Source organism: Gastrolobium bilobum, unplaced genomic scaffold (assembly GCF_033153095.1).
Source record: "Gastrolobium bilobum isolate Gb01-03AN ecotype WA unplaced genomic scaffold, APGP_CSIRO_Gbil_v1 utg1078, whole genome shotgun sequence".
Taxonomy (NCBI): Eukaryota; Viridiplantae; Streptophyta; class Magnoliopsida; order Fabales; family Fabaceae; genus Gastrolobium; species Gastrolobium bilobum.
Window position 1 is genome coordinate 283991 of NW_026898172.1, and position 72089 is coordinate 356079.

The 72089-nt window shown below is 34.5% G+C and overlaps 2 protein-coding genes across 2 annotated transcripts; both read left to right on the forward strand.

The window, feature by feature from the left end:
* Positions 1 to 13246: 13246 nt before the first annotated feature.
* Positions 13247 to 22003, forward strand: LOC133313547 (putative disease resistance protein At4g19050). The gene is made up of 4 exons (XM_061514937.1): positions 13247 to 16201; positions 16404 to 16658; positions 20169 to 20879; positions 21068 to 22003. Exons 1-4 carry the CDS (start codon positions 13247 to 13249, stop codon positions 22001 to 22003), a joined length of 4857 nt encoding a protein of 1618 aa, XP_061370921.1.
* An 896-nt stretch (positions 22004 to 22899) lies between these two features.
* On the forward strand, positions 22900 to 27612 carry LOC133313548 (uncharacterized). Its single transcript, XM_061514938.1, has 4 exons — positions 22900 to 23619; positions 23709 to 24623; positions 25134 to 26256; positions 27433 to 27612. Exons 1-3 carry the CDS (start codon positions 22900 to 22902, stop codon positions 26238 to 26240), a joined length of 2742 nt encoding a protein of 913 aa, XP_061370922.1. The 3' UTR covers positions 26241 to 26256; positions 27433 to 27612.
* Positions 27613 to 72089: the final 44477 nt, after the last annotated feature.

A 72089-nucleotide genomic window follows, 5' to 3' on the forward strand; every position in this document is an offset into this window, starting at 1 on the left:
ATCAGTTAACGGTTAGTCTCCGTGTGCGAGTTTTTGATAGAGAGCTGCAGTTGTTTGAAGTGGAGGATGCCTACAATCAATCTACGCGTGATGCCTGCGACATAATGAGGGTGGACTTGCTCAATCGCAAATGTCAATGTGGAGGGTTCACATCTAGAAGCTTTCCTTGCAGTTACGTGTTAGCAGTGTGCAAGGTATAAAAATTGAGCCACTATGACTATGTCGATCCTGTGTTTACAATGTCACATATTGACAAGGTCTATGCTGCACATTGGTATCCAATGGGTAATGAGTTGTTGATTCCACAAATAGATGGCCCAACTATTATCCCAAATTCATCTTTGGTGCATGCACAAGGAATACCCAAGTCTTCAAGGATACAGAATGAGATGGATTGGGTTGAGTCGCTACCCACAAGCAGTCAGAGTAGATGCAGTACTTGCAAACAAATTGGTCACAACAAACGTACATGTCACATGAGGATGCCACAGAGTTGATCCAATGTTGTGCATTCAGTTATGAACTTGATGTTAGGAGGCACCATGGTTTAGTTGATGTATTTCTCTTATGTGACTCTGTATTGTAATCATTATGTGTCTTTATGTTGCTTTTTGTAATGTATTGTTATGTATTCCACAGAGTTGACTCTTAGTTGATGTATTGTAATGTATTGTAATGAAATAAACAAATTTCTGGTACCCAAAACCAACATTTCGAAACATTGACAAGGGATTACACGATTCACATTTGTTTTTTGTATCATAAGTTTTGTTCCCCAAGTCACACTGAGTCTGTAAATGAGTGTCCAATCAAGATTGACCCTAAAAAATTCGTGGAAAACTGAAAGTGCTGTCAAAACCAATGTTTTAATCGATCAACCCATACTGGTTTAATCGACTACATTTACAGACACTTTCAGTTTTCCACGAATTTTTTGGGGTCAATCTTGATTGGACACTCATTTACAGACTCAGTGTGATTTGGGGAACAAAATTTTGGAAACAAAAAACAAACGTGGACGTTAAAATCCCCTAATCCCTTGCCAATGTTTGGAAACATTGGTTTTGGGTACCCGAAATTTGTTTATTTCATTTTAGGATAGCATTAGTCATTCAATCATGTTTGTATGGACAATTATGACATGTTGTGCAACATAAGGAACCAAAATTATCATTGTCACATGGAAAAGTATTATTCACGCAATGTAGTCAACATTGAAAAGGGGATAGAAAATACAACTAAATAATTCAAATAACAAAACAACAACTTCATTACATGAAATAGTTCAGCAACTAAACCCTAATACAAACCCTAATCCCGACCTTCCAAGAAATCAGATATAAAGCAAAATACATAACAATAAATCCACCCTAAACATGAACTAAAAACATAAACCATAAATCTAATCCTCTTCCTCTTCGGACGTTGTCTCCTCGTCATCCTCATCTGACACATGAGCCCCCTCCCCTGCATCCTCCTCAACCTCCTGTCCTCGTGCAAGCTCTAAACGAGCAAGCCGATCTTCCACACTCTTGAACCGTCCCTGTATGTGTCTAAACCTTTCATTCCCTTTCTGGATGTGACTCTTCCTCCATTTTTTATGTTTCAGCGCCATTTTTCCTATCTTCTTTAGTGTGGCATTTATGCCTTTCATGACGTCACGCAAAGAAAATCCACCTTTAGGTTCAGCTATCTCCTCAACCTCAGGCTCATCATCATCCTCCTCCTCATCCTCCGCCTCTGGCTCAACTATGTGTGCATCTGGGGCAACATAAGGTACCTCAACCTTAACCTCAACCGTACCAGTGGACTGCCACACACCGACATTATTCTTTGCAATCTTGCACTGCTCCAGTAGGCGCTTTCCGAACTTGCAATTATGCCTGTGGTCTTCTTCAAGTGCTCAGTGTCCATGGGAACACCAAAGTGAACAAGTATCCTCTGTACCAGACAGGCGTATGGAAGATGACCCTTATGTTTGTGCTTAAACATAAACCAACAGATGTAGTGCCTCCAGTTGACCAGGGTGGCATGTCAGATAGCCCACATGATAGGAATGTCATGTTCCAGCACCCTGGAATGATTGAAAGTTCGCCGGAACAGGATGTGGGTGATGGCATAATGTAATATGCGGGCCTCTACACTGAGAAACCCCACCATATAGTGAATGTGACGGCCACGTGCAATATCATGCCTCTTGGCCTCTTCCACAGCATCTCCTCGGGAATATCCAGGAATTGGAACAGTGCTATCAACATCATATTCCACAGTCTGCGAAGCATCAAAGTCACACCCCAGTATCTCCAACCTTACCGGAGCCGTCATGATGATGTCCACTCCGCAGACCCTGGACCTCAACTCACCCTGAGCATAGCTGAGGTTATGGTAGAAGGCCCGCACCATCAGCTCTGAGTAGGGACACAACATCTCAGCCAAAACCCTCAGATGTGATACCTCCAACAATCCCACAATCTGAAATCCCTCCCCCGTAAAAAATGTTGTATCCAATGACTTCGGAGGGCGTAAGGGACGGTTCGCATGGTCACGTACAAATGCAGCGTGAACCGACGGGTCATCATCAAACAAGTATCCATATGGGAGGTCGACAAGAGCAGGCTCTTCGTCTTGTTGCCTTGACGAAGAGGGCCGGTCTTGACGTTGCTTTGTGCGTCTCTCAACTTCGGCATTTTCTGGTCTTCTACGGGGAGCCATTTCAACAAGCATACCTACAATGGAAGTGGAAGCAATGGTCAAAATCAATAACTCAAAATCAGCCAATAAGAATATCCAAAATTTTCAAAAATCAATACTCATGCATACTAAAAAAAAATTAATCATAGAGCACAAGTAATCCAAGCTATACAAATAAGCTATTAATAACTAAACCAAACACAAGTAACCGGTGGCTGTGGAAAATTTTAAAAATCAAAACCCAACCCCAAATGTCCTTCATTACATGAAACACAAGCAATAATTAAAGACAACAAAAATCAACCAACGTTCTGCCATATAACAAAAAAAAAAAAAAAACAGAAACGAATTCATGTAAAGGAGAAAGAAATAAAAAAAACTACACATAAAACACAATGCAAGGGTTTAATCGTTACCTACCAACTCAAATTCACAAGGTAGATGGTTGACTTGGTGTAATCGGATGACCAATGAAAGAGGCTTCGATCGGTTCTTCAAGAGGTGGTGCTTTGGTGTCTCTTAATCGACTAGGGTTTCTAAATAAACCTCCTTCGCGAAATGGGGGTTTTTTAAAAAACCCAATCCGCGAAAAGTAGTCAACTAAATAATGGGTGTAGTCGATTAAACCTTCAAAACATTTAATCGATCAAGCTAAATAAGTAGTCGATTAAAATGCGGGATTCATAATTCCTGAGTTTGTGCAATGTAGTCAACTAAAACATCACCTTAATCAACTAAAGGGGACAAGATGGTGGATAGTTCTGGGGGAGGGACAAATTGATTATTAATTAATTAATGAGGAGCAAAATGATCAAAAAGCTGCCTTCAAAAGTACAACTACTTATCTAGTAAAAGAAGAAGAAGAAATATAACTATTTTAAATATGAAATATTTGTGCAGCGCGTCGGAAGGATTCTACAGAGCTTCACCGGATTTGAAGTTGAGGTTTGTTTCTGTCTTACTTATCTTGCATATTCGGCAAAAGATAATTATTACACAATGCATGTTTGTCTAGCATCAGAAATGTTTGCTGCTTTGAATGTTAAGCTCCATTGCTTCACTGAATATAATATTTGGTATTAATCTTTTCTGGAAAAACGATGAATATGACGACAAAAAAATGATTAAATTTGTTAAGCTAATTACCGTTTATATATTTGGCATGATTTGAAAGATAATACATTGATTATTTAAGGTCAATAAAATAAAAATACCTTTTTTTTAAGAGAATTAAAATAGTAATTTTTTTGTACAAAAATAGTCATTTTTTTCCATTAAGGAAGTATCTAGAGATGCTTAAAGAGGTATGAGAAAATTACAGTCACAAATTAATGTATTCTGTTAAAAGTTATCTTATTTTGGTGAGTCAAATTATATATATATATATATATATATATATATATATATATATATATATATATATATATATATATATATATATATATATATATATATAGGCAAAATGATTTCTGCAGCTGCTGTACCTACAGCAAGCAAGGATCCGCGTCCGGATCCTAGGATACGGCAACGGATCCTAAATTTTTTTTTTTTTTAAAAAAGCCGTGTGGCCCACTTTTCTGTGTCAGCTGTAGATAACACTATCTACGGCTGCTGCAAAAATGTTAAGCCCATATATATATTTTGACAAACTGTTTTTTTACAAACTTACAAACTATAGTATATTACTGGCAGACACAATGTAGTTTGTAATAATTTATAAACAAAAAATTTGTAAATATAACCTTCTCCATATATATATATATGTAGGATCCTTTGATACCAGTGTCAAATTTTAAATTTGACACCTCATCTGAGAGCCGTTAGATCAAAAAAGGTCAACGCCGCTGATTTGTAAGCATGTGACACCAGTGGTCTTTTTTTATCTAACGGCTCTCAGGCGACCTCGCCTGAGAGCCGTTAGATAAAAAAAGATCAATGACTCTGATTTGTAAACATGTGACACCATTTATCTTTTTTGATCTAATGGCTCTCAGATGAGGTGTCAAATTTAAAATTTGACACTGGTGTCAAATGATCCTACCTCATATATATACATACATATATATATATATATATATATATATATATATATATATATATATATTGATTAAGTAATATTGATTAACCCTTATTTTATAATACATTTATATGTCACAGAAACCAAGTAAACCCTCAGTAATTCAACTAAATTTATGGATATAACGGATTGTTGATCTGGCTTAATTTAAATAGTATGTATTTTTTCTTCTTCTATATCCACCAATTCATTACTTATATTGGTTAATTGTAAAACAAATAGCATAACAATGCTATATATTCTATTAAATATTCTGAACAAAGTTTAAATTTAATTTATAGTAAATAATAAATTATATTTATATATAAAATGACGTTATATATTTTAAAAAACTTTAAGCAAGTTCTCTTACGTAATTTTAAAATACTAGGTATCATATGTTTATTAATATTGTAACTTTTTATCTATTTGATAAATCGAATTTAATTCTATTTCCTTCCCCAAATTCACATTTAATTTTAAGCAGTGCCACTTTAATTCTTATTTGATATAAAGAAACTGATGATAATCAGAAATTACATAAATAAGTAAATAATATAATTTAGCTTGCAACATTAAAAAAGAAAATACGTTTATCAGAAAATACGAGCTCATCTTATAAAGTTTTCCTAGACGACTTCGGAAATGATTTGAGATAGTGAAGAAGAATTAAATAACAAACACAGGATACGAGAAAGATCAAGCTTAAGTTCAATAATTGCAACTTGTATCACTATACGCCAAACAGTCCTTCTGACTTCTAAAGCAAGTTGAACTTATTTTAAAGACTAAAATTTATTTTGGATCCTAACAAAAATATTGTCCATACTTTTGTTTTTTATAAAAAAAATTATATTAATTCTTTTTTAACGATTAAATTAAATTTTCATTAAATTTCTAAGAAATTATATTTTCAAAAAATTAAAATTATAAAGAAATCAAAAATTAAATATTTTTGTTATAAAGAATAAAAGTGAGAATTATATTTTTTATTAAATAGAAAAATAGATTATATTTTCTCATGCAACATAAGAGAAGCTTTTTTCCTACACATACAATCAAGTGGACCTATTAGTTTAAAAAAAAGAAAAAAAAGAAAAAATATTAATACAAAAATTAAGCTCTCAGAGCATGAGAGAAGCTTTATTTCTATCACATGAGATTTATTTATTCCGTAAAAAAAAAAAAAAAAAGTCTTGGCTCTATTCTAAAATTTCGAGGTTGTAATTAATGCATTTGGCCGCTATTGCCAGGCTGTAACATGTGAGGGTGAACAGAGGAACTAATTAATGAAATAGATAAATGCTTATATATTTGGGAATAAATATTTTTTTTAGTCCCTAACAAAAAATATGTTCTCACTTTAGTTCTTTACAAAAATAAATTAGTCAGTTAGTTCCTAACAAATTCAAAGTGGACCCATTTAGTTGAAATCGTAGTCCCTCACAAATTTAAAAAAAAGCTATATTAATCTTTCAAAAGGACTATGACGAGTACACCTTAAATTTATCAAGTACTAAGTAACAAATTTATTTTTGTAACCCACTAAAAGTGGTACCGTGCTTTTTTGTCAGGGATAAAAAAGTGTCTTTACTCTGTATTTGGATATTACTTCAAAGCAAATGCTTATAAAATCCGGATTCCTCTAATCACTGGATTTGTGCTACAAATCTCTATGTACCAACCCTGATTTCTGCAACTTCATTTTCAAAGCCATCTCAATGCTTTGAAGTGAACATTTTATAGCCCTTCCTTTCCTTGTCACTTCTGGATTAAAGCTTTCTTATTTTACTCAGAGCTTCTAGTTGTTTCTGTCGCCTTCTGAGTGGTGAAATAAAGACCAATCGCAACTTGATCCACCGTATTTGAAGTTGAGGTTTGTTTCTGTCTTACTCATCTAACACCAGAAATGTTGTTTGTTTCTTGAATAATGAGTTCCATTCATTTACTAGAATGTAATATTTGATCTTTATCTTCTCTGTAAAAATGATAAATATGACGATAAGAAAATAACCTTTTTTTTTTTTTAAGCTTTACCTTGGTTGGTTATTTTGACATAATTAATTTTTGTATAAAAGAATGAAAACGGTCATTTTTTCAAGACGGAAAGTAAATGAAAATAATTTTGAATATGAAATATTTGTGTAGCGTGTAGGAAGGATTCTTCAGAGCTTCTGGTTGTTGTTGATCCACAGGATTTGAAGTTGAAGGTTTGTTTCTGTCTTACTTATCTTGCATATTGTGCTTCTTTAACAAAAGATAATTATTACACAATGCATGTTTGTCTATCATAAGAAATGTTTGCTGCTTAGAATGTTAAGCTCCATTGCTTCTCTAGAAAGAATCTAATAGCTCTGATGTCAGTTTGTTGGAAGAATGACATTTGAGAATTGGAAAGACATTGATGGAAGAGGCTACTTTTGTTTTTATTCAATCCTTTTCTTATTCTTGATATAAATTGATGGAAAACACACCTGTTTGTACTAATGACACCTTCTTAACTAATGACAAGGATTATGCTAACACATTTCTTATATGAAGGGTACAAATAATGATTCTTTAGAGTTTTGCACAATCTCCTAGTCTAAATATTAATGAAGGCAGATGATGGTAGGTGCAACTACCTTTTAGAATTTCCAGACAATAGTCTAGAATAGATTATTCTAGAAAATATGATAAACAACTCTTAAAGATAATCATAGAGGTGGGCCATATAACTAATAAGTTTAATGAACCAAAATAAAGTTTATCATTAAACACTCCAAATTTTCTTCGTTATGGCCCATCCAATCTTCCTCATAGCTATTTGAGCCACCTTCCTCTCAATTGAGCCCCAGTCCTAGAGCTAGTGTTATGCATTGATTCATCCTCGATGATATCTCCTTTAGACTTTTTCATACTCCTTTGCAGAAGATCCTCCACCTTTGTGTTTGGTTATCGTATGTCCTTACCAATCTCTTTCTGAGTCCTTATTTGTCGAAATATTCTTCAAATGCATAATTCATATATTCTTCTATATTGAACTTATTTGTAATTAAGTATTTCTTTTATATGATAGTAAGCTATTGGTATTATTGTGAAACTAAAATAAGTATGTTGATGATGTAAAGCATATTTATACGAAACTTTTGTGATATGTTACTTAATTGATTTTGTTTAGTCGCTAAACACAAAAAAAATAAATTAGAAGAGTTAATTAAAAAAGAAATTTTTGCACAAAAATAATTTATATTACAATCATTAAGCACTAGATTATTCTTATTGAAGCTGACATGTTTTTTAATTAGAAAGGCATTTCTATATAAAAAAAAAGGTGTAAGAAAGAGATTTGATTTGCACCATTTTAAATAATTTTTAAAGAGGGTATTCTTTTCAATAATGAAATTTTATATGACTGAAAACTCAACAAAAATTATGTTATTGTTTGCAATATTATAACTAATTTGTTGAAACATCATATACCATAATGTAAAAGTTTAGAGAGTGATTAAATGGTCTTGACTGACTCTTACTTTATGTTACAGTTTTTTCATAGAAGTCAAAGTAAGCTTTCGCAATTGGAGTTAATTTCAAACATGTGGCGATTTCCAGAACTGCTCTAATCTAAATGGTAATATCCTTTTCCCATTCTATATCCTTCATTTTATTATTTATATTGGTTACTTGTAACCCAAATTACTAAAGCGATAGTATAAATAATATTCACTATCTATTCTGAATACAGTTTGAATTTAATAAATTTGTTACTTTTCTTTATAGATTTTATAAATAAAATTAAATCTGTATAAATAATTAATTAGAAATTTATATAAATATTTAAATATTATACTTTACCTGTGTCTGTGACATTAAAAAAAGAAATTAAAGAGAATATTTATCGTTTATTTCTTTCTAAATCTGTTTAAAGCCCATTAACGGTACATGCTGACAAGGTATCTTGAAGTTTGAGACTAAATTGTGGTCATCTTAAGTTTTGTTTAAAAAACTCATTAAGTTCGGTAGAAATTGATGAACTTTGAAAAAAATTAGGATTAAAATAAAATAAAATAATTGTGAGACAAAAATAAATACCTTAAATAAGTTTAAGAGACAAAAGCTAAAATTTACTTGCTAGACCACCACAGGAGCTATTAAGGTCAATGGAAGCTGATTGTTCTCAAGCCACTGATAGCTTGACTTAGTTGTTTCTTGTGTTTTCCCCGGCTTTCAGCTCTCCACTTGTACTACAAAAAAAAAAGCTAAAATTTTACCGTCGATAGATTGCATATATTATTTTGCTTTTGAACTTGAACATGTTTACATTAAGAGGAAACTTGCCATATAGTTTGTTTAAAAATAAGGGAAATTGAAAAGTTATGTTAGAAGAACGGCTTTTTGACCACTGTAACCCTTATTTAATAATTAATTACCAAATTGACCTTGATTATAAACTATTTCAAAAATTTAACCTTATTTACAAACATAACACCAATCTGCCTCTATTTGACCGTTGACCATCAAGCCTACCCGGGTATTCCCCTCTCTACTCGGGTATTTTTTGAAAATTTTACTCTACCCGAATAGGGAAGGGGATACCCGGGTATATTTCATAAATATGGAAAAATGCTTGAATTATTCACACGGGTAGGGAAGGGGCTACCCGGGTAAATTTCATTCTTTATTACAGCCATTGCGTTCCCAGAATGATCTGTATAGGAGGATTAACATAAGTTTGAATAAAATAATATATCCCCTTTGGGAGAGCTAGCCCCACCATAATGTGGATGGCTCAAGGATGGTACTATCCTTGACACGGTTAACCCGTAAAGGGAACCCATTTGCGTGGGCCCAATAATATGAAGTGAGTTTTCAGGAATTAAAATGGAAGTTGACTACCGCTCCGGTATTGATATTGCCTGATCCTGCTGAGAAATTTGAAGTATATTGCGATACTTCTAAGTTTAGATTAGGCTATGTATTGATGCAACAACGTCAGGTGGTTGCTTATGCTTCTCGGCAATTAAAAGCCGCATGAGGAGAACTATCCAACACATGATCTTGAGTTGGCAGCCGTAGTGTTTGCATTGAAAATCTGGCGACACTTTCTATACAGCGCCAATTTCGTTGTCTATAGTGACCACAAAAGTTTAAAGTATCTGTTTGATCAGAAAGAGTTGAATATGAGGCAACACCGATGGGTGGAATTTATGAAGGATTATGATTTTGAATTGCAATATCACCCAGGTAAAGCCAATGTGGTGGCCGATGCTTTAAGCAGAAAGGCGCTTTGTATAGTTAATCTGATGATTTCTGAGTATGATTTAATTGAAAAGTTTAGGGATTTCAACATTCCTGTGAATTCAGTGGATAGCTCGTATTTGTTGACTACTACGGTAGTCCAGAACTCGTTAGTAGAGCGGATTAAAGAGGCTCAATTACTTGATGAAAGGGTTCAGTCTATGAAAGAACAGGACTTTGTATTCACTGATAAGCTCGGCCTTAAGTTTTATAAAGATCGGATTATTGTTCCGAAGGGTCAGATGGTGGATGAGGTGTTGGCTGAGGCCCATATGGATAAGTATACTATCCATCCTATTGCAACCAAGATGTATCAGGCCATGAAACCAAATTTAAGGTGGTCTGGTATGAAGAAAGATATTGCCCAGTTTATGAATAAGTGTTTGATATGTTGTATATGTGCATTCATTCACATTCATATAGATATTATATGATTTTTGATGTTATGATGATGCACTGATGATGTATGTTATGAGAATCCTGACCAGTGATCTTGGTATGTAGACTGCCTATGGCTTGATCCTGGGAGTTATTTTCATACTACAATTTGTGTTGATTGCCTATGGCTTGACCCTGGGAGTCACACTAGGCATGTAAGACATGTCAGTTAGCTATTCTTGGGGAGAGCCCTTGAATAGTTAACTAGAGTATGAGTTATGATGCTATGTTTTGTATTTAGTATGTATCAAGGAGATTCCTTGTGTAATTCATAGAGTGCAGTTTCTTTGGCCAGTAGAATTTGTAAATTGTATTATCAGTGTAAGGACTGATATACAATGAAATTGTAAATACAAGGACTGAGGTACAATAAATTGTGAATTATATTATCAGTAAAAGGGCTGATACACTGATGTTTCAGTGGAATTATATTTTCAATGAGAAGACTGATATACAATTAGAAAAGAAAGGGTATTATCAGTAAGAAGATGGATGTAATAAGTATATGGAAGTCCATTATGTGCTAAACAAGTCATGTTTAGACCAAAAATGATAAGTTTAGAAATTTTTCGATTTTGCGTGCAAACAGTGCACAGTTAGTAATTCACAGTGGATTTCGTTAAAAACGGTGCAGAAACCCAACTATGAATTGTTAATACTGTTCCTTAGGGAATAAAAGTGAACTTAAATGAGCTCAGAGAAATAAAATGACGAATATAAGTTTGAGAATGAGAAGCCCTCTGGATTACTGCAGCCCTTGAATATTCCGGAATGGAAGTGGGTCAGTATTTCTATGGATCTTGTAGTAACATTGCCAAGAACTCAGGCTGGTTTTGATTCTATATGAGTTGTGGTAGAAAGATTGATTAAGTCTGCACATTTTATTCCAGTCAAGATAAGTTTCTCTACTGAGCAGTTGGCTCGATTGTATGTAATAGAGATGGTGAAACTTCATGGTGTTCCAAAAAGCATCATTAGTGATCGGGACTCTAAGTTCACTTCTCGATTTTTGGGAGCATTACAGCAGGCACTCAGTACGCAGCTTAGACTGAGTACGGTTTATCATCCCCAGACTGATGGTTCGACAGAGAGGACCATTCAGACCCTGGAGGACATGTTGAGGGCTTGTGCCTTAGAGCAGGGGACTGCTTGGGATAAGTATCTGCTTTTGGTGGAATTTTCCTAAAATAATAGTTATCATGCCAGTTTGGGCATGGCTTCCTATGAGGCTTTGTATGACCGTAGGTGCAGAGCGCCTACTTGTTGGTCAGAAATTGGTGAGAAACAGTTATTTGGGCCTGATATGGTCCAGGAGACTACTGATCAGATTATTATGATTAAGGATCGATTAAAGAAAGCACAGAGCCACCAAAAGAGTTATTATGATGGAAAACATCGACCCGTTGAATTCTCTGAAGGGGATCATGTGTTTATCCGTTTGTCTCCGACTACAGGTGTTGGGCGTGCTCTTGGAGTGAGGAAGTTGAGTTCTAGGTTCATAGGGCCCTACCAGATTATAAAAAGGGTATTAACAATTCACAGTTGCTATATATATATATATATATATATATATATATATATATATATATATATAGCAAAATGGTTTGTAATGTGACTGCATATAAACATTGGTGCAGTCACTTAAAAACTACGTCATTTTTGGTGGGTAAAGGAAGCTCGCATTCAAAATTAATTGTAGAAAATAAAAATATTATATTTATTTTCACCTTTGTATGGTTACGATTTCCCATATTTAATGCTTTCACACTATAAAATGACGTAGTTTTATTTGACTGCACCAGGCCTTAGGTGCATTCTCTGTACATCCGCTAATATATATATATATATATAAGTAAGTTGGTCTTATGAAATATAGTTCTCAAACATAAAAAAAATGGTTCGTTTTTCTTGTCCAAAGAATTTTTTTTATAGCATAATATAAGCAAAAAGAAAAAAAGCGTATGCAACAAGATATATTTCCAGTATTTTATTTTATGTTGCTAGAACATCAACTTCTAAATCTTAATATATGCTGTGACTATTGATTTATACTTCATTATGATTACGATTTGTAATATAATTATTATTTTCTACTAAAGGTTTATTCATCTATTTGTCTAATACAAAGTCTTATGATCTTATCATGTCATTAAAATATTAAAAGTATGTTCATTTAGTCTCGTTTCTTTTTACCATACACTTCCATTCTATCGCAATTTATATATTTTTTTTGGTAAAATCCACAATTTATATTAACTATATATAATTATATTTTAAATTATAGATTAGTTTAATGTAATTTCCAACAATTAATTTTAATGAAAAAGCATAACTACTTTTGTTCACAAATATATAATTTCAAGAAAAAAAGGGCAATAAAACATGTTAGAGATTTATTTATAATGTAGGTCTACTTTTGTCGATCCCAAATACTGTAGACACTCATCAAGTAGTGTAATGTAATGTTAGCAATTCTTTTAATATTTTTAATGGATATAAGGCTACTTGTGCTCAAATTGGATGTAATGTTAGCAAATTGTATTAATAATATTGGTGGAGATAAGATTCGTAAACTTATCTCAAAATAAGTAATAAAGAAGTGATTATTATTGATTTGCATCCCAGAGAAAGCACTATGGAATCACAAATTAACCTATCCCATTTATTAATTTAAATTTATTCTCTTATTTATCATAATTAATATTATCTTTTTGTTTATGTGCATGCAGAAGATGTAGTTCATCTATATCTATATATAGAGCTCAGTAAAGCCAATTATGAAAGATGGATCGTTTAACTGCTTGGTGTTGCAAGTTGCTGACGTCACCTCAACTGAAGGCGTGGCTAAAGCAACAACTGTTGATTCCCCTACTTGAGTACGAGACAAGACTTAAGAAACTAGAAGTTGCTATTCAGAATCTCAAGAAAGATAAAGAAGTACTTCAACACAAAGTTGATGAGGAAGAAAACCGATATGGGAGAGGAATTCCTGATGAAGTTAAAAATTGGATAGATGGAGTGAATAAAATAATTTCTGAATATGATCGTTTCCTTGGGGAGGAAGAACTCCATGAACTTGCAGTGTTTGACTTGCTTGCAAGTGGTGGTTACCTTCCTAAGCCGGGGATAAGGTATCGTCAAAGCAGAAAAGCACATGATATTACAAAGAAGGTTAATGCACTTCAACAAAAAGCGAAGAAAGATACGCTCTCTTATTGGCTTCGCCCACCCTCCTTGGCTGCCTTTTTTTCTAATGTTGGTTATGAGAGCTTTCAATCGAGAGATGAAATTGTGAAGAAGATTAAGGCAGCATTCGAAGATTCAAATGTTAAAATGATAGGACTTCATGGGTTTAGTGGTGTGGGCAAAACCACTTTAGTCAAAGAAGTTGCTAAGGAAGCCTTGGATGAGAAGAAGTTTGATGTTGTGACCATGGCAAATGTAACCAGAAATCCTGACATACGAAAAATTCAAGGACAAATTGCTGAAATGTTGGGGATGACATTGGATGAGAAAAGTGAGATTGCAAGAGCTACTCGAATACAAATGAGACTAAAAAACGAGAAGGAGAGCGTACTTATAATCTTTGATGATCTTTGGGCGAAATTGGACTTCAATATGCTCGGGATTCCATCTGGTGATGATGATGGCCTGACAAATATCGAAGAAAAAAAGTCCCTCGAGGAGATGAAAACTGAAGGTGCTTCCAAAAAGAAGGAAACAGAAGATGCTTTAAGTATGATGAAAACCAAAGAGCCCCTTAGTGCTTCCAATGTGACGAAAACAAAAGAAACACTTAGCCGTTATAAAGGGTGCAAAGTTTTGCTGATTTCTGAAATAAAACAAGTGTTGTCGAGTCACATGGAAGGGAAGGAAGACTCTATTTTCTGTTTAGAAGTCTTAAAGGATAAGGAAGCAGAGACATTGTTCAAGAATAAGTCTGGAATAGGTGATACAAAATCTGAATTTGAAAAGTTAGCTGCTCAAATTGCCAAAAAGTGTGAAGGGTTGCCAATGCATATAGTTACAACTGCAAGGGCATTAAAAAATCAGAGCCGCTCGACATGGGAGGATGTTAACCGAAAGCTTGAAAGTCAAAAGTTAATTGGAAAGCCAGAGTTTTCTACAAAGTTGAGCTACAATCTTTTAGAAAATGAAGAGATAAAGTATACTTTCTTACTTTGTGCTTTGATGGGTCATGATGCATTAATTATGGACTTGGTTAAATACTGCATTGGTTTGGGTTTTCTTCAAGGAATCTCAAGATTAAGGGAAGCTAAAGATAGAGTATATGCATTGGTTGGAAAGCTAAAACAGTCTGGTTTGTTGTCTGACAGTTATTCAAATGATCATTTCACCATGCAAGCTATTGTTCGTAGTGCAGCTTTATCAATAGCATCCGAGGAGGACAAACATGTATTTACAATGACAAAGGGAGAAATAGATGAATGGCCAGATGAGGATAAACTTGAAAGGTACACTGCTATTTGCTTACAACAATGTGATATCATTGAAGGGTTTCCTAATATTCTAAAATGCCCAAGACTTAGAGTCTTCCATGTTAACAATATTGATCCAAGTCTGAAAATACCAGATAACTTTTTTGAAGGAATGAATGAACTCAAAGTGTTGATATTGACTGGCTTTCACCTATCACCCTTACCTTCATCGATCAAATGCCTAACAAAACTCAGAATGCTTTGTTTGGAGCGTTGCATGCTAGGTGAGGGATTGTCCATCATGGGGCAATTGAAAAAGTTAAGAATTCTTAGTCTTTCAGGATCTGATTTTGAAAAATTGCCTCTTGAATTGAATGAATTAAAAAAGCTACAAATTTTTGACATTAGTAATTGCTTCAAACGTCAAGAAATTCCTTCCAATGTAATAAAAAGTTTTATTAGTTTGGAAGAGTTATATATGAGAAACACCTTCGTTGAATGGAACATTGAAGGAGGGACAAATCAAAGGGAAAATGCTAGTCTTTCTGAGTTGAGGCATTTGAATTGGTTGACAACTCTAGACATACAAATCCCAAATGTTGATCATTTGCCGAAAGACTTATTCTTTGACAAATTATATAGTTACAAGATTGTTATTGGAGATTTGAAGGCATACTTAGAGACAGATTTCAAGATGCCAGAGAAGTATGAAGCATCGAGATTTTTGGCAATACAGTTAAAATCTTGTTTTGACATCCATTCTCAAAAAGGTATCAAAATGTTGTTCAATAGAGTTGAAATTTTGTTGTTGGAAGATCTCAACGGTGTTGAAGATATTTTTTATAGATTGAATATGCAAGGATTTCCAGACCTGAAACATTTATCTATTATAAGTAATTCTGAAATTCAATCTCTTATCAATCCAAAGTACAGACAACATCCCGAGAAGGTTTTTCCTAAATTGGAGTCATTGCATCTCTATGATCTCAATAACATGGGTGAAATATGCTCCTGTGATCTTTCAACACCCTCCTTTGAAAAATTAAAAGTTATCAAGATCAATATGTGTGACCATCTGAAGAATGTTTTCTTACTTTCAGTGGTTAGACTTCTAACAATTCTTGAAACAATTGAAGTTTCTCAATGCAAATCTTTGAAGGAGATTGTCCATGCTAGCAGTCCCAGTGAAATTGAATTTCCTAAGTTTCCAGAATTACGCTCTTTGACATTGAAATCTTTATCTGAACTTATTGGATTCTTTTCCAGAGGAGAGACCAAAAAAATATTGTTCCATGAAAAGGTGTGTTTAAACTTTTCATATGTATTTATCTTTTACCTTTGAAATTGCGTTTCATATTTTAGTTTTTCAAACTAAAAAGGAAGGAGTTTGTAAGTCGGTAAACCTAAGAAAAAACAACTTTTCTTTAGCAAGAACTCACTTGAGAAAGTCAAAATCAGTTCTTGATTTTCAGGAGACACTAACTTTGTATGTCGCTTTGCAGGTTGAGGTTTCCAAATTAGAGAGAATGGAGTTGTCCTCCATCCAAATTGATTTAATATGGAGTGTCAAATATTCACTAAGTTCCAATTTTCAAAATTTGTTACACTTGGATGTGAATTGTTGCTGCAATTTAGAATATTTGTTATCATTTCCAATGGCCAAGAATCTAAAGAATCTTCAAAGCCTTTTTGTTAGTGAATGTGAGAAGATGCAACACATCTTTCATAAAGGCCAAGACTTTGATGCTAAAATGGAGGTACGTAGATTGGTGGGAGTAGATTCTATTTATTTTTATCTCTTTGTATGCCATCATTTTCATGTGGAATTGTTATCCCCATTATATTGCATGTCAGAGAATTGAAAATCTTTTTTTTTTAGTAAATATCCTATTTGGTCCCTAACAAAAAACACGGTTCCCACTTTAGTCCCTTACAAAACAAAATTAGTTTGTTGGTCCCTATGAAATTCAAAGTGGACCAATTTTAGTCATTTTGAGGGACTAATGTGGGTCTTTTTTGAATTTGTGAGGGACCGCGATTTCAACTAAATAAGTCCACTTTGAATTTGTTAGGAACCTCGAGACTAATTTTTTTTTGTAAGGGACTAAAGTGGGGACTGTATTTTTGTTAGGGACAAAAAATGGTATTTACTCTATTTTTGTTGTTGTGATATTGGAAACTTATTTTGAAACATACATAGGATATTAAAAATTTTGAAACACCATATATTGTCATGTGTTCAATTACTAATGAGCTTACTAAATGTGGACATCTAAATAGTTAGGTCATACAAGATATTGAAAACACTTTCACATAATGTATAATCAATCTCTCTTATAGTTAAGATTACAAATTGTAATCCGTAGGTGCAATATTGTGATAATGATAAATACTAAGATTTATTTTGTTTGAGTTATAATTAGTAAAGGTTGTACTTATATTTTTTGCAATTAGTGTAATGGCAACAGGAGAATATCTTAACCTACACTCATTCAAAAATCTTCTTGCTCTCTCTTTATTGATATGGTTGGTTTAAATTGTTTTATGTTTGATATAATACCCCGTGTCGACCCGGTTTGTTAACATTAAATATAATATTAAGCCAAGTTACAATCAAAGTAATTGATTAGAATTACGGATAAACTTTTTCTTTACAAACTTTTTCTTTTTCTTTTCCGTTTATTACCATTAACGAATTCCGTATTCAATTCTATCAGTACTTTAATTGTAGACCCTACATAATTCGGAAGCGTTAATCTTTTTTATATTTTTCAATCCCTTATTAGGTAATATCATAACCTAAAAAGGGATAACATACTCTGAGTCACTTGCCATGAAACCCCCCATAGACTAACATGGTGTAAACCACTCTCTGTCATTTTATCATTACTGAACAACCCTTACGTTTTCCAAAACTGGGACTGCCATCCCTCACCATAAATTGCCATCTTTTACTATATTATACTAAACGTCTTGAGTTTTTCAACGGCATATCATAGGCCTCGATTGAATCTGTATAACTCAAGATACAACTGTCGCAAGCCCACTGCTTTAAACCAAGTTCTTGGAAACAGGGCAGCAGCTTCAAAATTAAACTGGGAATGATCCACATAGCCAATGACTCTAATATTTTCCTTAGTTATAGCCCTATATGTTAGTTTCACATAGGCCCAAGCCTCAATCAATTTGGAGTTCTATAGCTTAAGTTATACGCGTTTTACTGTGCCATGTGCAAGCTTGGAACATGTGGCGTTCCCTGTACATGTAACCTTGTTCCCACACTCTGGGAATGTTGTTTTCCTTTCTCTGGGAAAGTCGTTTCCCCCTCTCCGGGAAGTCGTTCCTCAAAATAGAAGTCATTCCTGCTTTTGATAGCCAGTGAAACAGAGTTTCTAGCAGCTTCAGTTCCAACTCAAACTGGGAATGTTTAAATTCTGAAACTTGGAGAAAATAAACTAGACTTCTGGTACTTTAAAATGATATATAATATGCCTCGTTCATTAAGGAACGAAGGAGATATGGACATTTGTTGTGCTATTTTGCAATCAATTATATAAATCAATCATACAAGTACGTAAGTGCACGTGTCACAAGTAATAGAGTGGACGTGTGAGTCCAAGCATTGTACCCACAAAGATCGAGTAAAGCTACGGCTATATGTGAAGCAATAAGAGTAACAATAATAATTGAGGATTAATTAATAACTAAACTATTAAACAAAGGTTAAACTAAGGTAAAGCTATTGATTAATTAAGAAAACACAATAAAAGATAGGTTTCAAGTATTCAAAAGGTAGATTGGGATCAATTTCCCCAATATTGTAACTTCACTATAATGCAGTAACGATGCTATAGCAATTATCTATAAGTAATTAGAACACTTATGCATGGAAGGGCTCTCACCAACAGTACATGTATACTAATCCCCATATCTCTATGCTTCATAGTTATAACGCCAAGGACAGAAAGCTTATCTCTTGAAGCTTCCTACACAATGCTTTCTTCAAGCTCATGTAATCTTTCCAAGTGTTCACAACACAAGGTGCACACTTGTTTCTCACTAGTACCACATTAATTCTTGAATCACTCAAGAATCAAGATCATGCTCTGTTGCTTGATCCACTACTTGATCTTCCTCTTGAAAGACCCTTGGCTCCACACTATACCATCAAACAAGCAATAATCCACCATGAAAATCCTTTTTCCAAAACAGATTTTCGTGGACACTATTCATCAAAAACCCAACTTCCATGAAACATCATATAAACATGAAAGAGGTTTAGTTTACTCACCACCAAGTTCACTAGGTTGAGGAAATGGTTGGTTTTTAAGCTTCCACAAACTAAAACACTCCTCAAAACCAATCTACACAAATCACTATTCATGAGTTACTATTCATCAAGGACCCCAATCTTTCAAATCTTCATGAAACTTGATATGAGTTGTGATTTCTTACTACAAATCCTCCCAGAATACTTGGAGAAGGACTTTCAAAGCTTTAAATGGGTTGAAACCCTCTCCAAACACCAAAACTTAAATATTTTCCCTAAACTTTAGGAAAAGAAGATCTCCCTCTACAAGGTCTCTCAAGGGAAACTAGTTGATAGGTTTTGTTTTTGATATGATTCTAAGCACTTTTGGTGTTGGAACTTTTGGATTTCATCTACTAGAACTCAAACTAGGTTTCAAGCTCTTTCTCTAACAGGGTTTATGGTTTTGAGGTTGTTCTCCAATGAGAAAGATGAAGAGAAATGGTGAAAATATCTAAGTGAATAGGCTTTTAAGTGGCTTTAGTCTTAAGCATCCTTGAAGACTAAATGGTCATCTTTGACTTTTTGACTTTTGACCAAAAATATCTTCTTGGCAAATTACACATTTAGCTTTTCATCATAAATCCTCTTCTAATCCATGATCTAACCATCAAATCATGATTTTAACATTCACTAAAATGATTTAATAGTTTCTCACTAAATTATTTTTGAGTTTCCGATAAGTTTCTTAAAACTGCAATTTTACACAAAAAATCTCACTATTTGCATTCTTGCTTCAAAAGTGAGTTATGTCGTTCTCAACTCTTAAAGGTCATTCCCACGAGGGGAACGTCGTTCCCACTCTGGGAAGAACTTCTTACAATAATTAAATTTTCAATCTAAATAATCTCTCTCAATTATGGAAAATTCCCAATTATTCAATTTAATGGTTTGGGTTATTATATTTGACATAATTATTACTTCAATTAACTTATGACCATATTGTGAACCAAAGCAGGGTAGCATTTTTCCAAATTTGAAGAATATCAAATTGAGTAGCATGAAGAGTTTGAGCAAGATATGGGCTAAAGTCCCATTGTATTCCTTTGGGAAGTTGGATACTCTAATCATCGAGGAGTGTGATAAATTAGACACAGTTTTTCCGCGTTACATGGAGGGAATATTTCGGAGTCTATGCAACTTGAAGGTTACTAATTGCGAGTCAATGGAAGCCATAATTGACCTAGAGAACAAAAAACAAGATGCTGATGGAACCAACTTGCAAGACATTCATTTAGAAGCACTCCCAAAATTGAAGAATATATGGAGATGGAACAGTGACCAGGAAGGGTTTCTCAACTTGAACAATCTACGAAAGATATGGGTTCATAATTGTGTTAGCTTACAAAATATATTTCCAATTTCTGTAGCCAAGTGTCTTTACAATCTTGAATTCCTTTTGGTGTCGAATTGCTATGAATTGAGGGAAATGGTTGCCAGGGGAGAAGGTATAAAAAACAACACAAGCAGTCATACTCCAACATTTGAGTTTATGAAATTAACCACTGTCAAAATTTTGAACCTACCAAAGCTAAGGAGTTTCTATTCAGACGACTGTGAATTAAGATTCCCAGCATTGAATGACCTGACTATTGAACTTTGTGACAAGCTGGAACCATTCCAAAAAACTGCAGATGCACAAAGCAAGTCAGCTCTCTTTCCTGAAGAGGTACTAATAAGCCTTTCAACTCTTAATACTTGCTTCTAATTCATAGGATTATAGGAATGTAGTGCAAAAGCTAGAACAGAAGTAGCAAAAAAAATATATTATTCATTGGCATGGAAGATGCATTTTCTTATATTTATTTTCATGTATATTAACTTGTACTATTTTTTTCACTTATTTGTTAATTATAGGTAATCAGTAAGTTGAAGTCCATGAAAATTGATTTGTGGCATGCAAAGTCGTCAAAAAGCTACATTGGGGAGGCGAACAATCGAAGATACAACTTGGAAGAGCTTCACTTATCTAGGTTTTGGAATATTGAGATTCTATATTCTTTCCTTCATAAGAATCCTAAACTGAAAAGCCTTTCATTGAGTGATTGCTCCTTTAAAGAAGTAGTGCCTCACAAAAATCTTCCTGAAACTGAAAACTTGGGGGTCATTCTAGAGCTAAAAAGCTTGAAGTTAATAGACTTACCTGAGCTTGAGAATATAGGCTTTGAACGAGACGTAGTTCTACAAAGGATAGAGTTCTTGGTATTAAACAAATGTCCTAATTTGTTCACTATTGTGCCTTCATCAGTATCTCTCACTTATTTGACAAACTTGGAAGTGGTTGATTGTAAAGGATTAAAAAATTTAATACTCCCATTGACTGCAAAAAGCTTGGGTCAACTCAAAACCATGAAGGTAGTCAAATGTGAATCTCTGGAGGAAATTGTAGGGAAAGAAGAAGAGAATGCAGGCGAAGTTGTCATTGTTTTCAGACATTTGGAAACTCTAGAACTTGTGTCACTGAAGAGCCTTGGAAGTTTCTGCAGCTCTAATAGTTGTATCTTCGAGTTTCCAGCATTGGAGAAATTAATAGTGTGTGCATGTCCTAAAATGGAAAAATTCTCCGAAAAAGTCAGGAATGTGCCAATTTTACAAAAAATATATATTGTACAAGAAAAAAAGAAAGTCATGGATGTGCCAATTTTACAAAAAGAAAAACAGAAAGTCAGGGATGTGCCAATTTCAAAAAAAAGATATAATGAAGAAGAAAAAGAGAAGAGATGTTACTGGAAAGGTGAATTAAATGCTACGTTGCAACAAATATCCAGGGAAAAGGTACGCAGGTTTGAATGAATTTATTGACTGAATTCTCATTCCTTGTTTTGTTTACTTTTGTTTTCCCTTTTCAAAATTAATTTAAAACAAATAATTTTTTTCCTTTTTTAAGACTTTGTTTGGATTTTAGTAAATAATGAAAAGGAAACAAATGAAATAAAATGATAAAGCCCATTTTTTCAAAAGAAAAAACGTTTGTCCTTTTAAAGGATATAATTTTGTATTATTTTAGATCCTAATCATTGATTTTCGCCAATCAATGATTATAATTTATTGAGTTAAATTTATTAATTAATTAGTAATTTTCAATAAATTATAACTGTTAATTGACGGAAATCAAATAGATAGATATTTGTCCCTTTTTCAAATGTATAAAAATAAAATGGAATGAAGGAAGGAGTATAATGGGGAGAGAGAATAAATGTATGAGAACAGTGCAAGTGTAAGAAATAAAATAAAAAATAAAAATTGAAAGGCAGAAAAAATAGCGTGGCTATAAGAAAAAAGAAGTAGCGCTAATGGAAAAAAAAAGAAGTCGCTTTAAGGTAAATAAACAAAAATACATTTACTTTTATATTTTAGTTTGTTAAAATTATAATGCACTTTAAATTTAATTAAATTAGAGTAAATAGATGTTTGTTGTTGTTTACTTCAAAGTGGAAGTAACTGAGAGAAAGAACTCTTGCAGTCAGAATCTTTCATGTAACACATGAATTTGTTTTCATGCAAAGTTTATTAACACTGATATTTAACTTCAATCCATTTGATTACTCGCTCGAGTTTTTATTTTCAATTTAGAGATGCTAATTCGGAAACCACTGCAATGGTGTTTATAGGCTGTCATTTGGGTAGAAGAAATACGATAAATCTGATGAAATACTTATTTGCAATATTTACAGAGTTTTTTTGAAGGCATGGGCGAGATTAGTCTTTCAGAACATCCTGATCTACAACAAGCCTGGCGTGATAAAAATGCTCTGCGGAGCAGTTGGTTTTACAGTTTGAAAACTTTGAAGCTGTTCAGATGTGAAATTCAACCATGTGCAATTCCATCTCATGTTCTTCCTTATTTAAATAGCTTACAAGAACTGGAAGTAAGTGAATGCGACAATGTAGAGGTAATTTTTCAAATGAATAACACTGATGTTTTGGGAAAATTGAAGAAATTGAGTTTACAATGGCTATGGGGGCTGAAGCATGTGTGGGAAAACTATCATCAAGGAATTTTCAGTTTTCAAAATTTGCAACAAGTTTTTGTAGACTATTGTCCAAATCTGAAAACTCTGTTTCCTGAGGCCCTGGCCCACAATCTTAAGAAGCTCGAGAAACTTGAAATAAAATCTTGTCGTGAATTGCAAGAAATTATTGAAAAGGAAGAAGAGGCAACAACAGCACAAGAGAAAAAAAAGTTTGTGTTCCCACGTTTAACCTCAGTGGTTCTTTATGATTTGTCACAGCTAACTTACTTCTACCCTGAAACATTCACTCTGGAATGCCCTGAGTTAAATAGTTTTAGTGCGTACCGTTGTGATAATTTGGAGGTATTTCAAAGTGAGCAAGGAGCACATCCAAACAGTGACTACGAAGTTAGTAGTACTTCAATTGACAGACAATCCCCAGTCTGGGATCTAAAGGTACGTAATACAGAATCTGCACTGCCAAGCTTTTATTTTCGTTTTGTAATTCACAGCCCTTACATTCTCATTTGTTTTGACTTCAATAGGCTATTCCCAACCTGAAGGAATTGTGGCTGGATGAGAAACACATTTCCATGTTAAGGTTGAACTTAGAACAATCTAAGGAAGAACTCAAATGTTTTAATCAACTTGTCCTGATCTATAGTGGATATGAGCATCCCTACCCTACGGTGCCGTACAAAATACTTGAGATGACACCCAATTTAGAAACAATGTTTATAAGCTATTGCAGTGTGTCCGAAATTGGTGAACACAGGATGCCTGAACACTTGAAAACATTGTTTTTGTATGGAATGAGTGGGCTCATGTCCATCGGGTCAGAAGACTTACCGTGGTTAAACACACTCTGTGAGAAGCTCCACAAATTATATGTTTTCAGCTGTTCTGAACTGACAACATTACTACACTCTGTGAGAAGCTCCACAAATTCCACAGTATCTTTCTCCTATCTAAAAGAATTGATTGTGGAGGGATGTGATGAATTGATGTATTTATTCACATCGTCAGCAGCAAAAAAGTTAAGGCACCTTGAGGAGATCAGAGTCAGTCACTGTGAATCGATCAAAAAAATAGTGGCAGAAGATGAAACAACTTCAGAAGATATCAAATTTGAGCAGCTGGATAAGATAGTTCTCAAAGATTTATCAAGACTGGAATATTTTTATTCAGGCAATGATACATTGCAGTTACCCTCTCTAATACAAGTGGACATAAGTGATTGCCCCAAGATGGAATTTTTTTCCCAAGGATTGATACATGCCAAATCTTTTAGAGGAATTCAAGTTTTGTCCCATTCAAATTATGATTTGTTCTTCCAAGGTGATCTTAACACCTTAGTAAAATCTTTTAGAGGAATTCAAGTTTTGCCCCATTCAAATTATGATTTGGTCTTCCAAGATGATCTTAACACCTCAGTAAATAAGGTGTTTCTTCTACAACCAGTAAGTACTTCATCTGAATCAATTAACTATGACCTCAACTTTTGTGTGAATTTAATGTCTTTTTTTTCCTTTTTAAATGCAGAATTTAATGTCTTCAAACGAGCCTTATCCAAAAATCTCTTTTGATAAATTATGGCATTGGATAACAATATTTATATACTACTTTTCCTTACTATTATGACTCTAATATTTTGTTATTACGCTAGTAACCTTTCTATTAATTATTAGCATGAATGCATATTCCAATTTATTTTGTTAACCATTTACATTATTTGTGGTTTTTAAGAATTTGGGTCATAATGCCATTTATATACTTCTACAGATAAGGTTTAGAGGAACTTAACATTTTACACCTCCGTCGATTGCTTGTGGCACTAATTTGGGGGCAAACTCACTGCATAGCTACTTTGTCGATTGCTCATTTCAAACTCTACATATTTAAAAACAACAATAGTATACATCCTTACATAAGTATTAAGTACTGAGTAGTTTCATGTCTTTATTCTGTAGTTTACCTGTTCTCCTTTACATCTCGGGGAGTATCCAATATTGGAAGAGGTATGGCTTCAGCGAGAAACAGTCCCAAGCTGGTGTTTCGACAACTTAACTTCTTTAGTCGTGGTTGGGTGTGAATTTTTAACAGATGTCATACTTCCTTCTCATTTACTTCCTTTCCTGATTAACTTGGAAGAGTTGGAAGTGAGGGAATGTAATTCTGTTAAAGCAGTATTCAAGTACTTGTCCAAATCTACAACTGGCAAAATATTGCCTAATCTAAACAGGATGGAGGTAGGTGACTGTAAGTCAATGATAGAAATAGTGGGTAAAGAGGGAGATGAATCAGGTGAAGATGAGATAATATTTGAGATGCTTGAGATTTTGACTCTATACTTGTTACCAAAACTTGAAAGCTTTGACTCATGGATTTCCACTTTGAATTTCCCATATTTGGAAGAAGTGTCATTCATCCAATGCAGCGGCATGAAGTACTTGTTCACTCCCTCAACTGCCAAAACCGTCAAAAGATTGCCAAATCTGAAGGAGATACGAGTATCTGACTGTGAGTCCTTGGAAGAAATAGTGGCTAAAGAGGGAGATGTACCAGATGAATATGCGATAATATTTGAAAAGCTTGAGATTTTGACTCTAGAATCTTTGCCAAGACTTGGAAGCTTTGACTTGGGGAGATCCACTTTGAATTTTCCATGCTTGAAAAAAATGTGGTTCTTCAAATGCCACGATATGAAATACTTGATCACATCCTCAACGGCCAAAAAATTGCCTAATTTTGAGGAGTTATATGTACATGACTGTAAATCCATAAAAGAAATAGTGGCCAAAGAGAGAGATGAATCAGAAGAAGACGAGACCACATTCCAATGGCCTAAGCTTTTGGGTTTATCCTTGTTGCCGAAACTTGAGAGCTTTTACTCTGGGAGTTCCACCTTGAATTTAACATGTTTGAAAGAATTGCATTTCTCCGATTGCCACAACTTGAAAATTTTCCGTTATGCTGACATAGTACCAGAAGAATTGAAGGTGACAATAGACTTTGAACGTTGGGAAGGTGATATAAATGATGTGATCAGAGAACAGTTGAGGAAGGAGGTAGCCTGAGTTAGTATAATGACAGGTACGTAGCTAATTTAGTTCTCATGGACAAGCAATATATATGCTGATTAATTACCTTTGATCTCTACCGGCTTAATTTGCATCATTTCTGTGTTGTGCGGAGCACTAATGGGAAGCTAAACGTACCAGCAAAATTTTATTGGATCTATTTCAAAACATATCCCTTGCTAATTTCCTCCAACAGCTATAACTTTGAGAATCATTTTCATCATCTAATAATGGCCCTTTGTTTTTATACATGAAGAATTCGGAACGTTAAATTAATATGTACCCTACCTAAGACTTAAAAAAAAACATATGTACCCTACCTAAATTATTTTGATCTTATCTGATTACCTCACTTTTGGTAATAATTTGCTTCTGGAAATTGTTGTCTGGTGAGTAATACACCACAATCCAATTAGCCCAATAAATTCTCCAAGCCCACATGAATCACAATCTAGCCCACGTGAATCACAGCCACCTGTATCAGTTGTTGAAGATAGATATACTTGGCCAACTAACCTTAACAGAATGGTGGGAAGTTGTTAGAAGAGTTAAACAGAACGGTTAGGAAAGTTTGTTATTATTTCTCGTTGCTCTCTTGGAGAGTTAGATGTATATATATTCAACTCTTGTAATTTTACAATCAGATTAATGAAAATTAGATTTTTCTGAGTTTCATGAGTGAGAGAAGCTTATTGTCATTGCCTTCCCTCATGCTAGCCTTGTAAACTAGTTGTCTTGTTTTTCAAGCAGCAACAGAGCAGAAAACATGGAATGTTACGGTGAGTTTGTTATTTTTCCTGGATTTGTTTTTTCAATCTCATGAAAATATTGATCCGAAAATAGTAAAAGATAACATGAAAAGTTAATTTTGAGAAATGAAAAGAAAGTTAAGAAATGATAATGGATTAAATTTGATTAGCATGTATAGAGATTCATAATTTTCAAAACTAGAAAATTAGGCTAGTTAAGAAATCATAAAAACGCCAAAATTTGATAGTCTCTTATTTTCTCATAGCTTTATAAAATATGGTGTAAACGTGAATTTTTTACTTATCATAGTTTGGATGCTAATTTCTGCCTTCATGAATAGATTCAGCATATTTTCCTCTCTTTTTCTTCTTAAAGTTGGAAAATGTTATTTAAGTTTCAGCAACTATCTAATGTAACTGTTCTTTTTTTCCTTTTTAAGGTTCAATGGGTCTGGAAGAATGCAATTAGATGATAAGTGGATAACAACATTGCAACAACTATTGACAAATTTGGGGTTTTTCTTTTTCTTCTGGAATATGGTGTTCATGAATAAAGTTTTCGTGTATGTCTACACGAAGTGTGTGGTTTTTAAGTTTCATAAGGGTGTTTTTTTTTAAATAAAGTTGTCCTCTATTTATATAGGAGGCATGCAGTTCTACCGTTGTTGTTTATGCTTCTTTAAGTTATGGAGTATTTCATTAATAAGTTGACTTGTATTTCTACACGTGTTGTGTACGGTTTTTAAAGTATGAATGTTTCATGAATAAATTACTTGTATTGATGCAGGTATGTATGGATTTTACGTTGAAAGCGGAGTGTTTTATGAGTAGAGTTGACATGTATATTTGTAGGAAGTATACATGGTTTTTAAACTATAGAAAGAGTGCTTCAGAAATCAAGTGTACTTTTGTTTATTTTTTTTAGTAATTCTATAGTTTTTAAATTATAGAAATGATGTTCGTGAATTATGTGGGGTGATGTTCATATAAGAGACACTACTAGAAATATCTTTATTTTCGATGGAATTTTTTTTTCGTCAAAAATTTCAATGGAATTTTTTCTGTTGAAAGCCTTACTTTTATATCAACAAATACAGCCATAATATAAATATTTATTTAATGAATTTCGTTAAAATTTTTGATAGAAAATATTGTTGTCGAACAATTTCGTCTCAAAATATTTTTGTCGAACAATTTCGTCTCAATTTGCAATGGAATTTAACTAAAATTCCGTCAAAAATTTCAACGGAAATAATTGTTGAAAAATTCCGTTACAACTTGCAATAGAATTTAACTAGAATTTCATAAAAAATTTGACAAAAAATAATTTTGTAGAAAATTTTGATGAAAATTATTTTCATTGAAAAGTTTTGTAAGAGTTTGCAACGGAATTTAATTATAATTTCATCAAAAATTTTGATAGAAATTATTTTTGTGGAAAAGTTTTGTTACTATTTGCAATAAAATTTAGCTACAATTATGTTGAAAATTTTGACTAAAAATAATTAAATTGAAAGGTTCTGTTACTGTTTATAAAGGAATTTAACTACAATTCCATCGAAAATTTTAATGAAAATACTTTTTTTTCAAAAATTTAGACAAAAAAATAATTCCACCAAAAAATTCTTCACAATTTGCAACGAAATTTTTCTTGAATTTTGTCAAAAATTTTGACGAAAAATGTTTTTGTCAAAAAGTTGAGTCTCAGTTTGCAACCGAATTTTTCTTGAATTCCCTCGAAAATAATATTATTAATTTTTTTAAAAACATATATTTCATATGAATTTTAATTCAACAAATATATAATAGTGTACTTGATAAACTTGTGGTAATTTCATATAGATAATACACATCCAAACTATCATCAATTGCCCAAAACAACATACATAATGAAAAGTATGAAATGTATACAAGTCAGTATCACACATACAAATGAAGAACAATGTTAAAGAGACATCAATCCTCTCCATTATCATCACCAAGTTGTTCGTCTTCATTGTTAGGGTCTTGGGTTGGTGGTTGTGTCTCGTCGCAGTCCACCTGATACTGAGTGTCTAAGCAGCTAGGACTACAAATGCTTGTTAGGATCCTGCACATGAAATCACACATTTCTTGCATTTCCCTCTGCAATGCTTCTGGAACACCCCGTGTATACCCGGTTTGTTATCATATCATCGTATTAAGCTACGCTTAATTAAAATGCGGAACTAACTTTTTCTTTTCAATTATGATGTCATTAATATTAACCAACTTGATTACTTAATTCATTTTCGAAATAATGCCTGTATGTAAATTGCAAGAAAAACTAACTACACTGAATAACCTCATAATATATGTGTTTCTAGTCACGGAATTACAACACGTAGTCTGGACATTATCATGGTAATTTATACAACACAAGTCTAACTAAACATAACATAATCAATGTGGCATGGACAACTCTCATGCTCACCAAATAAGGGAACAAGCCCAATAAAGTCTCAGCTCAATAACAATATAAAGACACTAAACATATCAACATCCAATCATGGCAGTATAATCAGCATGCAACAGTCAACTAAGCTCCGGCCTCCTGCCGCCCGAGGTCTCAACCCCCGAGGTACCTGAACCTGAAAATGTGCCCCAAACGCGAGGTGAGATCTCTAAGAAGAAATCTCAGTAAGACAAGGGGCCCTCAAGGACTCTTCCGCCCCAAGCTCACTTACAAGTATAATATAAGTTCGAAAACAGTAATTTCAACGCATATTCATGTAAGGCATTTAAATTATGACAACATATCTCTTGCTCAACGAGTCAAAATACTACAACTCATTAATCATGTGATGTATGCAAATGCGGTTCGACTGGCCAGGGAACATGATAGGGTTTATGCACGTCTGCGACCTATCTAAACATAAGGTCACAGCCTTATGCCTTACACACCAGAGTCGCAGTCTGATTGTATAAGTAATCCAAATCACTTTCCTACATTACATGCCTTACACACCAGAGTCGTAGTTTGATTGTGTAAGTAATCAACATCATTTTCATACATTACGTTGACAATTAATTTAACTCATCTCAAGCATATATCAATGTATATTTCATCTTTCATAAAAGCATACATGCATATAAACCACCCTCCCATGGAGGTCGATGGAACAAGCAACAAATCAATCCGAGAACACGAAAGATTACCTCGTAAGCTAACAATCCAAGCCAAAGCCCACACTAGTCCAAGGTCACCAAACAACACCCTCACAGTCTTTTTATACCATAAATAATCATCAATATTTATAGACCAAGGTTCCATTAATTGTCTAAGGCTTTCCAACTTGTTTTAAGTGATTTTAGACTAAATCTGCATGAGGTATTCGAATACTCCTCGATGAGTATTCGAATACTCTATATCTCCAGAAAGTATCCGAATACTTTCATTAAGGTATTCGCATACCACATGGTATCCGAATACTTTTTCCACGGTACCCGAATACTACACAGTATCTGAATACATCTTCTAAGGTATCTGAATATTTTTCTTCCCAGAAAAGTATCCCAATACTCCTTCAATGAGTATTCGACTACCTGCTGATGAGTATTCGAATACTCCACAAAAATATTCGAATACTTATCAGACAGAATGCAGAAACTCGAGTTGTTCACTGCATAATCCTATTTTTAAGTATCCAAATGCGATTGGGAGTCCAATAACTCCACAGACAGAACTTCATTAACATCTTTTAAGCATAGATTATCGTCATTTAACTCCAATGGTTCAAGTTTCTCTTTTTAATAGATTAATCAAGCTAAAGTCATGAATATACAAAAGAGGTGATCATGGTATACCTCAAGTGTCTCAAACTTAGAAAAAGACACTGACTTGGAGCCTCCAACACAGCTCCAAGATTCTGACTTTCAAGGACCACGAAAATGCACCATAAGCTTGGACCTTTTTCTAACACAATGGCTTCTTGAAGCCTAAAATGCCAAGACAATGGCTCCCCCAACCAAACTCACAAACTCAGCACCTCAAACTCACCAACCAGAGGCTGACACTCAACAATAATGACCTTTCTCCCACACAAGGCTTGCTCACACCTAGCTATAGTGTTTTGGTGAAGAAACTATGAAGAAAGGTGGTCATTTTGGTGGAGTTTCATGAAGAAGGGTGTGTAAGCTCCCCTGGTGATCTCTGACCATCATTTTACGTCATTCCTCGAACAAAGGTAGTAGCTAGACTGACTAATTCAGTCTGTCTTTTGGCCTATAGGTCTGACTCACTATTCCTAGTGTCAGAGTCAAGACCAGTGATTGCTACTTACGATAGCACCAGTTTGCCAAATACTGGACGGGGATCAGTACTTCTACAAGGTGCGTATCAGTTCCTTGCCTTAGTTCAATCCCTTCTTGAACAACCCATTCAAACTGGGTGGGCATGATATGCAACAGATCCTTCTATATGAGATTGAGCCCATTGCTACTTCAAAAAAAGATATCTCGACAAGAGCAAGAAAACAAGCAGGGAGAGCATAAAAATAGAAGTCGTGAGTGAAGCACCCCTGTTTGGAAGTAGCAGATGAATTGAATTGGACAAGGGTGTTAAACCACTCTGTTCGTGTGTGCCCTACTAGGAGTTTGTTAGGGCTTAAAAGCTTACTGACTTGCTTGGGTCATCTGAGAGGTAAGGCTCCCCCGATCGACCCTAACTCTCATTCTAAATAATTAAGGAGCTAAAGGAGTTCCCTAGCCCTTCAAGTTTACATGTTGATCCCTCTATGATGGCATTCTTCTTCTTTTCTTCCTCTCCGACTTGACGATATTCTTCTATCATAAGCTAGTGATTAGCTGAGGCTGACAGTCTCGTATCCCGGCAAAGGGCTGACTCCACTACTTAAGATTGTCGAATCGAATCTACCTTCTATGACCTAGCTTCTGGTATTTGAACCAGTTACGTCGATTGCTGAACCTGACTTGACTTTGACGCGTTGGCTTTGGCTCTGGCTTGTCCTATATCTTAATTAATCGGAAGAGTCAGTGGTGGGAGTCAGAGGATCCATAGTACCTGCAGCCCCGCGGACTTCATCTTCATCATTTTTGAAAGCGGGGGGAAGGGATCTCCTTTCTGCAACGGAAAAAACGGAGCAGATTTAACTCGGCACAACCTAACGATGCATCCAATACCAATGATATTACCCCATGGCCCATGTGAAAGTGCACAAACACTTCCAAGGGAGAAATTTGAATAATTCCCTTAGGTCGTCCACATGATTACCATAGTCAAATAGGGAGACCTCAGTCCAGCTCCCCACCAATGAATGTTGGTGACTTCTGTTCCAACTGAACTGGGGACAGTCCGGTGCACCCATTGGACCCGAGGGACCAGGGTATAGTCTGGTTCGTCCATTTTCCCGGTGGTCAAGAAATGGTGGAGAAGGAGAATGGCAGCAGCCAAGGTTCAGCAACTCACGTAGGAATGGTTGTGTATCAGCCTAGGGTTGTGTGCAAGTGGCTATTTATAGTCCACTTAAATTTAATCTCACTGTTTTAGCACTAATAGCTACACTTATCATTTTAATCCCAAACTTTGGATTTTGAACCTAGCCATTTTTCTAGGATTTATCATAATTTTATTATATTTTTCGCAGCAATTTGCCGATACGCGCTTTTACGTAGTCGGTATCAGTTATGATGTCAGTTCTCATTATTTTGACTTCAAACTTTGTATTCCAGTCCTAAATATTATTCTAGGACTATATACATATTTTTCATAATTTTTTGGGATACTTCATCGGTACACACTTATACCGTGGAGCAGAACCGGTATCTGCACTTTTCGTCAGAAAAGCGACTTTCAACATTAATAATCACTTACTATTATTATGCCTTATGATATATATTAGGGTAAATTATGGAATTATATCATTAATCTCATAATTAATTACTTAAATTCCTAAATTAGCTGTGCGGGTTCTTACAGCTTCCATCATGCTCTTAGAGTGTGGAAGCTGATCCTTAACAGATGTATTCTCATTAGATTGTTGTATGACCAGCTCGCGCTTCGTATGATGGTCCTGTTGCGAGACTCCAGATAGTGTCGTGCTGGAAACGTGATTTTCTTTAAGCGCCTGTGGTAGATCCTAATCCATAAATCAGTCATTTCTCTTCTGGCCCTTCGACTACCTCCACAAATAGGTCAATGTCTGGAGCTGGACTGCTACCTTTCTTGCCTGATGTGGCCTGAGTCTGCTTTTTTTTTTTGTAACATCCCCGTCTCGAGCCGGTTCAGTTAACACACATATGATACCAAACATGATCAGCAGAAGACTTAACTTACAAACATACATTAACTTACGAAAATACGATCCAACTTTTTCTTTTATCCATTTCACATGATATATAGCAATGCATAACTTTCTTCTAATTTATTTTTCATTTGACGAAGACGAAAAATCAGATAGCATAACGGCAGTAAATCGAACAAATGGGGATTTAGAAATGTCACGCTCAAGGTTCCTTGATAAACAATTCATATAATCCATAATTTCAGAATCTCAGATGTCCATCAGGGATCAAATACCCATCCATAGGCGCATGCATAATGTAACACCCCGTTCTAGAACCGGTTTGTTAACATTACATATGGCATTAAGCGCAGTTACAATCACAACAATTGAATTAAAGTACGGATAAACCTTTTACTTTTTATTTATAAACGTTTTGGTTTAAAATCAATTCTGTAATTAAAACAATTCCAATAACTGTGTTCATAACTTAAACTATATGTGGAACACCTAATGTAAGTTTTATGTAGACCATACGTTGCTACCATAGTATGCCAAGTAGTCCCCTTAGACCAACAAGGCTTAAGAACTCATTTTTATTGTTATTCAACACTAAACACCTCCACATTTTAGTTACTTAAGGAATTTTATACAACTTATCTGGCGCTCATCTCCTTATATGTTATAGATCTCTTTGTTATCTACGCGTGGATTCAAACCGCGCTTAATTCAAAGTACCGTAGCCCAAATTATGAATTTTCTAAGAAAGGGGTGTTGAACCCACTGGGCCCGGCGCGAATAGCGCAACAAAACAGCGGATTTCCAGATTTCTGGCGCGAACATATTCACACCACAATAGGCATCCATGCCCTTTCATCATATATACAATAAGCACAAAATTACACAATCTTTAAATGTCTTCAATACATAACCATGAGACTTAGCTACAAAACACTATGATCAAATCCTTGGCTCTCATCAACAAAAGAGACACCAAAGGAGGTGAGCATAGGCTAAGTCCACCCAACATAAAGCATGACATACATATATCAAAAGGCTTTCAATTACAAATCCTATATATAGGAACTACTAATGACATGCATAACCAAAATAGTGCAATATCATCATACATCAATCTAGTCCAAGTATGGCCACTTGGCATCAGAGGCTCCTGCAGCACCTGTACCTAAAAGGGGGTCCCCACAACACCGGGTGAGATATACGAATACATCTCAGTAAACTAGGGGTCCTTGGAGCATCTCTCCACCCCATAGTTCACTCACAGTATAATAGCAATAACCGTAAATAATGCAGTAAATACATATCTATGCACTGTGTATAAACATCTCCAGGAGACATCCCTCAAGCTCTCATGCTATCCTAAGTATACTCAGATGCAAAATAGTCCTACCGGTCAGCTAAACTACCAAGTATGAATTACGCATCGTAATGCAACATACGAAACATAGGGAAACACATACTATGCCACACCCAGTGCATACACATACGTATAACAAAACATTAAGCTACTTATTGCATTTACATACACTATCAACAACAACTACCCATTTCGGGTTTGGTGAAACAATAAAGGGATCAATTCCTAAGGTCCGAAGGCTTACCTCAATTGCTTCCAATCTCAACCTTTGTTCTTCACCGACTCAAACAGTCAAGCTTTATAATCAATACCTACATCAAGGTACTAGACAATCTATCAAGACCATCCAATGAATACTGATATTGTCATCAACCAAACAAACATATTCACACCACAATAGGCATGAACTTACCAATTCAAGTGAGCTAATCAAGCTCCATTGCTTCCTCCAATGGTTGGTCACACAAAGAAGGTCCAATTGCCTCAATCCTTGCAATCACATGGACACAATCAATATCCAGTCAAACCATTGTTTACCAATGCATGAAAATCCACAAACCAAGCATATATTCTTGCAATTTTCAAAGTATAATCAAATGACTATCTAAGTTCATTTCCACCATTTATTTGTCATTTCTAACAACTTTTACAAAGAATTTAAGCTTAAATCAAACTCAAACTCATACAACCTAAAAACACTATTCATCATCTTCCTCAATCTTACATTCTCTATGAAAACTAAGTTTAATGAGTGCAAACTTACCACAAGTGGTTGCTCAACTAAGGAATGATTGCTCCTAAAAATCCCCTTGAAGGAAATGCCTCTAAACTTCTCCAATCCTCAAAATTTTCGCCCCCCAAACAAGCCATGATCTCCACCCACAATGGTTTCCAACTAACAAGAAGTGGTGGGTTTTGAAGAGGAAGGAATTTGATGCAAGTTTGCCTTTGGAATGGTTTGATTTGGGTGAGAGATGAGTGAGCTAGGGTTTCTTGCTTGAAAATGGGTTCTCCTCCCTCTCACTCTCAGCCTTTAACGAAGAAGAAGAAGAAATTGTGAAGAATGGGTCTTGTGTTTACAACTTAACTTAGTTAAGTTATTTCCTCCGGGTAATAGCTTATCTATCTATTCACCTCCATTCACCACCAAACTTAACCAAAGGGTGTAGAATATTTTTCTAGTAATATTTCTACTTTTACTTTTACATTTTGGTACTTTTTCCTACACACATTTTTACCCCATAATTTTCACTTACTGCACTTTTTATCTCAAAAGTGACCCTAATTCATTTAATTAGATATTTTACCTAATTTAACCAACTAAAACAAGTTAATTGCCTATTACATGCAATTAATTAAATCTCATGGTGAGAGATATTATCATAAATTGGCTTCGTGCCACTAAGTCTAACAGCATGCACAAATCAACACCTACATATATCTGAATACTACATTGTAACATCCCGGGCGCTGACGAGGGCGGGAAGTGATCGTCGGTGCGAAAGGGCATGGACAAGGAGCGACTCCTAGCAGGCTTCTAGGGACGGGGGTACATGAATGAATCGAATCAACACCCGAAAGAGAGGGATTCCAGAGATTGTGCTAGTATGGGACAGTACAGTTGGGAATGGCTTATAAGAATTAATTGGTACTACCTATACTAACAAGATGCATCTACTTTTCGATAGCCCGGAATGGAAGAACTCCATAGTTAAGCGTGCTTGACTTGGGGCAATTCTGGGATGGGTGACCTCCTGTGAAGTTTTCCCGGGAAGTGTGCGAGTGAAGACAAAGCATGCTGAAAAGTCTCGTGTTAGTGTGTGGGGACAGTCGTTAATCCTTGCAAGTTGCCAGGCGTTACAAGTGGTATCAGAACTTGGCATCTCTTCCAGTACGGTGTGGTTCGAGGACGAACCAGGCGGAAGCTGGTGGGCAGGACGAGGGCGGGGAGTGATCACCGGTGCGAAAGGGCATGGACAAGGAGCGGCTCCTGGCAGGCTTCTATGGACGGGGGTACATGAATGAATCGAATCAACACCCGAAAGAAAGGGATTCCAGAGATTGTGCTGGTATGAGACGGTACAGTTGGGAATGACTTATAATAATTAATTGGTACTACCTATACTAACAAGATGCATCTACTTTTCGGTAGCCCGGAATGGAAGAACTCCATAGTTAAGCGTGCTTGACTTGGGGCAATTCTGGGATGTGTGACCTCCTGGGAAGTTTTCCCGGGAAGTGTGCGAGTGAGGACAAAGCATGCTGAAAAGTCTCGTGTTAGTGTGTGGGGACAGTCGTTAATCATTGCAAGTTTCCAGGCGTTACATACATATAAGCATGTCTGAATACACAAATATACATGCATCAAAACGAAAGACATGTACAAAATATATACAGGCCATATACAAAATAACAGATCTGAGATCATGATCCTCAAAACGAATGGATCAGACATGTTTCCAGGCGTTACATACATATAAGCATGTCTGAATACACAAATATAAGCATACTGCTACCCAAGATCCAACCCACTAATGTACTCTATCCACGGTTTGTATCGCTGCTCCATGAAGGCTCGCCGACAATCTGTACACCTAAAATGATGTCCATAAACGGGATGAGATAACAAATCTCAATAAGCTCTAGGTTTATAGAGAATTATCCATACCTGTAACATCTCGGGTCTGACGAGGGCGGGTAGTGATCGTTGGTGTGAAAGGGAAAGGGCACAATCAAGGAGCGGCTTCTGGCATGCTTCCAGTGGCGGGGGTACATGAATAAATCGAATCAACACCCGAAAGAGAAGGATTCCAGAGACTGTGCTGGTATGGGACGGTACAGTTGGAGATAACTTATAAGAATTAATTGGTACTACATATACTAACAAGATGCATCTACTTTTCGGTAGCCCAGAACGGAAGAACTCCATAGTTAAGCGTGCTTGACTTGGAGCAATTCTGGAGTGGGTGACCTCCTGAGAAGTTTTCCTAGGAAGTGTGTGAGTGAGGATAAAACACGCTAAAAAGTCTCATGGGGGATAGTCGTTGATCCTTGCAAGTTGCCGGGCATTACAATACCCTAGGCCCACTCCTGCATGAAAGTCAGATACAAAGTATACAAGACATCATATAAACAAATATCATAACTGAACAAAACATATATGCATATCTTATCAGAGGTGTATACATGGAGGACCCCAAGCGGAAATCAGCGCACGTGTTCCCAAGGGAGGACCCCGAGCGAAACCACACACATATCAGAGGTATACACCGTCAGTCCCAACAGAGGACCCCAAGCAGACATCAGTGCACATAGAATCAATGGCCAAAGATCATTACAAAAATCACATCAGAACAAAACATATTATATTATCACATAACTCTATATGAATGCATCTATACAAAGCATCAAATACAATCATACAATCTAACCATAGTCCACTAACCATGGTGGAGCACACAAGTAGAAAAAGACCCCTTAAATATAGAGCTTACCTCCTGGAGCTTTACCAATTTGCTTACTTGTAGCACAAGTCACTTATCTTGCTCCAAAGGAATCCAAATGTTCACAGTCCCTAGACACACCTAGGGAAGGAATTCAAAATAAAACTTAATAAAATGATACAATGCCATGTAATTATACAAGATATATACTTTATTGTTTACTTTCATTACTTCACAGTTATGCCAATCATAAGCCAATCCACAAGTCAAGACCGTAATTTCTTAAACTCACTTATTAGACCATTTAAGGATGATCGCTTGCACCACAAGCAACCTCATGGTTTCATACTTACATAGGGTCTTAGAATGGCATAATCATGCCTCTAAGATACCATTTACAAATTTAAACACTTCCTAGCCCCAAAGACCCTAAAATGGCCGAAGTCAAGGCCCAAGGAGGCTAAGGATTTCATCTCTCCAATTCACATAGCCCATGTTCCCTAGTACTCTTGCTTGGTCCCAAAGTTATTTATGTATCCAAATAAGAATTTTAAATATATTTCATGCCCATTATCCTTCTCAAGGTCGAGGAACACATAGAGAGGGAACCAAGATGTCTTTTGTCATTTCTTATGCCATTTCAACTCATAATTATACCAATGAAACACTTTGGAATGTCAACACATCATCAAAACAACTTTTACATAATCAAACCCCAATTGGACCCTAATGACCGAACCTACAAGGAAGGTTTCACAAGGGATTTTCTCTGTATTCTCACTTGCACACTTAAATCTCAACACCCACACACATACCAACCTTCACCAATTATGCAATTAAATTTTTTGCACACCAAACCCTTCTTATCATACCAAGGCCGAACCTAGTGGGAGGAGGTGCAAAGGAATTTTTCAAAATTGCTACCCATAATCATGCTTATCTCACATTACAACTTCATATACAACACTAATTCATCAACAAAATCAAATTTCAACTCAACAATTTCCTACCAAAATATGCTCATATTATTCAAAACTTGAATCATGAAAATCAAACCATAGGAATGTGGATTTCTTATCTCCAATTACTTATACAAAGCCTAGAGAGCAACCTCCAAGCAAAGCCTCCTCAAAATCTTCAATTTCTCCTCTTGATGAATAATGACATGAAAAAGGGGAAGGGAATAACTCTTCATACAAGCAATTTAGCCTAAACCAAGTGGTGGAATGGATTCCTTGAGTGATTTACTATAAGTTTCGTGTAATCCACTTAAGCATTTGGTTGAGTGTGGAGGGAGAAATCAAAGGAAGAAAAAGCTTGAAACCTAGCTCTAATGTTGGAGGGTAGCGCGGCCTTGAAGACAGAGAAGGGAGAAATCTGAAGTGAATAGTGTCTTGCTTAAGTGACTTAAGCTTATATGGACAGGTTACATTTTTAACGGGTGTTTTTCTCTCACTAAATTTCACTTAACTTAACCCGACATCAACTCAAAGCTACGGACGTAATTTTATTTTTCTAAACTCATTTACATGAATTTTTATTCTCAAAGGAACAGTATTAACAATTAACAGTAGGTTTCTGCATTGTTTTTGATGAAATGCACTGCGAATCACTAAATGTGCACTGTTTGCACACGAAACTGTAAAACTTCTTAACTTATCACTTTTAGGTCTATCATGACTTGTTTGGCATGTATTGTACTTTCTTATATTTATTACATCATTTATTCGGTTCTGAACTCTATCGATTGCTTAAATAACGGTATTAAATACCCGGAAGAAAATACTATTCACGAGATTTTCGCGAAAAGTGCCAGACTACACAATTTTTCATTATGAACTCATATTTGGCATCAGAATTGACAATTTAGGTCTCTAACTTAATTTTGCTAATTTCCAAGCTCTACCAGTTGCTACACGACAATGTAGAATACTTGGCAAAAGACCCTGTTCATGATCTAGTCATGATTACAGTCAAAACACTCAAAAATACGTTCAATCTAGTTATGACATTTAAATCCTTAAATTAAATTTCTAATTAAGATTTATCAGTTGGGGTCATTATATCTTTCCTCATCCATGTGTAGGTGTCCTACAAAGTTTTACTCAAATATGTCATATATTAGTGTAAGTAAAAAAAATAATGAAATACAAAAGCATACGTTTTGAAGATTGCAATTGTACTCACAACTGTTCGCATTGCGATAAGTCTCCAATTTACTATGTATTAAGGGTCAATATGAGCATGAAATTGATTTAAAAGTAATTAAAAGTTATGAGAATTATAATTAAATTGTTGTTTTATTCTTAATAATATTCTCATAAGATTTCTGATATTTTACAGTAATTTCAGCTCAATAAAGAGATAAATTGGAGATATCAAGTAGAGTTGCTTTGAATTTCTGAATCATTGAAGATCTTATCAAATATTCCTTTGAATATTTTTAAAGAAAGTTTTTCATTAAATTAAAAAAGGGAAAGATTTGAAAGATTGGATCAAAGATATGATTAAAGATTCTAGTGAAGATTCCAAAGAAGATATGATGGAAAATTAAAAGACATGATTTTCATCCCTATAAAAAGGCATCTCTTGGAAACTTAAAGCCACAATTCGATAGAGGCAAAAATATTCAGAGGTGGAGACTCATGCCGGAGATCAGGATTCCGGAGAACTTGAAGATTGAAGACAATTGATCTTTCTTCTTCATCTTTTTCTTTTCTTTCTTTGTTATGAATTCTTTTTACTATTTTAATCTGTTAAAGCCAATGTCTGGCTAATTTTCTTTTTGTAGTTGGGATCACAGATTCGATGTGAATCCTTTATATTTTTATAATTAATTAGTTTAGTTAGTTTTATTCTACCTGTGTTAATTCTTTCATATCCTTGATAGAATTGATCGCTCTATTATAGGGTTTTGAGGGTTAGGGCTCACAATAGACATATTGACGTTTTAATCTGGACAACGGTAGAATAACAATTTGTGCATGACCTAGACATAGGCTTATATAGATTGCAGACTTTTAATTCATTTGCTTAATGCTTAATTCAAGAGGAATTACTCGGACTAGGATTCTAATTGGGTTAAAGGGTTGAAATCACTAAGACATTAGGGTTCAACTATTTTATAGGAAAATAATGAATTGTGTGTGCTAATAACCTAGTTAGTTATAAAATACAATTTAGGAATATAAGGGAGGATCGGAGGTGAAGTGCATCCTCGCTACAGTCCTTTTACAAATTTTAATCAATCTCATATTTTCTTGATATTCTTAATCTTTTCTTGCATGCGTTTAATATTATTGTTTTTAAAATTCTATTTTTAAATTACAACAATCAATCACTTTCACAATCAAAACAATTTTCTTTTCCAACTTAAGGGGAATAGTTAAATTAATACTTGGTGCATTAATCCTCGAGGGAACGATCTTTACTTATCAATTTTATTACTTGAAACGAACGGTATAGATTCATAATGATTAAACCATAGAAAGCATATGTGACACTGTGAGAATTCATAATGATTTTCTTTTTGTCATGACATTGCATTGAATATTATCTAGAGAATATGACTGCTCGTTTGTGTGATTTTCTTTATGAGAATTTTTAAATAAAGCTTTGATGGGAAAATTAGGAATTAGATTCTAGCTTGACACCACAGCCTGTGAGATTTAAGCCTAAACAATTAATTTTTTTAAGAGATCTCAATGTAGTGGTACTCTAGAACTTGATCTGTTTCTCTGTGATGCATGCATAAGTTGAAATGATAAAGGCACTTTTGTTCTTGTTAACCACTTGGCCAAATAACCCACCTAAAAGAAATTGTTTTCCCCATTGCTAGCCCCTTTGAGCCTTAGACTTATTTTTGTTCAATTTCCCATAAATTACTTAGTTGATATCTCTATTGACTCACTCTTGAATGAGATTGAAATACTGATCAAAGAAAATTTAAGGTGAAGTTCTCCAATGAAAGTTAAGTGATAAAAATAAAAAGAGTACCTCAAAGGAAAAATAAACCTGTCTGAGAAAAGGAGGTGCAAAGGAAAAGAAAGATATTGTGAAAGAAAATATATGCTATAAATTATTAGCAAGAAGAAAGAAAAAGGTGGTGGAAAAAGAAATAAAAATCTTGAATTGAAAGGAAGAAAAATAGTGAAATCATTGTATGAGAGTTGACTGAGCCTTGAAATAAATTAAACGTGTTTCAATCTCACACAATAAAATTAGCTACTAAAATATTCCTAACCCTAAACCAAGCCACGTTACAACCCTAAAAAGACCTTTTGATCAATTTTTGCATGTTATATATGTTCCTCATCTTTAGAAACTTGAGAATAAGATCAAGCCTATGGTACTACTATTACATGCTGATGGATTGAGTGATTATACCCCAAACACTTGAGTGATGAGTGTATTGTTTATCTTAGTGAGGGGTATTCAAGTTAGATTCTATTTTTTTTTTTTGAAACTGAAAAGTCTTGTTTGAAATTCTCAACACTGAAAATCATTCATGCTTAGCTTAGTACTCTCATTAGCTTCTGCTTTAAATTATTTGTTTTGGTTCAATGTTATGCTTGAATTTTATGTGTCTCTTCTCACAAGGTTAAGTTAATAGTGTTTATTCTAGTTTATTGCTGAGGACAACAATGTCTAAATCTAGGAATTGTTTGATAAGTCTCCAATTTACTATGTATTAAGGGTCAATATGAGCATGAAATTAATTTAAAAGTAATTAAAAGTTATGAGAATTATAATTAAATTGTTATTTTATTCTCAATAATATTCTCATAAGATTTCTGATATTTTACAGTAATTTCAGCTCAATAAAGAGATAAATTGGAGATATCAAATAGAGTTGCTTTGAATTTCTGAATCATTGAAGATCTTATCAAATATTCCTTTGAATATTTTTAAGGAAAGTTTTCCATTAAATTAAAAAAAGAAATATTTGAAAGATTGAATCAAAGATATGATTAGAGATTCTAGTGAAGATTCCAAAGAAAATATGATGGAAAATCAAAAGACATAGTTTTCATCCCTATAAAAAGGCATCTCTTGGAAACTTAAAGCCACAATTCGACAGAGGCAACAATATTCAGAGGAGGAGACTCATGCCGGAGATCAGGATTCCAGAGAACTTGAAGATTGAATACCATTGATATTTCTTTTTCATCTTTTTCTTTTCTTTCTTTGTTATGAATTCTTTTTACTATTTTAATTTGTTAAAGCCAATGCCTGGCTAATTTTCTTTTTGTAGTTGGGATTACGGATCCAATGTGAATCTTTTATATTTTTTAAATTGTTTTTATAATTAATTAGTTTAGTTAGTTTTATTCTACCTGTGTTAATTCTTCCATATCCTTGATAGAATTGATCGCTATTATAGAGTTTTGAGGGTTAGGGATCATAATAGACATATTGGGATTTTAATCTGGACAATGGTAGAATAACAATTTGTGCATGACCTAGACTGTAAGAACCCGCACCGTTAATTAAGGAAATTAATTAATTAATTATGTGAAATTAGGAAATAATTCCATAATTGACCCTAATAATTATCACGAGGCTTAAACAATTATGGTAAGTGATTAAGAATGTTGAAAGTCGCTTTTCCGAATAAAAGTGCAGATACCGGTTCTACTAGTCAGTATAAATGTGTACCGAAAAAGTATCCCGAAAAATTATAATAAGTGCATGATAATTCCTAGAATAATATATAGGACTTGTAAAACGAGTTTCAAGTTAAAATAATGAGAACTGGTGCCAGAAACTGATACTGGCTATGAAAAGCGTGTACCGAAAAGGTGTTGTGAAAAATATAAGAAAAATATGATAATTCTTGTAAAATTGAGTAGGTTAAGAATCCTAAGGTTGGGATTAAAATGCTAAGCGTAGCAATTAAAGTTAATATTGTGTGTTTAATGGTTAATTGACTATAAATACTCTTATGTTGGGCACAAAACCCTAGATAACTCCTTCGTGCTACGTGACTAGTGAGGGTGGCTGACCAGAAATATTGTCCATTGGCCTTCTTCACATTTCTTGAGCAAGTTGGCACCTTTTGCTTTGGTTGTTCTCTTTTCTTCTTGTAAACACTTGAATGGGTGTCTTGTGAGTGTGGAGAGTGACCTTGGGGAGTGTTCAACCACTGTTGGTGAGTGGTTTTGAGGGCTGACTTGGTTGATTGGGTTGTGGGAAGCCTTGTGTTGGCACTTTGAGCTTCAAGGAGCCCTTTTGTTGTTCAAAGAATCAATCTTTCATCTCATTTTCGTGCTCCTTGCAAGTCTGTATATTTTGAGCTGTTTGGTGAGCTCCAAGAGCCTTCTATTTCTGAGTTTGAAGCTTTGGTGAGTTGCCTAACCTTGAGCATGAGTTTAAAGGGTTTAAAGGTAGTGTCTTTGCATGTAAATGGGTTAAACAAGTAACTAGCATGTGTATGAACCTGTATAGACCTAAAAATGGAATCTTGAACACCTTTAATTGGTAAAAGTTGGACCTTTGGTTTGGATTTTCGCGAAATGCAGAATCTGGGTTCTGCCGCGAAATATTCGAATATTTCGTTGTGAATATCTAGATATTGATATCCGGATATGGGTATCCGGATATTGATATCCGGATATGGGGATCTGAATATCCGGATATTGATATCCGGATATGCCCCCGGCGAATATCCAGATATTCTGAGATTTCGAAGAACAGTAGCTGCACTGTTCATACAGTAGGCTATTAGGGGTTTGTGGACCCTAGATTGATGAAGTTGGACTTCTGTAATTATCAAACTAAGTCAGAATCATGTGTTTAAGGGCTTGTGGCTTTTTGTGAAGCCTTAAGACGTAAAACGTAAAAGGAAAGACGTTGTCTTTATGTTGTATGCTTGTAGAGTTGTATATTGATATAATTATTGGTCCAAACAGATTGTGATTGTACTGTTTGTGGACGTTGAGCTATGAGGATTCTTGGTTTGGATAGCTATCTTACAAGGTAAGCTTCCGTGTCCTCAGATTAGTCTGTTGTTTGTTCCACCGACCTCCATGGGAGGGTGGTTTATATGCATGGTATGCTTTTATGAACGATGAAATATGTATTGATATATGCCTGAGATGTATTAAGTTAATTGTTGACTACTTGCACAATCAGACAGCGACTCTGGTGTGTAAGGCATGTAGTGTGTGATTATGATGTTGTTACTTACACAATCAGACAGCGACTCTGGTGTGTAAGGCATGTAGTGTATGAAAGTGATGTTGTTACTTATACAATCAGACAGCGACTCTGGTGTGTAAGGCATAAGACTGTAACTCTTATGTTAGATTGGTCGCAGACGTGCATAATCCCTATCCTGTTCCCTGGCCAGTCGAACCGCATTTACATACATCACATGATTAATGAATTATAGTATTTAGCTCATTGAGCAAGAGATTATACTGTCATGATATATATGCCTTAACATGAACATACATTGAAATTAGTGCTTTTGAACTTATATTATACTTGTAAGTGAACTTGGGGCGGAAGAGTTCTTGAGGACCCCTTGTCTTACTGAGATTTCTTGTTTAGAGATCTCACCCCACGTTTGGGGACGCTTATTTCAGGTTCAGGTAATTTGGGGGCTGATTCCTCTGGCGGCAGGAGGCCGGAGCTTAGTTGATGATTTTTGTTATATTTATGTTGGTATGACTGGATTGGATGCTGTTTATGTTTTCCGTCTTATTATTATGTTGTTGATGTTGAGACATATGTTGGGCCTTGTTGCCTTATTTGGGTGAGCATGGGAGTTGTCCATGCCACTATATTGTTAGTACTTTTAGCTTGAGTTGTATAAACTGCTAGTTGGTCCGGTCTACGTGTTGTAGTTCCGTGACTAGAGACATATATCTGTTATTTTAATTAATGAGGTATTTTAGTTAGCTGTCTTTTGCAATTTACATACAGGCATGATTTTATTTAATTGATTAATTAAGCAAGTTGGTAATGATAATGACGTCATAAATGAAAAGAAAAAGATATTCCGCAATTTTAATTAAGCGCAGCTTAATACGATGATATGATAACATCACCAGATATATACGGGGTGTTACATAGACATTGGCTTACATAGATTGCAGACTTTTAATTCATTTGCTTAATGCTTAATTCAAGCGAAATTACTAGGACACTAGGATTCTAATTGGGTTAAAGGATTGAAATCACTATGACATTAGGGTTCAACTATTTTATAAGAAAATAATGAATTGTCTGAGTTAATAACCTAGTTAGTTATGAAATACAATTTAGAAATATAAGGGAAGATATGAGGTGAAGTGCATCCTGGCTACAGTCCTTTTACAAATTTTAATCAATCTCATATTTTCTTGATATTCTTAATCTTTTCTTGCATGCGTTTTAATATTATTGTTTTTAAAATTCTGTTTTTAAATTACAACAATCAATCACTTTCACAATCAAAACAATTTTATTTTCCAACTTAAGGGGAATAGTTAAATTAATACTTGGTGCATTAATCCTCGAGGGAACAATATTTACTTATCACTTTTATTACTTGAAACGAATGGTATACTTGCCGATTTCGCAACATATTGTCTTATCATTTATCCAATTTTGGGGTTCTTGGGTGCTAGTGTGAGTATGTTTGTATAACTCCCAACTTTCCTCATCCAGTTGTAACACCCTGCAGTACTTCAGTATGTTAACATTACGTATGATATTAAGCGCAGTTACAATCTCAGCAGTTCAATTAAAAATTTGGCTAAACTTTTTCTTTTTAAACTTTGCACGTTTTCGTTTAAAATTAATATCGTATTTAAAATAAACTAAAACTGTAATTGTAACATAGTAACTTTACAGAATAATTAAGCCTAGCACTCAGACATATCATACAAGTCCTATTAGACAGTATTATAAGGTTCCTATACACCCCATAGCTTTATTCTTTAATTTATACATTTTGCACTGCTTGCTGAGTCTCTCGCTTAAAACTAGTTCATGAACATAACTGATTTTTGTAGAATTAGTTCATGAAGTATACTGGTTTCTCAAAAATCAATTGATGAATCGAATTGGTATAAAAACTATTTATTAATTTCTTCAAATTTTTATTATCATTTATATTTTTTATTTTTTTACTTTTTTACTCAATCTTTTCATACTTTTTATTTGGGTTCAGATTTGGTTCAAAATCCAATTTTAGGGATGTGTAAAAAAATTAAAAAAAATTTAAAAAAATCATTTTTTAAAAATTAATTCATGAACTAAACTGAGGTGAATTGTTTTTTAAAAACGAATTCATGAATTGAACTTATTTTAAAACCGAACTGCACTTTTTTCTTCTTCTTCTTTTTATTTTTCTTTTTTCTTTTTTCTTTTTTATTTCTCTTTTCTCCTCTCAACTATTGTCTTCTTTTCTCTTTATATTTATTTTTTATTTATCTAATTTTTTTATTTTCTTTTTTCTCTTAAGTATATTTCTTTCTTATTTTTACTTTTTTATTTTATTTTTATTTGTTTATTAATTTTTTCAAATTTTTGTTATCATTTGTATTTTTTAACTTTTTCCCTCATTTGTTTTGGATTCAAAACTAATTTTAAAAATCAAGTCTAAACTGATTCATGATCAGTTCGGAACTGAACTGAGTTGATTATGAATTAATTCTACTATGCACTTCCCTACCCGAAATTGGGTCGGGACACCTCCGCAAAGAAGAGAAGAAATGAGATATAAGTGTTTCACTTCTCGAGGACAATCGGTTTCCAAGCTCTTTGGGTCATAGTTAGATTAATCATATGTGTTAGGCACTCTATGTAAAGGACAAAAAGATATGGTAAAAGGGTCCCCTTGTCTAATTCCTTTGGAGGTCTTGACGTCTTTGGCAGTGGATGAGTCGTTCCATAACACGTTCATTGTGCATAACAAGATTGATCAACACATCTGCAAGGCCAATGTCCATTTAGGTATTTCGCAGTAATTAGTTCCGTTTTCCCTTTTTTTATATGTATGGAATGAATTTTCTCCTTAGCAATGATGATAATATGTGAATCATGTCTACCTTTAACGAAACTGCATTGATTAGGCATAACCAAATTGTCCATGTGCTCCCTCAATCAATTTGCCACAAGCTTCGTTATGATTTATAAATAACATTGCAAAGACTTATTCGGCGCAGTTGTGTTATGGACTCTGACAGGTCATTTTTGGGGATGACACATAACAAAGTCTCGTTCAAACTGCTACTCTCTGGATTGTAAAGTCCTCTTAATTGCACTAGGATTTCCCATTGCGTGCTAAAAAAAATAGCATGTTTACACATCCATCTGTGGCGCTTTATACGGGGCCATGGAGAAAATGACGTTTCAAATCTTCAACTCATCCAATAGTCATTAACAATATAAAAGAGGGCAAAAAAAAGAAGTACAAGCTCATCTTATAAAGTTTTCTAAGACGACTTTCGGATGTCGTTGCATGTTGTGATGTGAAGAAGAATTAAATAACTAACACAGCATACAAGACGGATCAAACTTAAGTTTATTTTAATGCCAACTTGTATCACTCTAGGCCAACAACTTGTTGATTACGTGGGAAATTGATTGATTATGTGGTCATGTTATTTGATTATAATTTGTAATATCCCGAGCTCTGACGAGGGCGGGGAGTGATCGCCGGTGCAAAGAGGCACGTACAAGGAGCGGCTTCCAGCGAGGGGTTACATGCATGAATGACTCGAATCGACATCCGAAAGAGAGGGATTACAAAGGATGTGCAGGTATAAGACTGCACAATTTGGGATAACTTATAAGAATTAATTGGTACTACCTATGCTAACAAGATGCATATGCTTTTCGGTAGCCCGGATCGGAAGAACTCCACAGTTAAGCGTGCTTGACTTGGAGCAATTCTGGGATGGGTGACCTCCTAGAAGGTTTTCCCGAGAAGCGTGCGAGCGAGCGAGGAAAAAATACACTGAAAAGTCTCGTGTTAGTATGTGGGGATAGTCATTGATTCTTGAAGCGGTCGGACATTACAAGTGGTATCAGAGCAGGGCCTCTCATCCAGTACGGTGTGGTTCGAAGACGAACCAGGCGGAAGTTGGTGGGCATGTAATATCCCGAGCGCTGACGAGGGCAGAGAGTGATAGCCGGTGCAAAGAGGCACGAACAAGGAGCAGCTCTTGACAGGCTTCCAGCGGAGGGTTACATGCATGAATGAATCGAATCGACACCCGAAAGAGGATTCCAAAGGCTGTGCAGGTATAAAGACTGCACAATTTGGGATAGCTTATAAGAATTAATTGATACTACCTATGCTAACAGGATGCATCTGCTTTTCGGTAGTCAGGATCGGAAGAACTCCACAGTTAAGCGTGTTTGACTTGGAGCAATTCTGGGATGGGTGACCTCCTGGAAAGTTTTCCCGAGAAGTGTGCGAGTGAGAAAAAAAACACACTGAAAAGTCTCGTGTTAGTACGTGGGAATAGTCATTGATTCTTGAAGCGGTCGGACGTTACATAAGTATTCATATATTCTTTTCTCTCTTATCTTTCATCAATAAATGATTGTGAATATGATCACGTTTTCAAATAAGAGGATTTATTTCCATATACGCCCAAAGAGTCCTTCTGACTTCTGAAGCAAGTTGAAAGCAAGTTGACAGCAACAATTATTTAAAGGTAGACTTCAATGCATTTGTCCGCTATTGCCTGGCTGTAACATGTGAATTGAATGTGAACAGAAGAAGTAATTAATGAAATAGATAAATGCTTATATTTGGGTATTACTTCAAAGCAAATGCTTATAAAATTCGGATTCCTCTAATCACTGGATTTGTGCTACCAATCTCTATGTACCAACCCTGATTTCTGCAATTTCATTTTCAAAGTCATCTCAATGCTTTGAAGTGAACATTTTATAGCCCTTCCTTGTCACTTATGGATTAAAGACCAATCGCAGCTTGATCCACCGTATTTGAAGTTGAGGTTCGTTTCTGTTTTAGTCATCTAATACCAGAAATGTTTGTTTCTTGAATAATGAGCTCCATTCATTTACTATATTTACTCTATAAAAATGATAGATATGCGATAAGAAAATAGTGTTTTTATTTGTTAAGCTAATTACCTTGGCTGATTATTTTTACATGATTGGGTAGACGATACAATATTGATAATTTAATGTCAATAAAACAAAAATAATTTTTGTATAGAAGAATTAAAACAGTCATTTTTTCAAGACGGAAAGTAAATGAAAATGATTTTAAATATGAAATATTTGTGTAGCGTGTAGGAAGGATTCTACAGAGCTTCTGGTTGTTGTTGATCCACCAGGATTTGAAATTGAAGGTTTGTTTCTCTCTTACTTATCTTGCATATTCGGCTCCTTTAGCAAAAGATAATTATTACACAATGCATGTTTGTCTATTGTAAGAAATGTTTGCTGCTTAGAATGTTAAGCTCCATTGCTTCTTTGCATATAATATTTGGTATTAATATTTTCTACAAAAATGATGAAAATGGCGATAGGAAAATGTTTTAATTTGTTATGCTAATAAGCATTGATATATTTGTCATAATTCGAAAGATGATACATTGATTAGTTAAGGTCGATAAAACAAAATTATCTTTTGTTTAAGTCAAAAAAAAAAAAAAGTAGCCATTGTTTCCATTAAGGAAAAGTACTTGAGAAATGCTTGAAAAGTTATGATCAGAAATTAAAGTATTCTATTAAGTTATCTTTCTTTTGGTGAGTAAAATACCATTTGTTATCCAATCTTATGAAATTTTCATTGCGCCATCATCAAGGGCAAATAATTCCCTTAAATGAATTAGGTTGATGTGACATATAACTTCTGAATATAACTATTTTAATACGAAATAATTGTGTAGCGTAGAAACTTATGCATTTAACAAATATAAAATAATGTTGAGTAAGACTATTAATAATTTAATTTATACAAGTTGAAGTTGTGCTACTTACTTCATGTGGTTTAACAAAAGTCTATCATTATGTGTCTTTAACTTTGTCTAAGTTGAGATCACAAAATAAAAGTTTTTTTTAAAAAAACTTTTTCCTTAATCCAAATATTGAGATTTGAATTAGCTATGATCTTATGTAAATCACTAAAGTTATTAGCTATCAGCTCAATCCTTATGTTTTTCTTTTTTAGTAAATAGCTCACTCTTAATAACTTAAATAATACGAAAGTCATTTAAAAAATCAATAACAATAATAAAGGTATATCATGTATCGATAAAGATTTTTATTCTTATTTTGATATCGTGTATGGTATTATAACTTTTTTTGCTCACCTACTTTCAAAATTGATGACAGTTTTTCGAACAAACTAAAGTTATTAGCCAGAGGCTCTGATTGATTTCTGTTTTTCGAAACAGTTTTTAAGTTTTAAAAATAACAAAACAAAAAAAGTTGTTTGGAAAAAGTGTTTTCACTATATTTGTTTTCAAAATAGCATGTGGTTTTTTGTTTTAAAAAACTGAAAAAGGAAAACAACTAATAGATGTTTTCAAAAGTTGTTCTTTTGTTTTTTTGTGCGGTGGCATTCCTGTAATTATAGGATTTTATTAATGGCATTTTCATAATTAAATCGATTTTTTTTTATTTGAAATTATTTTGCGGTGGCAATATTGTAAATACGAAGATTCATTAATGGTATTTATATATGTAAATAACTACAACTTCTTTATAACTTCAAAACTAACTATATTCAAACAAGTTTTATTGTTTTTTTTATTCTACTATCAGTTTTCAAAATTTATCCTCAAAACAGTTTTTTTTTAAAAAAAACAAAAATACATTCAAACACACCCTATATCTCGAATTATGAACTCATATTTGTAAGGTTAAAACTCATTGATATCGTGTGATTGTTGATATTCAATATGAGATTCGCGATTGTGATTATGGAAAGAGATTAATCATCAAATTTGATGATTAGATTGATTAACTCTACGACTTTAAGTCAAACGGGCTAATACTCTGCGATTGTATGAGTAGAAGCACCGTACTTAACCAAACGCTAGGCGATCGCTCAGAGAAGATTCTTAATTTATTATTTAATTATTATTTTCCAATAAATTTTAATCGGTAAATTGACGAAAATCAACGGTGATTAAATTAGTTATAAGAGTGATAAACTTTTTTGGTGTTAAATATATCCGTCCCTATTGAAAATGAGAAAAGTTATTCAGTGACCCAATTTATATTCAAAATTTCGTCCAATATAATTCAGAGCCACAATTTTAAGATTTCTTGCAATGCACTATTTATTCGTATTAATGAACTTAAATTGAGTTTTTATAACAGAAATATCGCACAGGCATTATTATTATAGTACTAAAATAAGTAGTTGATGTTGTAAAAGACACGTATATTAAACTTTTTAAAATATTTGCCGAAAAAAAAAAGGAAAATTTTAGAAGATTTTATTGAAAAAAAGAGAGGAAGCTTTGACAATTTTTTTAATGTCACAATCATTAAGCACAGAAAGATTATTCTTATTGAAGCTGACAATTTCTTGTCATTAGAAGGGACACCTATTTTCTTTTCTTTTCATTTACACCGTTTTAAATAATTTTAAAGGTAGCATTCTTCCAAATGGGTCCATTCAAATTATATTTATTTATTTTTTATGATGAGATCTTAATGATTGAATATCTAATAAAGAACTAGTTAGTCTTTACAGTCTCATAATTTGATGAAATAAATATTATAATTTAAAAATTTATATGATGGTTAAGAAATATTGATTAGCTCTTATTTTATATTACAGTTTTGTCACTAAAGTCAAGCAAGGCCATATTAAGTCAAGCAATGCTGCTATATATTCTATTAAATGTTTGAATAAAGTTTGAATTTACTTTATAGTAGGTATAAAATTATACTTATAAATAAGAAGATCTATACTTCAAAAAATTTTAAGTAAATTCTTTTACGTACGTAGGTTTGAAATACGAGGTATTGTATGTTTATTAATATTGTAACAATTTATAGATTTGATAAATCAAATTTAAATATACTTCATTACTCAAATTTATTTTTAATTTTAAGTAGTGTCACTTAATTTCTAATTTTTTGTACAGAGTCTACAGACACTGATAATTATCAGAAATTATATGAATAAGTAAATAATATACTTTACCTTGAAATATTAAAAAAATGGAAGAAAATACTTGCTTTTTTTTTAACTCCAAATATTTTTAAAGCGCATTAATCAAACATGTTGATAAGGTAAAATATATTGATTAACTCTTATTTTGTATTACTATTACAGTGCTGTAACTGAAGTCAAGTAAGCCCACATAAATTCAAGTTATTTTTAAGGATATGAAGGATTGTGTTGTGGATCTGCCCTAATTTTTTTTTTGGTATGCGGATCTGCCCTACTTTAAATGGTATGTATTTTTTCTTCTTCTATATCCACCAATTCACTTCTTATATTATTGTAGGCAAAAATAGTATAATAATGCTATATATTGTATCATATATTTTGAATAAACTTTAAATTTCATTTATAGAGAGAATATAATTATATTTATAAATAAAAAGATATTATATATTTTAAAAAACTCTAAGCAAATTCTCTTTCGTAAATTTAAAATACGATGTATCATATAATTTTTGATATTTGTAATTTTTTATCTATTTGATAAATCAAATTTTATCTATTTCATTCCACAAATTCACATTTAATTTTATGCAGGATCACTTAATTTCTAATTTGATAAAAAAGAAACTGACAATTATCAGAAATAATATAAATAAGTAAATAATAAACTTTACCTTGTAATATTAAAAAAGAAATGAAAGAAAATAATTTTTTTTTTAACTCCAAATACATTAATCAAACATGTTGACAAGGTATCTTATGTGTGTCAAAATTTCTGTACGCAAATTCAGCTTTTCAGTCTAAAGATCATTGTTGTTAAAATCTTGATTTATCACTACGATTTTACGTTTTTACGATTTTTTTTCATCAAAACGATTTTACTAATATTCCAAAAGCTTTCACGTTTTTACGATTTTTTTACATTACGATTTTACGGTTTACGATTTTTTAATCCCCTTCCGATATTACTTAAGATCTCGATTTTAACAACATTGCTAAAGATAACATTACAAATTTGTATATAGCAAATCTTGCCTTAAAACTTGTTAAATCAAATCACATGATTGTATCAAATCCCATAATTTATATACAAAGAATCCTTAAACATACTCTTAATATACAGCTCATTCTAGCATTTTCCCTCAAGTCGGTGCATAAATGTTTTGAATGCCCAACTTGTCAAGTGATACTTTGCTAGCTACCGCCTTTGTTAAGATGTCCACTAGTTGATTTTCTGATTTCACAAACGGAAGGCAAATAATCTTTGAATCTAGGTTCTACTTGATGAAGTGATGATCTATTTCAACGTGTTTGGTTCGGTCATGTTGGACTGAGTTATATGAAATATCAATAGTTTCCTTGTTGTCATAGAACAACCTCATTTTAGATTTTGGGGTGAACCCCATCTCTGATAGGAGCTTTTGAAGCCCAAGTAGTTCACACACACCTTTAGCAATTCCTCTAAATTTAGCCTTAGCACTAAATAATGCCACTGTCTTTTGTTTCTCACTTCACCAAGTGTCTAGGTTGCCTCCAACAAATGTAAAATGACCTGCAGTAGATCTACTATCGTAAGTGCTCTCGACCCAATCTGCATCAGTGTATCCTTCCACTTCCAAATATCGAAGTACGCGTGATACCCCATTCATATGAACTTCACTTGGGGCATGCATAAACTAGCTAAGAACATTCACACATACGTTATATCAGGTCTAGTGTGAGACAAGTATTTAAACTACCTATTAGCCTTTGATATCTTTCTTTGTTGGTTGGTACCTAATCCAAATATTCTCCAAGTTTATGGTTTTGAACTATAGGTGTATTTACAGGTTTACAATCCAACTTCAACTAACAAATCCAGTACGTATTTCTATTAAGAGAGAAATATTCCCTCCTTGGAGTTTGCCACTTCAATTCCAAGGAAGCACCTAGACTTTTTATTTTGAATTCCTCAAATAATTTTGCTTGAAGCTTAGGAATGATATATCCTGGTGGTACATCTATGTAAATTTCCTCCTCTAGATCTTTATGAAGGAAAGCATTCTTCATATCAAATTGATGGAGCAACCATTCTAGATTTGCTGCAATGGATAATAGTACCTGCACTGTGTTAAATTTAGCTACTCGAGAGAATGTTTCTTGATAGTCAATACCATATGTATGAGTATACCATTTTTCCACAAGTCTCGCCTTGTGCCTCTCTACAGATCCATCTATTTTATATTTTATTATAAACACTCATCTGCATCCCACAGTTTTCTTCCTAACTGGAAGTTCCACTAGCCTCCATGTATTATTTTTCATAAGAGCAGTCATTTCCTCCTCCATTGCTTTAACCAATTAGCCCACTTTAGGTTCTCTAGAGCTTCTTCAACTTGATTTGGAATATGTACGGAGGATACATTCGAGACAAATTCCTTCAAGGATGGTGATAGTTTTTTCATTGATACATAATTTGTAATTGGATAGGTGGATCATTTGTCTCCCAAATCTGGAGAATACCTATTTGGAGGCTTTCCTCGATTTCTCCTGTCAGGCAATTTGAATCTCACAAGAGTGTTAGAACCAATAATATTATATGTGTTAAGGGAACTTACCTTAGGTATATTCACTGGAGTTTGGTTTGGTACTTGGCAAGGGATGGGTTGTTCTATACTAGGTATATCATCACCTCCTTGCTTGGCTTCAATGTGTCCAACGTGTTCATCAGTCGTATGTTCAGTGGGGGTATCATTAGTATGCTAAGTAGCAATGTCTTCAGAAGAAAGTTTAGTAACAATTGTATCTATCTCAAGAATATTTAAATTCTCATTATCTTCAGATAAAATTCCCCCTCTAGATGTCCCTCCAAATATTTTAGCTAGTTTCCCTATCAATATTTGTCTCCCACCAATTCAAAAATTCTATGTTAGCCTCCCCTGGAAGGATGAATTGGAATCTGAAAAAAATAATCTGTCTCAACAAACGTCACATTTATGGTAACATAGGTTCTGCAGGTAAAAGGGTAGTAACAATGATAGCCTTTTTGGTGAGCTATATATCCCAAGAATAAGAAGCGGTGATCACAAGGATCAAGTTTTGTTTGATGAGTAAGAGGTATATGCACAAACACCACATAACCAAGCACCCGTGGTGGAAGAGTGAGCATAGAAGGTAAAGGAACATATGCATTTAGAGCTTGATAAGGTGTTTGAAAATTCAATACCATAGGAGGCATATTTTAATCAAGTATACTGCAATGGCAACAACATTGTCCCAAACTTTTGGGGGAACATGTTTATCAAATAAGAGGGACCTAGAAGTCTAAAGAATGTGTCAATTTTTTCGTTCAGCTAGCGCATACTGTTGGGGTGTACCATGGCATGAGGACTCATGGATCAAACCCTGTTGTTAAAAAAATTCCTGAAGTGATGCATTCATATATTCTCCACCATTGTCACTTCGTAATACTTTGTTTGTGCTCCAAACTGAGTTTGAATCATCACGTGAAAACAAAGTAGTCTCATCTTTCCTTTTCATCAAGCATAGCCAGGTCATCTTAGTACAATCATCTACAAATAATACAAATCAACGATTCGCTGACATACCAATAACAAGTGAATGTCCCCACACTTCAGAATGGATCAAACAAAATGCAATAGAACTTTTAGTCAAGCATATTGGAAATGGCACTCGATGAATTTTGGCCAAAATACAAGTATGACATGTAAAATTAAAATATGTCAAACCAACAAATAAATGAGGAAGTAGTCTCTTAAGATAGCTAAAGGATGGATGTCGCAAACGAGTATGCCATAACCAGATCTCATTCTCCTTACTAGCTGAACTGGTTTGTACATGGTTGACCCTGCCATGACTAACATCAACAAGGTAGTATAGCCCTCATCTCCTAGTACCATAGCCAATTATCTCCTTTGTGTGGATATCCTGAAAAGGACAAAATGATGGATTCATGAGAACTACACAATTCAGATCTTTAGCCACTTTCCTAATAGACAGTAGTCGAGTGGATGGTGAAGGTACAATAAGTGTGTTGGGTAAGGTAAATGTGGATGAAAGGTCAACAACTACTGAACCAATTTACAAGGTGTTAATTCACATTGGCTTTGATAATCTTATTGCATCTAGGGGTTCTCAGATTAGCTAAGTCATAGGGGTCAAATGTCATATGGTCATAGCACCTGAATCAATAATCCATTTACTAGAGGAGGAATTGATAGAAAAAAGCTACAACTAAGATTACCTTATATATAGACAACATTACCTTCTAGGCCAAGATATGGCTTACTTAATTGTGTGGTTGTAGATTCCAGTGATTACCTTATATATAGCCAACATTACCTTCTCATTTGGTTTTGGCCTGCTTCTGAGCTTTTAATTCTTTTCACCAATCTAGGTAGTTGTGAATTTTAAAGCATATTTCTTGTGTGTCTTTGGGATTTCCATAATGTGTGCACCATCCCCCTATCTATGAAGGTTGTTTGGATTTTGAACTAGATCTTATTCCTGGTTTTGAAATCTGGAGAGACAGGTAAGGTTGTTCCTTGCTAGTCACCTTGCCCTCCTTTGCTGCCATGGGGCTGCAACAACTTAGACGCCATGGTCCTTAGAGAGCATCACACTTTGTGGAACATCCAACCTCCGCACACTTGAATATGCTTGCTCTACCATAGGAAACGATTGCATCTCCAGTACATCTCACCTTATCAATGTGGTTATCGAGCCCATCAATGAATGTATAAACGTGATCATCCTGCATATCAGCATTAAACTTCTCTACATCCTTAGCACATCGCATCAAATTGGGGCATCTAAAGTGAATCTCCCTCCAGAGAGCTTGGAGATTGTTGTAGTAGACTTAAATCGATCCACCCCTTTGTCGCATCCTTGTGACACGCTGCTTCAAGTCATAAAATTTAGAAGCACCGCCAAAGAAGGTGGTGGCAACCGCATCCCAAACTGATTTTGTCGTATGGTAGCATATGAAGTTGCTAATTAAACTCGAGTCCATAGAATTAACCAGCCAACCTTTCACGGCTGAATCCTTAATCTTCAATCATCGATATGTCAGATCTGTCGATAATGGCACAGGGATATCGCCATTGACATAACCAAGTTTATCTTTTTTGGTGATAAACATCTCCATGAGTTGGGACCAAAAGTCATAGTTTGTTCCATCCAATTTCAAGCTATTTACCATACAGGGGGGTTTCGTAACACCTCATATGCATCTGGATATGTTAACATCAATTATCATATTACGCGCAGTTAAAGTCACAACAGTTCATTTAAAAATACAGGGAAACTTTTTCTTTTTAATACCGTTCATAATTATTCTCGCACTTTAAGAACATCTGAGTTAACAATTTGCAAAATATGATCGTAACTCAAAACTATTACGAAATCATAAATATTATTTCTTAACATCATACAAGGTCTATTCAAAGTTTCTATGTGGTTCCATGAATCAACAAAGCTAAAATACATAATTTGACGTTTTACAAACTATAAGTGCCCTCAGTTTCTCAAAACTGCATATGGACTACATGTCTTTAAATTCCCATTTTTTGATATGTTAAATTAGACTCTTCTAGCTTTCCAATGAGGTATCACACGCCTTAATTGGAGTTCTATAGCTCCAGATACGCTTGCCGTAAGTTAATTTCATAAAATTGTCAACACTACAATATCAAGTTCACTAACATCCCTCAATGTTTCTGAAACTGCAGTCGTTCCACTCATCTGTTTTCTCCCAAATTTTCATATGATTAAGTAGACATCTTAAGATTTAATTTGATGTATCATAAGCCTAATTCGATTAAGAAATGAAGGATATTTGATTTTTACGAAAAACATAGACAGAGGTTGTAACATACAATGTGAAACAAAGCAGTCCACACTTATTCACAAAATAGGCAGATTCTACAACTCTAAATGACACCAAATTTTAGGACAATATAGAGGACATCCTAAGCTTCAAAATAAGGTATGATACATCTCAATTGGACCACTATGGAGGGAGATATGGCCTCCCAGATTTAGGTGAATTTTAGGCCATTTTCTTAGAAATTTCGACAGCACCTTCTTTGTTTTCTTAACTAATTCCACTTTACCTAAGTGTGTTCCAATACTCAAAGGGATACCTAATTGACCATAGGGTGGCATCCAAAAGATCAATATTCCTTGCTGCACTTACAACCCAACAATATCCATAATATACTCGAATTATAAATCAATCTCTCATTATCAATTCCTATCATTACCCTTTCATACACATTGTCCAATTATCATCCATTATAATTATACAAAATCAAGATCTAAAATAGGCCTAATGCCCTCCCATCTCATACATCAATATTTATATACACAAAATCATCCAGTTAGACAATTAAGATTACAAAACTAAATAAATATAACTATTACATAATCAAAATAATAATCAAATGACTTAGACACAAAAACATGAACAACCCAAAGCATGGCAACAACATCTCATGCAAGAACAATGTTCATGCACTAAGTCAATGATACAAAATAAGTAACTATATCTACATGCTCCAATAATACAACTAGTCAGCATGTCATGTCAAAATACTCCATATGCCCGAATCTACGTTAGATGGGCTTCTTGCCCAATGCTCCTCCAGTAACACTAGTGGTACCTGAAATGTAATCCCCAAAACCCGAGGTGAGATTTTACAATCTCAGTAAACCACAGGTCTTGGAGGGTCACTCCACCCAATGACTCACTCAAATGTGCAAACAAAGATAATATCCATATAGTACATCATACAATCAAACAATCAACTGGGCACAAATTCGAGAACATTCTATCAGGGATATTATTCAATGACCACATCTTATAACTCCTGAAACATTCCTAGAGGGTTAACAATGACACAACGTCAATCAGAACCCCCACAAAGAGTCCTATTCGGTGAAGTCCCCCCAAATTTTGTACTGATCAGCGAATTAGGCACTCAGGCCTAACAGACAATCAGGTCTTATAGGCAACTAGGCCTCACAAGCTATCAGGCTTCACAGACAACCATGCCTCACAAACAACATACATATTGCACACAACATATTCAATGCATAGACATACTTTATTAAACATTATCACAAGTCACAAATTTCAACCATCCCCAATAGACATGATGGAGAACACAAAGGGATTAACCCTAGGATACACAGAAGTTTACCTGATAAAAGGTTCTAAGCTCAATCCACTACAATCGAATCCGAGGAAGGCAACCTACAATGATCGTAGAAATAATGACCATCAATAACTTGTCAAACAAGTTACAAAGAACAACTTAACCAACCCTAGTTCGCGGCCAAAAATGCCAAAAATACCTTTCATGGTGATTTAATTTCAACTAACTAATTCCATCACTTCAATAACTTTCCACAATACCATGACAATCCTTATTTGCCTTACATTGCAATTTTACACAATTTCCCCCAATTAAAGCTTACAAGGTCGAGGGTATCCTTAAAGAGTTTAAGGAAGATTTTTCATGAATTCAATCATTCTAACAATAGTTTAACCTCATCAACCAAATCACTAACACACTCACACACCCTGCATCAAGCCGCAACACAATTTGCACTATTTTTACCTAAAAATTACTATATGGCCGAAGGTTCAACATCAAGGAATCAAAAGATTTTTCAACCAATTCACATGCTTTAAAACTCTTATTAAACTTCATCATTTATGATTCAAATAACCACCAATTCAATTACACCATCCATCAATAAATTCCTTCACAAGTCATCAATCTTTCACCTTGAAAATTTGTGTAAGTTTTCTCACCAAAATCACTTAAATTTTTATTGAATTTTTACCGATTATTTATCCATACAAACATTAAGCTCTAAAGGAACATAGTCATTAAACCTTTCTAACCAACCTCGCCAACATACACATCCATTATTTCTTCAAATTTCGATCCACATGAAAGAAATGAAGAAGTGAGAAATCTTACCACCAATTAGTTCCTAAGCTTCGAGAGAGTAATATACAAGCTTCCAAGTAAATCAAACTACCAATAATGGCTATTCTTTCAGAATAAAACCACCACCTTCAAGCTCTTTGATCTCTGCACTCACTCATTTTCTCAAGGCTTTCTTTATAGGTTTTGATCACCAAAGGATTTCTAACATTTTCATGTTGAAAGTTTCTTGATTTGGTGACAAAATTAAAAGTTACAAATCCAATCTTGTACACCTATGGAGGTTCAACCAAGCATATAAAAGGAGGAAGAAGATGAGTGTTTAAAACACTTTTCAAGTCCACTTAAGCCACCAAGTTTGACTTTTATGTAAAGTCATAAAATATCTAACTTTAAAATTACTAAGTTATTCTTCTTGAAATCTTGAATAATTTCAAGACTTAGATATATTTTCTAAATTCCAAGATTTACAACCATAGATTAACAATGTCACAGTACATTATTTTAAAACTCTAAATTTTTTTACATAATTCTGTTTTTGCCCCTATAGTGACATTAATCGTTTTTTTTTTAAAAACCACCCAAATTCACCAAATAATTCCAATAATAAATTTTCTTGATTTTAAATACTTCTTTCAATATATATCCAATCCTAGAGCAATAATCTCATTTATGAGTTTCTCACTAAAATTGTACCGTAGTATTTTATCCACTAAGGGCCTGTTTGGTGTGATGTATAAAGTTTGATAGTATAAATTTATACTATACGTTATGATATTTTAGTTGTTTGGTATTACCATCATAAAGTATAACCTTATACAACATGATTTCTTTATACATCAAAATAATGTATAACTTAATCAGACCTAAGGGGTGAGATTAGGCCTGATAAGGGTTGATGTATTAACCAATGCAATTCTCAAGAATTAATCTATTATTTTAATATTAATATATTAAAGTAAAATATAATTTTTCAATATATAATTTTTTAAAATATTGCATATTTTTAATTTTATAAATTAATATATTTTTTGGATACACTGATCAATAGATTTCTATAAAATTTAATATCATATGACATATTTGAAAGAATTATATAAATTTTTTATTAAAAGGTATATTTGTCAAAAATATTTATTTTTATTCTATGTAGTATTATAAAGTGCATTATCAAATACTTGATGATATTATCTTATACAATATATTATTTTATGCAATACCATGTCAAACGCTGAATAATATTAAAATTTAATTAGACCTTATACAATCAGACCTTATATTATCAGATCTTATACTATCAGGCTTTATCCTATACTGTGTACCAAATATGTCCTTAGTTCACGCTTTATTTTCAAATCTTCATCTCATTTAATACCTAAGATATTATTAAAAACAGAAAAAAAAAAAAACGTATAAGCTCATCTAATAAAGTTTAATCAGAAGTCAAGCTAGTCAAGTGAAAAAGAATTAAATAACAAATACAGGATACAAATAGATCAAACTCAAGTTTAAACTTGTTTCACTATTTGATAGTTCCAGTTTTTATGACAACAACAACAATGACAATAAAAGTATACTTAAAAGCATTTCGCCGCTATTGCATTTGAATATGAACAGAGGAACTAATTAATGAAATAGATAAATGCATATATTTGTGTTTTACTTCAAAACAAAAGCTTATCAAATCTCGATCCCTCTTATCACCGGATCTTTGGGCTACAAATCTCTATGTGACAACACTAATTTCAGAAACTCTTTTTTCAAAGCCATCTCTGTGCTTTGAAAGTGATTGTAGCATGTAGGAAGGATTCTATAGTATTTTCCTTTCCACTGCTCCCTTTTGCTTTCTTCTTTTGTAATTTTCAGAGCCCTTCTAGTTAGTAAAGAAAGATAATTATTATCACAATATAAGTGTTCGTCTATCATCAGAAATGTTTGCTGCTGAGAATTTTAAGCTGCATTCCTTCTCTAGAATATAACATTTGGTGTTAATCTTTTCAGCAAAAATGATGGATATGGCAATAAAAAATTGTTTTAATTTGTTAAGTTAATTACCATTGATATATTTGGAATGATTCTGAAGACGATATATTGATTATTTAAAGTCAACAAAACGAAAAAATGTCATTTTTTAAAAAGAATTAAAATATATATTCTTCCAGTAAAAAAAGGTGAGTAAATGAATATGTATTCTTCCACATGATTAATCTTTCAAATTATTAATTTTAATGATGAGCTCTTATTGATTGAATATTAAATAAATTAAAGAATAAGTTAGTCTTTACAATCTCATAACTAGTTTCGTGAAATATATATCATAATTTAAAAAGTTAATATATGTGATTAAGTAATGTTGATTAACTCTCTCTCTCTTTTCGTATATACAGTTCTGTCACATAAGTCCAGTAAGCCCACATTAATTTCGAATTAATTTTAAGGATATGATGGGCTGTGGATCTCCTCTAATCTAAATGGTATGTATTTTTTTTGTCTTCTATATCCACAAATTCATTACTTACATTGGTTAATTGTAAACAAAAATAGTACAGTAATATTATATATTTTCAATAATTGTATGACACATATTGTGTTATGTCATAGATACAAAAAGGTATGAGTCTCCCTGAAAAAATAAAGAAAAAATAAAATAAAAAAGTATAGGTTCCATTTTTTTGTGTCTATAGCATGACAGAAGATGTGTCATGTAACATGACACTCACATTTCCCTTTCAATAAAATTTGAATTTAATTTATAGGAATTGATTAAGCGATGTTATTAAAATCGGCCCGGTCATTGACCCGGTCGAGGTACTGGGTTACTGGGTCACTGGTTCAACCACATGACCCGGTAATTATAAGCAATTTTATAATTTATATTAAAAAATTATTAACATACTTAAATTTCTAAAAATATATAAAAATTACAAATATTTTAATATAAGAAATAATAAATGACATATTATTATCTAATAAAAGATCAAACAAAAATATAATGATCGTGATACGAGACTTTAGGTTAAGAAAATGACATCTCTAACTATAAATCAAATCAAAAAAATTTGCATAGTGCATAATTGAGATAATATTAGTGTTGTAGATACATAACTTATGTAAGTCAATAAGCAAAAAAATATTCAAATATGTCCATTACGATTTTTTTTTGAAAAAAAAAAATTAGATTTTTTTTTGAAAAAAAATATTAGATTTTTTTTTGGGACCGGGCCGGGTCACCGGTTAACTGATCGGGTCAGCGATTTTCATGAAAACCGACCGGGTCGGACCAGGTCGCACCGGTTCTAGTGCATAACCGATTCGTTGTTTCAACCGGACCGGTTTATCGGTTCCCGGGTCGACCCGGCCGGGTCGGTCCGGGTTTCATAACAGTGTGATTAAGTATAAAGTAATATTTACAAATAAAAGGATGTTATATATATATATATATATATATATATATATATATATATATATATATATAAATAATACAAGGTATCATATGTTTATTAAAATTGTAACTTTTTATAGCTTTAATTAAATTTTAAAGCTATTTCATTCCTCAAATTCACATTTAATTCTATGTAGTGTCAATTAATAATTCATGTAAAAAGACTGATAATTATCAGAAATTATGTAAATAAGTAAATAATATACTTTACCTTGTAATATTAAAAAAGAAATGAAAGAAAATACTTGTTTTTTTATTCCAAATATTCTTAAAGCTCATTAATGAAACATGTTGACAAGGTATCTTGTGCGGGTATAAATACACGATTAACACCAAACTTTGCTCATCTTGAATTGTTTTTCGAATTAAGATGGGAAGAGTTTGATGAATATCAAGGAAAAAGGATGAGATTAAAATAGAGAACAATGACCATTTTTCCACTGTTCACGAAATTATTTACCAGACTGCCACGCCAAAAGTGAAAATTCTCGGAATGCCACGCAGCTAATTTGCTACACAGTGTAGCGAATTATGTGTGCTGATGTGGCACATTTCTGTTGGCCACGTAATTCGTTACAGGGGCCAGGGAATTACGTGGTCAAATGTCAGCCCTGTCTAGTCAGTTGTGGGACACATGTCAACACCTGCATAATTTGCTACACTGTGCAACAAATTATGTCTAACGGTCACCTGCAACAATGTCCATGTGTGCCACATGTCAAGCATGCACAAGTTCGATACACAGGACAGCGAACTTGGTGCACTTCTCAGCCTATTTAAACCCAACCTTCCTCCACCCTCTACTCTCACTCTCTCCCTCACCCAATGTAGGCTACGTCCAGCTTGTCTGTGTTGTATTCACCTCACCGCCACTTGTTACAAGTCACTCGATTTACAAGTAAATGTAAACAGGATTTAGAAAATACTAGCAATAGCTATTCATGAGCCAAGCCCAAACTACAAAGCAAAAGATAAATGGTGTATGAGGCATACCCAATATGATATGTTGTATCAATTAGTCCCCTCATTGAGGAAGTGGAATTAGGAGGTATACATGAATATCTTTAGGAGGAAAGTTAGTTCTCTAGCAAGCTTGGCAATATTCAGAATCAATGGATGCAAAGAGACTCTTATCAGCTGCAAGCATAAGATACAACATGAAAAGTTCAATTGGATGCAGTACTATATCAGGAGGAGAAATACTGGTTCTAGAATTCTAGGCAAAAATGGATTCCGGAGGGTGACGAAATACACGGTATTATCATTTGGAAAGAGTGGCTCGCCGATAGATTAAAAAAATTTCTAGGCTGAGAAATTAGAGCAACCAGTTGGTGGAGGACGAGACCCAACTCGAGCATGTTGCATATTACTTCTATAAGTGGTTGTTCAAGGAAGAGTGCAGTGATAGAAGATGGGTCTCATCCCAGAACATATGGCCTCATATCCCTAAGAGGTGTTGTCAGAAAATGGAGGAGGTTCTATTTAACTTGGAGATTCAAAGAACCTATTTGAAATGGGCTTGTATGCGGCATCGAGAGTATATGGCTTTCTCACAATTTTCTTATAGAGGAACTGGACTGAAAGAACAAGTTTGCAATTTGTTAGGGAGGTTTGGTAGAATTCGAAGTTAATCCATAACGTAAATGATATGCTGGTGGTCTTGATCCCCAAGACATGGGTTCCTGACTCTATGGCCCAGTTTAGGCTTATCGCTTTGTGTGAGGTGCCCTATAAAATGATAACTAATATTGTTGTCTCTCAATTTAAGCCCATTATGGACAAGACAATATCCCTGTTCCCAGTGATTTTTGTCATGAAAAGATAGTTTCATGACAACATAATTATTGCCTAAGAGCTAATTTATAGTATTCACAAGATGGGGGGCATAAGCCGTGCGTGGACATTAAAGTGGACCTTGAAAAGACATATGACAGGTTGAGTTGGGGTACTCTGCACAAGGTGTTGGAAGAAATTCCACTGCCAGATAAGCTTGTTGATTTAATCATGCCTTTTATTTCTTCTTCCTTAATATATTTTCTTTAGAATGAGGGAAGGACTACAAAGTTCCAGCCATCCAAAGGTGTGCGTTGGGGTGACCCCTTGTCCCTGTATTTGTTTGTTCATAGATGATTTGTTGTTATTTGTGGAGGCTTCGCAGGAGCAACTTGAGGTAGTTCAAAAATGCGTTGAACTGTTTGAGGAAATTTCAGAGGAAATTTCAGAGGAGAAGTTAATTGCGTAGAAGACTAGCATTTTCATCTAAAAGAACACCCTAAGAAGCTGGCTCTCAACATTACTAAGTAGAGTGGATTTAAGAGAGTTCAAAATTTGGGGCAGTAGCGTGAAGATATCTGCTGCTTGTTCTTGAGACTTGACATATTTTATATGCACCTCATTTCTTGCAATGCATTCCCTTATAAAATGATAGCGTGTGTCAATGTGCTTACTTCTATCATGGAAGACTGGATTCTTTGCTAATGCAATGGCAGATTTGTTGTCAACATAAATATTGGGTTGCTCTTCTTGTTGCATATTCAACTCCTTTAGCAAATTCCTTAGCCAAATAGCATGGCAAACACACGATGTAGCTGGGACATATTCTGCTTCACAAGTAGATAGGGTGACAATAGGTTGTTTCTTTGACATCCATGTGAAAGCAGTATCTCCCATGAAGAACACAAATCCAGTGGTGCTTTTTCTATCATCCATGTCTCCAGCCCAATCGCTATCACTATATCCAATAAGTTTATATTCATTAGAGGATGAGTAAAACAAGCCAAAGTCGATAGTACCTTTAATGTAGTGGAGGATTCTCTTTGCAGCCTTCAAGTGCGTGGTAGTTAGAGTCTCCATGTAGCGACTAACGAATCCAACATCAAAGAGGATGTCAGGTCTGGTGCATGTCAAGTAGCGTAAACTTCCAACTAAGCTTTTGAAGAAAGTAGGATCAACATCTTCTCCTTCACCATACTTGGACAACTTAACTCCCCATTCCATTGGGGTGTTGATATGCTTGCAATCGTCCATCTTGAATTTCTTCAGTATCTCCCTTGCGTAACCTTCTTGAGTGATGAAAAAACCTTCTTCTTTCTGCTTGATTTCAATGTCGAGATAGTATTCCATTTGTCCAATGTCATTCGTCTCAAACTCCTTCTTCATCACTTTCTTAAACTCTTCAAACATCCTTGGATTGTTTCCGGTGAAGACTAGATCATCCACGTACAAGCACACAATCAAAATATCTCCATCTTTGAGCTTGGCATAGAGTGCATGTTCGTAAGGGCATTTGATGAAACCATTCTCTTGGAAGTACTTGTCTATTCGACTATTCCAAGCTCTTGGTGCTTGTTTTAGCCCATAAAGTGCCTTTTTCAGCTTCAATACCTTATCTTCATGTCCTTTGACTTCGTATCCTGCTGGTTGCTCGATGTACACTTCTTCTTCAAGTACTTCATTCAAAAATGCTGACTTTACATCCATTTGGTGTATGCTCCACTTGTTTTGATCTGCCAAAGAAATAATTAGTCTAATAATTTCTAAGTGAGCAACAGGAGCAAATACTTCATCATAATCGATTCATGCTCGTTGACTATAGCCTTTTGCCACCAATCGCGCCTTGAATCTTTCAACTTCTCCCTTGACATTCCTTTTAGCTTTGTAGACCCACTTCACACCAATCGCCTTGTTCCCTTTTGGAAGTGAGGCTAGCTCTCATGTTTTGTTTTTCTCAATCGCATTGATTTCTTCATCCATAGTATTTCTCCATTTCTTGCTTTGAACAGCTTCTTGAAAACTCACTGGCTTACAATCAGCAAAGAGGCAAAATAGAGTGAGAATATCTTGATTCTCCGTTATCTCATAAATTTCTTACAGGCTCTTGAAGCGTGGTATTCGTTCACTTGAACTTCTAGATGATGATGGTTGTTCTTGAGGACTTGCAGCTGGTGAAGTTGGTAGAGTAGTTTCCTCTGATTCCATCCTTGGTTGCACATTCTCTTCTTCCTCCATAAAGTAGGGAAGGAAGTTGTAGTCTTCATCACATAGACCCCAATTCAATTCTTCTTCTTCGTTGAACTCCATATCTCGACTAATGATGGTCTTTCCATTGTTTGGATTGTAAAGTTTATAGACTTTAGTGTTAGAATCATACCCAATGAAGATGAGCTTCTCACTTTTGTCATCAAGCTTGGGCCTCTTCTCATCAAGAATATGTGCATTAGCTATGCTTCCAAACACCCTCAGCGGGAGATCCCAAGCTTTCTTCCACTCCAAGCTACTTGTGGCGTCTTTCCCCACACACTTCTTGTTGGCGAACGGTTTAAAAGGTAGACGGAAGTTGCCACGGCTTTAGCCCAAAACTCTTTTGGCATCTTCTTGCTCTTGAGATACTCTTTGCCATGTTGAGAATGGTTCTATTCTTCCTTTCAGCTACGCCATTTTGCTGTTGGCTTCTAGGAACGCTTAAAGGTCGTCGGATTCCATTATGATCACAAAATTCTTGGAATTCTTTGGAGGTGAACTCTCCTCCTCTATCGGATCTCATGACTTTGATTTCACATCCACTTTCTTTCTCCACACTAAGCTTGAACTTCTTGAAGACTCCAAACACTTCTGACTTTTGCTTTAGGAAATACATCCATGTCTTCCTTGAGAAATCATCTATGAAGAAAAGAAAGTAATTACTCTTATCGAATGAGCTTGGCTTCAATGGTCCACAGACATATGTATGTATGAGCTCGAGCGGCTTGTTGGCTCTTGACAAAGACTTCTTTTGAAAGCTCTTTCGACATTGCTTCCCAAGTAAACATCCTTCACATAGCTGGTCAGGTTGAGTGATGGAAGGCAATCCTCTCACCATCTCTTTCTTGCATAGCAACTCAAGACCACCAAAGTTGAGGTGTCCGAATCGTAGATGCCACAACCAAGATGCATCCTTGTAGCAGGCTTTGAGACACTTTGCAATGTCGTGTTGAATGTTCAACAGAAACATTCTATTTCTTGATATAGGCACCTTGGCAATAACGTTATTTTGATGATTTCTTAAAGAAAGAATATTATTTTTTAAGTGAACATCATACCCTTTCTCTAAGAGTTTCCCCAGACTCAAAATATTATTATTCACATTGGGTACATAGTACACATTAGAAATGAATTCATGCCTCCCGTCTTTTAATCGGATAAGAATCTTACCTTTGCCTTTCACTGGTGACTTTGATTCATCTCCAAAGGAGACATTTCCATTCACTGATTCGTCAAGTTCCACGAACATGTTTCTTTTTTGACACATGTGATTGCTTGCTCTCGAGTCTAGATACCATGTATTCTCTTGTTCTCCTACATTTTCATTGCGTACCATCAATAGAGTGTCATCTTCTTGACTCTTTTCCTCCACATAGTTCGTGTTCTACTCAATTTTTCTTGTAGGAGTTCTACATTCATAAGCATAATGGCCGAACATTTGACAACTGTAGCATTGATTTGAGATTTGTCACGTCTTGGTTGCGACCCACCTCTTCCACGACCTCTTGTTGAACTCTCTCTTCGATCTTCATTGGCATAGTTGTTGTTGAAGCCTACTCTTCCACGTCCACAACCTCTTCCTCGAACACGATATCTTCCTCGTCCTCTTGTGTTGCCAAAGTCTTCTTCCTTTTCTTTGAAGTTGAGTTGTGTCTTGAGTAATTGTTCACCAATCCCTTGCTTCTTCTTCTGCTTCTCCTCATATATTTGTAAAGAGCCCAAGAGTTGCTCTATTGTCATAGCTTCCAAATCTTTTGTTTCTTCTATGACAGTGACAATATGATCGAATTTCGAATCTAAAGATCGCAAAATTTTCTTCATAATTTTTACATCATCTATCTTTTCACCATTTCTTTTAAATTGATTAGTCACCGTCAACATTCTAGAAAAATAATCGGAGATACTTTCGGCATCTTTCATGTGTAAAGTTTCAAACTCACTTCTTAGAGTTTGGAGACGTACCTTCTTGACTGGCTCAGCATGTAACACCCCGTTCTAGAACCGGTTTGTTAACATCCCATTATGATATTAAGCGCAGTTACAATCACATGGGCTCAATTAAAAATCCGGATAAATTTTTCTTTTTAAAACGACGCCGAATTTAAAATATCCAATTGCGTGATCATAACTATATTACTTTGCGAAATCAGATAAATCAAGCTTAACATCATATTCTTATTCCATTTTTAAACCATTAATTTACTTCTTATTTATTTCACAACTTCTACTAGATTTTAGATCACTTCCTTAGCTATACGTGGCTTCAAACCGCTCCTCATTTGGAGCACTGTAGCCCAAGTTTTGACAATTGGAAGCCACACAAGAGAGTGTTGATCACAGGCCCCGCGCGCTTCAGCGCGCTATCGGGCGCTAAAGCCTCCATCTGGGCGCTTAAGTGCACGGAGGCAGGAAGCATCAGGTCTTCCAGTATAAATGGGCGCTTAAGCGCTCACCAGGGCGCTCAAGCGCGCTATCCTGGGCGCTCAAGCGCGCTATCCTGGGCGCTTAAGCCCCCATTTGGGACGTTTTAGCGCGCAGAGGCAGAAACATCTCCTCCTTCAGCGGCTAAGGGCGCTCAAGCGCGAACCAGGGTGCTCAAGCGCGCAACCCTGGGCGCTTAAGCCCCCACTCTAGGCGCTCCAGCGCGAGGAGGCCGAAAGCATTGGCTCTCACAGGGGCAGCAGGGCGCTAAAGCGCGCTGCCAGGGAATTCAATTACCCTCATTTTTGCATGTCCAAGTCTAGGGGAAGATGCATCCCCATTCCAAACCCCAATGGTTCATGCCTCAAAACTTAACCCTAGCACTTATCCAACCTCTCCTCCTGAGATTTAGCTAGAATTTGGGCAGCATAACCTTTGTTTTCTCAACGTTTCCCAATCTAAACAAAAGGTACCTAATTGATTCTCAGCCCAACCAATTCAATAACTCAATACATAAAAGCATGCATATATTGAATTTCAAGTAGGAATCATTTACAGTACATACTCATCACAATTCATGGAACTTAGCTTACAAAACACTATGATCATTCCCTTGGCTCCCATCAACAAAAGAGATGACCAAAGGCATGAGCATAGGCTAAGTCCATTCCAATATACCAATCATAAATCTATCATTGCCTATAATTACAATTCTATACATGTGAGCTACAAAACAACATGTATAATCTCAACAAATGCAACACTTCATGCATATGCTAATCCAGATATGGCCACTTGCCACCAGAGGCTCCTGCAACATCCTTACCTGAAAGGGGGTCCCACAACACGGGGTGAGATATACGAATATATCCAGTAAACCAGGGGTCCTTGGAGCATCTCTCCACCCCACAGTTCCATATCAGTGTAATAACAATAACCATAATAATGCAGTAAATACATATCTATGCAAAGTGCAATAACATCTCCAGGAGAAATCCCTCGAGCTCTCAAGCTGTCCTAAGGAAACTCAGATGTAAATAGTCCTACTGGCCAGCTAACTACCAAGTAT

What these genes read in the sequence shown, in the direction of transcription:
- LOC133313547 (XM_061514937.1), top strand. Translation starts at nt 13,247, where the DNA reads ATGGATCGTTTAACTGCTTGGTGTTGCAAGTTGCTGACGTCACCTCAA. An exon ending in AAATATTGTTCCATGAAAAG is followed by an intron (nt 16,202 to 16,403) that starts GTGTGTTTAAAC and finishes GTCGCTTTGCAG; the next exon opens with GTTGAGGTTTCCAAATTAGA. An exon ending in ACTTTGATGCTAAAATGGAG is followed by an intron (nt 16,659 to 20,168) that starts GTACGTAGATTG and finishes GAACCAAAGCAG; the next exon opens with GGTAGCATTTTTCCAAATTT.
- LOC133313548 (XM_061514938.1), top strand. Translation starts at nt 22,900, where the DNA reads ATGGGCGAGATTAGTCTTTCAGAACATCCTGATCTACAACAAGCCTGG. An exon ending in CCCCAGTCTGGGATCTAAAG is followed by an intron (nt 23,620 to 23,708) that starts GTACGTAATACA and finishes TGACTTCAATAG; the next exon opens with GCTATTCCCAACCTGAAGGA. An exon ending in AGGTGTTTCTTCTACAACCA is followed by an intron (nt 24,624 to 25,133) that starts GTAAGTACTTCA and finishes TTTATTCTGTAG; the next exon opens with TTTACCTGTTCTCCTTTACA.